At 36.8% G+C, this 72,089-nt stretch overlaps 1 protein-coding gene and 1 long non-coding RNA gene across 3 annotated transcripts; one reads left to right on the top strand and one right to left on the bottom strand.

The window, feature by feature from the left end:
* Positions 1–21,228: 21,228 nt before the first annotated feature.
* Positions 21,229–25,036, bottom strand: LOC122205506 (E3 ubiquitin-protein ligase Topors-like). Its single transcript, XM_042913922.1, has 2 exons — positions 25,000–25,036; positions 21,229–23,576 (listed from the first exon to the last, which is right to left on the bottom strand). Exon 2 carries the CDS (start codon positions 23,570–23,572, stop codon positions 21,398–21,400), a length of 2,175 nt encoding a protein of 724 aa, XP_042769856.1. The 5' UTR covers positions 23,573–23,576; positions 25,000–25,036; the 3' UTR covers positions 21,229–21,397.
* Positions 25,037–28,738: 3,702 nt separating this feature from the next.
* On the top strand, positions 28,739–62,537 carry LOC122204882. 2 transcript variants are annotated; one of them, XR_006195823.1, is made up of 3 exons: positions 28,739–28,795; positions 60,667–60,777; positions 62,040–62,537. It is a non-coding gene; the product is annotated as an uncharacterized LOC122204882 (long non-coding RNA). The 2 variants fall into 2 exon arrangements; XR_006195824.1 differs by having other exon boundaries at positions 28,743–28,795; positions 60,671–60,777.
* Positions 62,538–72,089: the final 9,552 nt, after the last annotated feature.

The raw sequence follows: 72,089 nt of genomic DNA, 5'->3' as shown, positions 1-72,089 counted from the left end.
GGGTGAATAATGAACTCTAACCCAGAAGAGTGGGTGGGCACCCACATAAGGGTGTATGGGTGTGGGGGTGTGTGTACTCAGATATATCAGTCACAAGGCAGCAAGGGACCTAATGAGTAATTGTTGTTATAGCAATTTTCATAGGTTTAGTTATGCATACAAAAGATTTCACCTTAGACTACCTCAAATGGCCTAATATCTCCTCACAGATAGACAGAATCGATTCCAATCACTTGGGGTAATGTTGATAGACTTCACCCCAAAGCAGAAATAGTGCATGGTCTACTTATTTAAACAGTTTTACCTTGTAAAAATTCAAGATTTAAGAAATAAATGGTGCAAGTAGTATTTGTGTTTTTTTTTTTTCTTTTTCTTTTCTATAACATTGAGCAGTAGGCTCAAGGGATAGTACAGATTGGTATTATTTTCACTTTATGAACTGGTCTTTACAAAAATCTATGGGGTCAGTTTTATATCCCCTTTATTAGTTGGAAAAATTGGTGTTCATTGAGTGAACTCAATGCTTTCCAAACTTTATGAGAATCAGAAAATCTTGTTAAAATGCAGATTCTGATCCAGCAGGCTCTTGTGGCATGGGTGTATGTATTTTTTTTCTAATTTTTATTTATTTATTTTAAGAGAGAGAGAATGCAAGTGGGAGAGAGGCAGAGAGAGAGAGAGAGAGAGAGAGAGAGAGAGAATCCCAACCAGGCTCCACACTGTTAGTGCAGAGCTCACTGACAGGGTAGATCCCATGAACTGTGAGATCACGACCTGAGCCAAAATCAAGACTCAAGACACTTAACCGACTGAGCCACTCAGGCAGCCCTGGGTGTATGTATTTCTGTGAAGCTACCAGGTGATGCTTTGTAGCTGGTCCAACTACCTTCCTTGAAGTAACAAATAACTAAGAGACTCACTCAAGGTGACAAAGCTAAAAATGTTAGGACCAAGATTTGAACTCAGCTCTTCTTATGGTAAATCTGAGACCAAAAACCATGGAGTTAGAATTCTGTTTCCCAAAAGATAAGAAAACAAAGATTAATGAGAACCTATCACCTTCTTGACACTGTCTCACACCCTTTGAGCAGGAGAGAAAATCCTAATTACTCTGATAGGAATCAGGAGACTGTAATAGGAAACCTAATCTTCTCTCCTTGAGATATTTTCCAATAAAACTTCCAGATTTCACTTGCTATTATTGATTAACCTGCTCTTGTCAAAGTTGTCAATGATTTCCTTGATTTTAAAAACAATGGACAGGGGTGCCTGGGTGGCTCGGTCGGTTAAGCGTCCGACTTCAGCTCAGGTCATGATCTCATGGTCCGTGGGTTCGAGCCCCGGCTCAGAGCCTGGAGCCTGTTTCAGATTCTGTGTCTCCCTCTCTCTGTGACCCTCCCCTCTTCATGCTCTGTCTCTCTCTGTCTCAAAAATAAATAAATGTTAAAAAAAAAAATTAAAAAAAAAATGGACATTTTTTTAACTTGACAACTCAGGAGTATTTGACACTGAAGATCATTCCTTTTCTTCCTCCCTTGATGTCTGTTTTAATGCTCCATTTGTGTTTTACCTCTCTGGCTGCTTCTTCCTAGTCTCCTGTGGAGGGTCCTTTTCATCTGCCCCTCTTTCTTGTGTTTCCTGAGTATTGGTTCTTGGACCCAGCCTTAATTTACTTTGCCCTCTTTCCCTATGGGATCAATGTTTAACCCTTCCATAGAATTCAACTTTCACCTTCAAGTTTTAACCTCCAGATTATACCTTTAGCTTAGATCTTTATACTCCAGATCTTTATACTTATTAAATATCTATAGCCCAATTTATACTTATTAAATATCTATAGCCCAAAACTAAACTGAATTAACTCATCTTTTTCCCTTAAGTTATTTTTTTTAATTGTGTCATATCTTTGGTAAATCCATCCACCTGGTTGCCCTCTTCACTTCCTCTTTTACTTCCTACGTTCACTTCCCTTCCCTCCCCTCTTACTTTCTACATTTAATCTAATTTTATAGATTGATTCTCCTAAATGGCTTTCAAATAACTTTCATCCCTCCACTTGCACAACATCTGCCTATTTCAGATTCATATCTCATTCCTTGATCATTGACAAACGCTTCTAACCTCTGGCCTTATTTCTTCCTAATCCATTTTCCACACTACTTCTAGAATAATCATTCTAAAATACTAATGTGATTGTGTCACAATCTTGCTTAAAGTGCTCCCCTTTGTTTTAGTATAGTTGGTAAATTCCTTAAGTAACATTGAAAGTACAATATGTACCTTTCTACTTTTCCTGATCATTGCCCATCATTGATATCCTTCTCCTAATGAACAAGACCATAAGCATCCTGGCCTACTTTTAGTTTCTCCATATGGCATGCTTTGTCATATATTTATGCCTTTCTGCTATCAATCTTTTTAGAACCACCAGAACACTCAATGACCATTTTCCAAGCTAACCTCAATATTCCCTCTATGATACCACCTCTTCAAGGAAACTTTCCATAATTCTTTCAGGCTAGGTGTTCTCCTCTTATATGTACTAACATAGCACCCTGGTTTATATCTTAGCACTGACTACACTGTATTATTTATTTGAGTCCTTTTAGAGTATGAGCATTCTGAGGACAGCAATTGTGTCTTGACTTCTGAATAACCAGAACAATGGACAGAGCCTGGAAGTTCAATTAACTTTTGCTGATGAGTGATGTTGGGAAAAAGCCACTTTCTTGACTAATTAGTCAAGGGTTTCCTTTCAGTGTTTCACCATTTTGCAGGAATCATACATTCTAAAATCACAGATCTTAATGAGTGATTTAAGCTTAATTTCTTTAAGCTTATGAGCTTAATTTCTTTAAGCAGTACATGACCCGACACATCCTGTTAAAAACATTCAATAGTAAAGGACTCTCACTAGAAAATATCATTTTATCATTTACAAGAGGTCTAATTATCACACTGACAAGAAGATTAGACTGGGTTTCCTTCACTCTTAAATTTTACCCAGTAGCACACTCTTGGCAAAGGGAGTGAATGGATCTCAGGCTAGTTGCTTTAACTCCTTTCTCCCTAACTTTATGTCAGGATGGAGTGATCCTCTATTCATGATAGAAAGACAAAATAAATGCCTTGAATGGAGACATAAATGGAGGTGGTGTTCCTGTGGATTGGGGCTTGTTCTTATTTTCCAGAATCTTTTTGGTGAATGCATTTTTATTTTCATAACACAAGCAAAACAGTTAAAATTATCAAATTAACACCTGTTCATTTAAAAAGATTCAAAAAATATAATGCATTCAGAGAAGAGATAACACAAATCACATATAATCTTACATTTCTGTAATAGATTGTTAAAATTTTGATGTATATCTTTCCAAAATAAATGGGATCACATTATATATGCTGTTATGTATTTTTTGAAATCAATTATGTCATTCATCTACTTTATAACATGTGTCTAAGCATGTTGTCAAATCAAAATTATTGCCATGAAAAAATATTTTATTTCTATTCAAGAGATTTCAAAATGCAGAGTGGCAAATAGAGTAGAATACTAATTACTATATATTATCTTTAGGGTGTTATGAAAATTGGAAATTGCCAACCTTATTTTTTTTTGTATGTTTGTACAAAACATTTTAATTATGTGAAAAATTTATGGAAATAAAGCTGTGATGTTCAAAATGCTAGCCATTTGCCACATGTGGCTACTTAAATTTAAATTAATTAAAATAAAACAAAATTAATAATTTTTTACTGCAATTGCACTAGACAGATTTCAAGTGCTTAATAGCCACATATCAAGTGCTTCTAGCATTAGAGGGCACAGATATAAAATATTTCCATCATCACAGAATGTTCTATTGGGGAGTGTTGGTGTAGAGTTCTAATATATATGTTACAATTTAAGTTTAACAATTTGTTGAGCATCAAGTATGTGTCAGATGTTATGTTAGACACCTTCTGCTTTTCTAGTGGTATTTTACTTAATACTCCCCAAAAGTTGTGGGATAAATAGTTGCCATACCTACTTTTCAAGTTAAAAAAAAAATGGAGGCTCATGGAAGCAAATTGACTTGATTGTAAGGGTTGGAAGTCAGTTGTAATCCTCATGAAAGTGTACTGATTTGATTAAAAGGGTTGGAAATCAATTATAATCTGTCCAACATCACTGTGTTAGTATCTGGTCAGCTGGGGCACTTGGTCTCATGGTACATAAGCTGCTGATTTCCCATATGAGAATTGCCAGGAAAGTCACCCCTTTGAATTCCATGTTGAGAATCAACTTGGAGACAAGCATCTCCATTCACTCAGTTATTCTTTATGGCCACACTCCCTTTAATTGAGCTGTACAGTTGGGCTGTGGCCCTCAGCCATTCTCCTAAGGTCTTAAAGTCCAAGATTCTCAACATTACTCACAAAACCCATCACAATTTTGTCTGAACTCTCTTGCATCATTTCCCATTCTCTACTTCCCAGCCTTGTGCCAGTCATGTCAAGTAATAATTCCCAAAGGAGGTATCATGTTTCCCATGTCTTCAGATAACTCATTCACTTGAACTGAAAGCTTCTTTTACTCTTTTCAACCTAAGTATTGATGGTTTTTAATACTCAGCTCAGGTCCTGACTCCCCCTAGATGCTTTGCCTTAACCACAGAATATGACTTAGAAATCCTTGTAATTTAGGATTTCTTATTGTGCCTTGTTATTTTTAATAAATCACACTTACCACAGTGTGATCACTGATTAACTTGTGTGTTTCTCCATTGACTATAATCTCCTTGAGAGTAAGGCTTATATCTTATTCTGCCACAATACCACATATAGGTTTAAATGTTCAATTTTGATAATTAAACAACTTTTTTTCCAGGTATGAGATATCATCTGAAGATACAGAAGCAGAAGAAGAGAGAGTCCTCTCTTAGACAAATATACCTCAAAGGATTAGTCTCCATCTTTCCTTCACGTCCCACATCTTCTCTAAAACAGGTAAGGACAGTCACCTGTCTTTGATGGTCCTTATACTAAGATCATCTCTAGGAATACCGTGGCTGCTTGTTTCAGAATATGGGGGAAAAGAGGACAAGCACCATATAGAAGAGCCTGTAGCTGCCCAAGAAAGTACAGCCAGCACACTTTTCTCGTAACTTTGTCCCCTTCCAAGGCTGGAGGTGGAGCTCTTTTCACGTGCATCAGAGGGAAGCTGCTTCTTCTTCCCATCCCCCAACTGCCAGCCATGCTGTCTGAATCATTTGAGAAGTCCTCTCCACTCCTTCATTAACTCTCCTATGTGCCATATAGGGCTGGCTTGTGGTGACACCTGCCATAATGTGTCATCAGTTGACAGGCAATCACTTCGTAGAGGGTATTGCTCTGCTACAGAACACACATCAGATTGACACACTGCCTCTCCCTGATAGGGAAGAACAATTCTTCTACATCCTCAGGTAAAAAAAAAAAAGTGGTATAAAATGCCAGGCTCCTGTAGCAATATGATGTGCATAGGGACATTATAAACATGAGAGTTTTTATAACTGTCATTCACCTTCCTGGCCTTGGGATGTGTGACATGGTTGTGACAATCACTTGCCCTCATCTCAAGCATATTCATTTATCCATGCATTTATTTATTCATGTATTCAACAAATTTGGGGGTACTTTCTAAGATTTAGGTACTTGCTGGAAGTTCCAAGGGGATACAGGGGTAAACAAAACATGGTCCCTGACATTAAGAACATCTCATTCAAGCAGGAGACACAGGCACATAAACATGATTATAATGTAATGAGACAGGGGCTTGTAAAAGAGTCAGACATGAAGTACTGTCAGGCAGAGCACAATGGAAAGAGCCATTTATGAAGCCTGAGGGAATCAGGGAATGTTTCAAGGAGAAATGAAATAGGAGTTGATTTTTGAAGGAAAATGACATTTCATGCGAGCTGGGTAGGGAAGTCCTTCCTGGCAGTGGCAATAACAGGTGCAGAGGAGGTAGGTGTAAAGGGGTGTGAACCACAGTGCCCTGTTGCTGGAGCATGAGATAAGCAAGTGAGAGTCCAAGGAGATGGCATCAGACATGCCTTTGGGGAACATAGTATGTAAGGCCTTTGACAGTCTCATGTTGACAGTGGCTGGTCATCAGCTATTTAGTCAGGGTGGAGCACAGAGATTTTAAGGTGAATGCTTTCCAACTGAATCAGGAAAATAATAGGCTTTTAAAACTTCTGTAGTTCCCCCTTGTTTATTTTTATCTTTGTCTGTATGTGTTTTCATAATGATGAAAAACTCTAAAATACACACATAAAAGTCCTGGTGGTTTACTTTTGTGAGTAGCATGAGAAGAGGGGAGCTTGGGAGACTAGATCTCACTTCATAGGGTAAGGCAGTTCACAGCAGCATAACAGAAAAAAAAAAGAACAAGGAAGGAAGGAAAGCTGAGAACCATGGCGTTAGTGGAGTAAGGGAAGACGGGTCCCAGAGACACCAATCTGAGACAGAGAAGTGGTCAAGTGTACTTGTAGCCTAACTGGCTGATCCCTCTCCCAGGGAAGGCTGATCTGGTGTCAAGGGACTATTGCAGGGTAAGGGTCTAGAGGGCATGCAATGCATATATAAGGAAAAAGCCATGAGGTGAGGTTAGAGAGACATGGAAAACACTAGAAATGGCAGACGCATCTAAGCAGGTAGAGGTTGATTGCTTTGCTGATTGTGTATTTGCTTAGACAAGATATGCCCAGTAAAACTTGTGTATGGGCATAGAGAGGTGGATAAGAAATGTATTATCAATAAGATAACCACGTGGGTCTTCCTTTTGTCCCTGAAAAGATATGGCCAACCCTAAAAGGTAGGCAGGCTGTCTAAGATTATGCCAGGTGCTAGCAGCAAAGGTACTGAGATCAGACAGGAAGGAATAAGTCTAAATCTCAGCTCTACTGCCAAATTATGAAATAGGCATGAAAATACCTTTCAGCATGATTGAGACGACTATCTGAAATAATGTATGTAATTTAGCTCATTTCCAGGCTTTCAAAGAATGGAGCTGTTATTTTACACAGTTTGTATGTTTTCTGTGTAGCACAGTACTGGGCCCTCAAGAAACTTAGAAATATTCCTTGGCATGATTTCTCTTGGTTTGCAAGTGCACTGGAAGTTTAAATTAATCTTTTGCAAGTATAAGGCACACGAAGAGTTATCACCAGTTGGTATTGAAGGAGATAGTCATTTGTCAGTAATATTGACCCAAGGAAAACCAGTCAGGTGTAAAGAGGCATCACTTTGAATTGATGTGACAAATGAAGCTCCATCATTTGAATGAGGAGACAGTAATAGGGTCACTGGATCTTGTGGGCCTAATCTGACACAAGTTAAATAGTCATTGCAATCCCAATACACAAGATTCCTTAGTCATCTGTACAGTTAGGGGTTGGGGATATGGGTTGCTGCTAAGAGTAGAGGTAAAATTTGTGCACCTCGGGCATGAAAACCTGAAATAGAATGACTACTTAGAAACAAACTGAAGGATTTGAAAAAGGCAGGAAATAGGTATCAATGTCCCAACAAAAATATTAGTACACTTAAAACTATTTCTTTGAATATATACATCACTTATCTGTTAAAATGATTTGCTGATAAACCTTAAGTGTCCATCTCTGAAAGCCAGCAAATCTTATTTAAATTTAACCAAGAGCAGGCAAAATTTTGACAAGCTTCTATTCTTCCTTCAGCATTCAAGCTTATGTTTAATTCAGTGTTTCATCATTTGCAATGAAATAAACTTCTTCATGCTATGAAAAATTTACAAAATGTGAAGCAAAGGGAGTGTATTTCAGGTACACAATGATATTAGCTGCTCAAAAAAAATTGTTCATGTAAGGCATGAACTTACACTTGTGTATTGAAGAGGGAGATAGGAGATAATATTAGAAGCTAAAGAAACAGAAAAGTGTATATTCAATTTCCAGAACCCCATATACAAATTGGAGTCTTACTGTCTGCCCAGCATTGTTCTAGAGACTGTGTAGATAGTGCACCTCCAATCTGCTGGTTTCCCCTGCCTCCTTTCTCTCACCCGCAATTCTGCCACAGTAATATGAATAAAATGAATATTTATGAAATTAATATGTAGTTGTAACACCGAATTTTAACTTCTTAAGGTCCCCCTCCTTTCTTCTCCTTCTCCTCTTTGTCCTCCCTCTCCCCCTCTCTCCCACCCCTTGCAGCAGCAGGAAGCTGTGAACTCTGGGAGAAGTTCAGCTGTAGTCAGCTCCACCACCATCAGTAGTGAATGCTCTCCTGGCTTCATTAACACCACCTCGTTTCTGTTCTTACAGTCCTAGGAACTTCCCATAGTTTCTAATCTCAGTATTACTTCCTCTTCCCTTTTACTTTCTCAACTCTTCAAGCACTTTGGAAACATGTTCTATCAAAGTACCTCTATTCGAAATATACAGTGTGGTTTCTATTTTTCTCATTGGACCCAGATTAACTCAAGGTCTTATTAGCCCATGAGTATACATGAAGTCAGAGTAGCAATCATAGCACAAAATATGTCTTTCCTATCATCTACTCTTGCAGATCTTCGCCACCTGCCACATTTCTCTCACTCAAGTGTAATGAGGGTCAATAGGTAGATCTCCTGTGTGCCAATTTGGTTGAGCAGAACCACTACATTGCTGAGTGTTCTGGGCGTCTGCCACCTTATATCATGCCTCCCAGTCTCCATCATTGCTCTGTTGGAGCGTTCCTGGGTACTGCCACTCGTGCCAAAGCACTGCCATATGCTCCTCTGCATACAACATCATGTCTTTTCACATGGGAACAAAGCAACATTACTTGTGTCGCTGGAAATCAGACTCCCTCACAAAAATAACTCCTTCAACTCTGGTCTAAAACCCCAAGTTGGCATAGAGGAAGTGATAATTGAGGGTGCTGAGCGAGACCTGTGGGGCACCTAGCTAAATCTCAGTCTATCGTTCAGTGAGATATGGTTGCATGGTCATCTCTCCAGAAATGAGTAGCTGAGAGGGAGGCCATGTGATGGGGTCTCAGAGGTGATGATCTCAGGTAGCCTAGGGGTGGACGAGGGCAGTGGCACTGAGAAATGACAGGTGCATGTTTTTAAACAAATAATATATAAATGAATTGAATTTTAAAATGCACCCCCACACCCCCAAAGTTATTCTTCATTAAACACTTTGGAACTCTTCATTGAGCTCCAGCAAGAGTTATTCCTGTCCTCATGTGGCACCAAGGTAGCCACCAGGCCTTCCTGCTTGGAGAGATAAGGATGTGTGGTGCAGAGATTCAATTTCAGGGAAAAAAAGAATTAACAAAATTTTTTCTCTAACCAATAAGAATTTGTGAGAAATCAAAATGTCAACAATTATGTTTGAAAACAGTTTTTGCCAGAAATTTTTTTATTGAGATATATTTTATATACAATAAATGTACTCATTTTCAGTATAGAGTTCAATGAACTTTGGCAAATACATATAGAACAGTGGAATCACCTCCAAAAGTTCCTTCATTCCCTTCCCAGTAATTCTCCCTCAATATAACAACTAGTCTGATTTCCTTCACTTTATATTAGGTTTTCCTGGCTTAGAATTTCATACACATGAAAAAATACAGTATTTCTCTTTTGTGTCTGGCTTCTTTCACCCAACCTTATGTCTATAAGATTCATAAACAGAGAAAGTAGTTTGTTCTCTTTCATTGTTAGGAGTATTCCATGATCCCATTGTTGTGTGTCTTTGTCAGTTCTTAATTAGACACCTGGGCTATTCCCAGTTTTTTTGCTATTATGCATAAAACTAATATAAAAAAGTGAAGAGAAATAAAAAAGAAAAGCCCTATATTAGAGTACAAGCTACCCTGGTAGGACGAAACAATCCCAATACATCGTGGCTTCTGCATGATAGAAGCTTATTTCTGCTGATGTATATTCTAGAAGTGAAGAGCCCAGGGCTGAGGGTGGCTTTGTTCCCCCCAGGTTGATAGACTAGCTCTGCCATCCTCAAAACATGAATTTGATCTTTATATCTGAGGTGGCCATCCAATCATTGTCATTTCCCAGACAAAGGAAAAAGGAAGAGAGTATCCAAAATAAGAAGCTTTGCTTAAGAAAGTGACTGGAGGTTATATTACGGACATCACAGCTGCATATATCCCATTAGCTGGAACTAATTCATGTGTCTACTCCTATTACAGCAGAGGCTGGGAAATTTGTCTCCAGCTGGACAACCAAATGCCCAGTTAAAAGTTTGGGGCTCAGGGAACACATGCAGATATGTGGGTTGTGGTCTGAAAAAGCGTGCCCTGCTGATAAGCTAGGGGAGCTGATATCCAACCCATGCTCTGCTCATCAAGACAGTGAGTCCCAGTCTATCTTCTTCACACAAAAGTTTGACAAGTCCTGTGTCCACAGAGCTGTCTCTGCTCCAAGGGCAACCTTTTTCTGATTTGTGCAAGGTAACTCTTTAGGCTAAGTGGCAGTTCTGGAAACTCCTAATAGAAGATATTAACAGCCCATACCAGAGACTCTCTCTCTGTAGGGTTCATATCCAGTTCTTGGGACTGAGCAAAATAAGAAGAAGTTAGGAATAAACACCATCCTTTGTTTTGCAGCTTTCTCTCTCTCCTATGTGAGTGCCACACCAAAATCTTCCCGTTTCAACCTAAGATAGGAGCTTGGCTAAAAATTAGCAGGGGCGCCTGGGTGGCTCAGTCAGTTAAACATCCAACTTTGGCTCAGGTCATGATGTCCTGTTCATTTGGGTTCGAGTCCTGCATCAGGCTCTGTGCTGACATCTTAGAGTCTGGAAACTGCTTTGGATTCTGTGTCTCCCTTTCTCTCTGCCCCACCCCTGCTCATGCTCTGTTTCTCTCTCTCTCAAATAAATGCACATTAAAATTTTTTTAATTACTTTTTGCAAATTGAGTACCTCTGATATCTTCCCAGCTATTACATTCATATCGTTTATCCTCACTATATATTACATATAAGGAAACTGAGACTCAGAGATTTTGGGTAAGTTAACTAGGAGCATATAGCTAGTAGGCAATTAGATATGAATTTGGTCCCAGGTCTATCTGACTCAAAAGCCATTGCTTATTTTATTATACTGCCTATTAAGTTACAAGCACTGGTACCTTGTGATAAAAAATGAACTACTTGTAATATGAACCTTTTTAATAGAGAGGTTTCAGGAAACAGGACATCACCAGGGCCACACTGTCATTGTGGTTTACACTTCCCATGAACTCTTTCCAATAAACATTTCATTTAAATTTAATAAAGTAGTTAATAAAGCCATAAAGGTTAATTACTAGTTAAGGGAAAAATATGACTTCACTTTGGTGAACATGTGAAAAATGAATCAACTTCGTTTTGCAGTTAACCCAGGATTATACAGGCAATAAAGCATGATTATGGATTTAACATGTTAATTCCCAGTAGATTTAATAGCGGTGCTATGAAGTACATGACCAATCGCTAACCCATCTGACAAGACTTCAGACAGCACTAATCAAGATTAAATCACTTGGCCCACATGTGGATGCAATATATCTTTCAAGATGAAATGACTATAATTTGTCATCATGGAGTTATTATAAATGCCGATAGGATGAAAAGTGGAGAAGGGAAAGTGGGGAACGCAATCTATGATCTCAATCTGACACCTCACTTTGGTAGCCATTTTTCGAAAAAAATAACCTTTAATTTTTTTCATAGCTTAAAGATTCTCTCTAGGGATGGCTCTAGTGGTTCATGATTTACTTATAATTTGTAGAATAAAGCAAAGCATCCACATCCCTTAAAATATTTTGCCTTTCCAAAAATAGACCATTGGCAGAGTCATCTTTTTGTAGCACTAATATCCTACATTCAACATCTCTTTCTGTTTCATCAGTGTTGCTTTAATTCTTGAGAAACAGAATCCTAAATAACAGTATATTTTGTTAATCACGGATTGTACTACCTGGTTACCATAAAGGAAAAATGGTACGTTGTTTTCATTACTTGAAGATTAGCAATAGGGATCTGAAAATGATGGGCCCTGGGCCAAATCTAGCCCACCAACTATTTTTGTATATGAAGTTTTATTGGTACTTAGCCACACTCTTTCAATTATGTAACATCTTTGGTTGCTTTTATGCTACAATGACAGAGATAACTAGTTGTTACAGAGACCATATTCCTACAAAGCCTAAACTATTTGCTGTCTGAAACATGGTTATTTTTAGGGCCATCTGTCTCTCCCATTCATATCATGCATTTTAGACTTTGGTTCCCAATTTCCTTAAAGTCTCACATCAAAACTTCTCCCTCATAGTAGTGAGAATTAAATATAGGAACATGTGTTCTAATGAACAACGGGTGCTTACAAATATGAATTCATTGCTCCTTGCCCAACATGTTGCTGTTGTTTTAACAGGAGACAGTACAGTGTGATGGTTAAGAGCATGGACATTGGCTTCATACTGTTTGGAGTGAGAGCCAGCTCTCCCACTATTATCTGTATAACCTTGGGCAAGTACCTTAAGTCCTCTGTGCCTCAGTTTTTTTATCTGTAAAATAAGGACTGTAATAATATAACTTTCTCAAAGAGTTCTTTGTACAATTAAAAAAGGTAACACAAACAATAGGTTTAGCATAGTTCTTGGCACACAGTAAGCACCACACTAGTGTTAGCCACCACCACCACCATCAGTCATCATTATTATTATCATCATCACCATTAAAAGAGCTTAGATCATGCTGGAAAGAATTAGTCCATTTCCTACTGATTGAACAAGTGGTGTAGGAATTGTTAAATCTAAACAGCCCTGTGTTCAGCCCTGTGTTCGATCAAACTCTATGATCATCTACTTTTTAAAATCACAAATAATTTAGCTTTCCTGCTTTAGTTTCCACATTATGTAGTATAGGTTAAAAGAAAGACCTCATCAGTGAGTTGAGGATTAAACCAGCTAATATTTATGAAGGCTTCTGAAACTGTCCCCAGCACATTGTACGTACTCAATAATTGATAGTTTTCTCCTCTGCCTTTCTGTTCCCTTTTTGGTAGCCTGACCCTCCTGATTGTCTCCTACTTCCTGATTACTCATGCTCTAAACCCCAGTGATGCTCATCACATCACAATTGCCCATTTGCCTTCCTCTATTCTCTGCCTCTTCAATTCTTGTATCCACACCAACCTGTGTCATTTCATATGCCAAGTTTTTAACAACAATAATGATAATAAATATTAGCAAACAGCAAATAGATATAAGTTTTATATTTATATGGCATTATTTCCAGGTATTGTTTCAAGCACCTTACAAAAATTGACTCCTCATAACAACCCTTTGAACTAGGTACTATTATCCTCATTTATATATGATGAAGTTGAGGAACAGATGTTTTAAATAACTTGCCCGAGTTCACACAGCTCGTAAGTATAGAACAAGGATTTGAATCCAGACAGCCTGACCCTGGAGTCTATGCTTTTTGCCATGATGCTATAGTGCCTCCTAAAATGATTTCAAAATCATTTCATTTTGTTAAATCAATGTGCTCTAGTTAAATTTGTGTTTCCTAAAGCTTTCTTTGATCAGAGTTTGAGACTAATGGAGTTCATAAACATATTCTACCAATGCATTTCTGCCTGTGAATTTACATTCATGTATGTTCCCTGTATAGAATGGTCCATCTGCTTGTTATACATGTAATGTTAAAGTCACATAGTCTCTCTCTCTGTGTGTCTCCCTCTCTCTTTTAACAGTTTGGGTAAAAACATAATTTCCCGATGGAGTTCAGCCCTACAACTGTTATTTTCAAGAAGTGTTTCTCGAACTAATATACATATCAATCACTGAGGATAATATTAAAATGCAGATTCAGATTGAAGTTGGAGGCTGAGACTCTGAATTTCTATCAAGTAACAAGTGTCATTTTTTAAAGTTTATTTTGCAAGAGAGAGAGCACAAGTAGGGGAGGGGCAGAGAGGGAGAGAGGGAGAGAGGGAAAATCTCAAGCAGGCTCCATGCTGTCACAGCAGAGTCCAATGCGGGGCTCAATCTCACGAATCATGAGCCAAAACCAAGAGTTGTACACTTAACTGATTGAGCCACCCAGGTGCCCCTGAAAGTGTCATTTTAATACAGTACATAGAGAATTTCATATTAATACACAATGATTACATAAGGGCATCCTTTAGAGTCTCCTTGGTTGGGCACAGTTGACTTTTAGGCTTAATAGAGAAAAGTGATTAGAATAGATCACACTGGACTTCATGGTAGGGATCCTTTTTGAGTCACTGTTTCCTCAAGATGGCTCTTACAACCAATGACCTACTTAAATAAAACTTTGTTTTGTACCCTTTATCATTAATTCATTCATTTAGCACTCATTAAGTACCCATTACGTGCCATGCTGCTTCTTTTCTTGAAGAAGGTCTCTTTCTTGGGTCAGGGGAAGGGGGTGGGGTGGACCCAGACATGCATGATAAAAAGTCAAAATAAGTATTTTTCATGTTCCAATAGAAGTTTGTATGGGGATACAAAGGAAATTGTTCATTTGTAATAGCTTGATATTTGGGAAAATAATCAAGTTAGGCTTCAAAGAATTATCCCTTGAATGGATTCTAGAAAGTAAGTATTGTCTAAGAAAACAGTGAAACAAAGAATATTCTAAGCTAAGAACTCATGAAGAAGACAGTGGCTTGGCCTAACTGCCGAACCAGCATTCTACTGGTATCATTGTATCTTGGGACTTTGGATCACATTTGAAAAAGAAAAAGCAAAGAACATGATGCAGTAGACAGTAGAAATTGAGAAAGCATTAAATAGTGAAGCAGGGGAGAAATTGATGATTGCCTTGCTTCAGCAATTAGGCTGTTGCGTCTGTTCTTTGCTTGTTTTAACATCCAAGCACTATATTTCTGCTGAAGCATAGCACCTTATTCTTCTGAGTTCTCAATAAGTAAGTATATATGCAGAATCCTTATATTTCAAAATGTTTTTGTCTAGTAGTTGGTATATAAAAGTAACATTTATAATATATTTGCTTGTTCTGAAACCTAACATAAAAAATATGCCTGCCAACTCCCTAAACAGTGTTATAGTTGCACATTACTAAAACTGTTGAAGCTACCTGTGTTCAGATGCTTTATACAATAATAAATGATATATCAATGAAATAAATCTGCACATGGCAGCATTTCTAACCAGTGTCCTAAAATTTTACTTTGGGTCACTTAAACAATGTGATAAAATTTGTTGTATTTCTGTATAATATTAGTAGCTCACTTTGAAATGACTGTTTAACTTAAATCCAAAAATCAAGATTAATAGGTTAGAAATGGAAAGAAATCTAGGAAACCCTCTAGCTGAATGTTGTAGGTCCAAATTATAATCCAGTAAACAATTTACAATCCACCATGGACCACAATAATGTGACAAAGAAGGCTAGGTGAATGTGAAAGAGGAGTCCAGTCAAAACCACTGACAATAAAGAAGTAAGAAAAAGTTTCAGATGTATTGCAGTGACATCATTGTATGGAACATCAGATCAGTGATTCAAAAAGCGATTGAATCAGTATCATTTAACTAAAGTTGGAAACCGAATTGCAGAGAAGTTAACTAACTTATCCAAGATCACACAGCTCAATAGTACCAGACCAATTATAGGAAAAATGTGTATTGAACACCTATTATATGCAAGACACTGGAATAAGTGTTGTGAAAGGAGTGCATTTGTATAAGGCAGGGAGGTTGCCATCTATTTTATTGCTAAGAGATGATGTATGTAGATATAAGGATGTGTATATATGTCCTTGTGCATAATATGTATGTATGTGTTTGTGTGTTTTGTCTTTTAGGACAGAAAGATATAGGAATGGGTTGAGGCCAGATGGTAAAGGGTATGCAAAAGTAAAGAATTTGGACTTTATCCTCTCTGAAATACGGAATCCCTGAAGAATTTTAGGCAGGAAAATTAAACAAATAAATTTGTATATTAGAATAACTGTAGCAGTGTGGATGATGATCTAGAGAGACAGCATGCACAGAAGCAGGGAAACCAGTTAGGAAGTTATACTAATGGTTCCAGTGAGCACAGATGAAAAAGTCTTTCCTAAGCAGTTGCTGTGATGCTTGATCAATATACATTAATTAAAATATGCATAATGGAAAGATATAAGCGTTAACCCATTTTTTTTTAAATATTCACACCTGACAGTGACTCTCAAGTATCTTCAGACACCTCATTTCTCCTTACCTGCTTCTCATTAGATAGATGAAATGTACCTAAAGAAGTGTCAGACCAAAGAACATTAGAGTCAAGGACAGAGATGAAAACTGGCCCTGGGCTTCAGAGATTCAACTGACCCACATGCTATAGAAGACACCGTGTGAACTGAAGCATTTGTATTGAAAATCATTCACCTGCCTTCTCCTTGCTGGCTGAGATGAACCCCATTAGCATCAAAAGGACAATTCAGGGTGAACTTGGAAAAGAGGAATTGCCTTTTATCCTTATAAATAAGTAAAGTGAACCCTTAATGCCTCACTCTGCACGATTATATTGGTATTCTGGATTTTGAATGAAAAAGTGCACTCAGTAGCAGAGAGGAGTAGGGATTAAGGGTCATAGGTACATTTGAGTTAGATTTGAAAAGCTCAGTCAAGCATGACAGGCTATATAAACACAAAGCATGGGCAGTTAAACCTATAGTTTGGCTCTCAGCTCTGTTGCTTGTTATGATAAAACTTTGAAACTTTTTTCTTCATTGAAAACATAGGCATAATTAAACCAAACTTATTCACTTGTTGTAAAGGTAAAATAACAGTGTTTGTGAATGTGTTCACCAAAGTGTGAAAGACAGGTGATAACTGAAAAAGACCACGACAACAAAAAAGTAAACAAGGTAAACTTGGTTTTAAGATCAGTAACTCTGAAGGTAAGGCCATCTGGGTTTCAATCCAGACTGAAGCACTTACTGGATTTGTGTCCTCCAGCAAGTAGCATCAGTAAACCTCAGTTTCCTTCATCCATAAAATGAAGATACAAATAATACCTGATAGAGTTTATGTATGTGTCATAAATAGTAAACTCTCAATATTAATTACTATTACTGTATTATCATGATTTTTTTTCTTTTTCCCCATTCAAGAAAAGATGTTGCACATTTTATAAGTACGATGTTTTGGGTTCATTAGCACATTTTTGTGACTCCTTAATTAATCTTGGAATCTTTGAGTCAAATGGGAATTTATAAAACATTCAATCAGATTTCCCACATTTTTGGGATCCAGCCAAGCATGAACACTTCTAAGGACGAGAGCTCCTTCCCTCCATTGGCCTCTTGAGCTACCATATGTCCATCCTGATAGGAACCATATGACCCCTCTAATAGGACAGGCTTTCTTTCATTAAAAAATATCACTTTCCTATATCTTCCTTCTTAAAGCCAAATTCATTCTGTAAATAATCCAAAGAAATATACTTTCCTAGAGAATATATATTCATGTATTTGATAACCATTTTGGTTTTCCCTACCTGGAGAAATTCTCTACATCTTTGATCGCAGCCTAGTCATTAGCTCATAAGCACACTTTTGACCACAATGACAATTTTATTTTCCTTTATAAACTGTTACTAAGTTGTAGTGACTTTAAACCACTGCAATTGATTTCCTGTTACTAATTTCAGGACTTTATGTATATTTCCCATGAGTTTTTACCATGAAAGGTTTAGCTCATTGTTTATAGTGTACTGCTCACTTGATGTAAGTGTGTTTATTTTTTTTTTAAGTTTTATTTTTTTTAATGTTTATTTATTTATTTATTTTTTTAATATATGAAATTTACTGTCAAATTGGTTTCCATACAACACCCAGTGCTCATCCCAAAAGGTGCCCTCCTCAATACCCATCACCCACCCTCCCCTCCCTCCCACCCCCCATCAACCCTCAGTTTGTTCTCAGTTTTTAAGAGTCTCTTATGCTTTGGCTCTCTCCCACTCTAACCTCTTTTTTTTTTTTTTCCTTCCCCTCCCCCATGGGTTTCTGTTAAGTTTCTCAAGATCCACATAAGAGTGAAACCATATGGTATCTGTCTTTCTCTGTATGGCTTATTTCACTTAGCATCACACTCTCCAGTTCCATCCACGTTGCTACAAAAGGCCATATTTCATTTTTTCTCATTGCCACGTAGTATTCCATTGTGTATATAGACCACAATTTCTTTATCCATTCATCAGTTGATGGACATTTCTGCTCTTTCCATAATTTGGCTATTGTTGAGAGTGCTGCTATAAACATTGGGGTACAAGTGCCCCTATGCATCAGTACTCCTGTATCCCTTGGATAAATTCCTAGCAGCGCTATTGCTGGGTCATAGGGTAGGTCTATTTTTAATTTTCTGAGGAACCTCCACACTGTTTTCCAGAGAGGCTGCACCAATTTGCATTCCCACCAACAGTGCAAGAGGGTTCCCGTTTCTCCACATCCTCTCCAGCATCTATAGTCTCCTGATTTGTTCATTTTGGCCACTCTGACTGGCGTGAGGTGATATCTGTATGCTGAAAACTATAGAAAGCTTATGAAGGAAATTGAAGAAGATATAAAGAAATGGAAAGACATTCCCTGCTCATGGATTGGAAGAATAAATATTGTCAAAATGTCAATACTACCCAAAGCTATCTACACATTCAATGCAATCCCAATCAAAATTGCACCAGCATTCTTCTCGAAACTAGAATAAGTAATCCTAAAATTCATATGGAACCACAAAAGGCCCTGAATAGCCAAAGTAATTTTGAAGAAGAAGACCAAGGCAGGAGCCATCACAATCCCAGACTTTAGCCTCTACTACAAAGCTGTAATCATCAAGACAGCATGGTATTGGCACAAAAACAGACACATAGACCAATGGAATAGAATAGAAACCCCAGAACTAGACCCACAAATGTATGGCCAACTCATCTTTGACAAAGCAGGAAAGAACATCCAATGGAAAAAAGACAGTCTCTTTAACAAATGGTGCTGGGAGAACTGGACAGCAACATGCAGAAGGTTGAAACTAGACCACTTTCTCACACCATTCACAAAAATAAACTCAAAATGGATAAAGGACCTGAATGTGAGACAGGAAACCATCAAAACCTTAGAGGAGAAAGGAGGAAAAGACCTCTCTGACCTCAGCCATAGCAATCTCTTACTCGATGAAAGTGTGTTTAAAAAAAAAAAAAAGAGGGGCGCTTGGGTGGCTCAGGGGGTTGAGAGTCTGACTCTTGATTTCTGTTCAGGTCATGGTCCCAGGGTCATGGGATCAAACCCCACATTGGGCTCTGTGCTGAGACTAGAGCCTACTTGAGATTCTCTCTCTCTCTCTCTCTCTTTTTCTCTCTTTCTCTCTCTTTCTCTCTCCCTTCCTCCCTCCCTTCCTCCCTCCCTTCCTCCCTCCTTCCCACGCTTCTCTTCTCACTTACGCTTGCTCTCTCTCTCCCTCTCTCAATACATAGATATAGATATAGGGTGTGTATATATGCATGTGTGTGTATATATATGTTACATGTATGTGTGTGTATATATATGCACATATATATTATATATAATTATGTATAGTTATATATAAATATGAATATATATAAATATATATAAATTTTAAATATATATATAAATTTTGAATGTACTGGAACACATTTATATCCATTAAACAGGTTTTCTAAGATTTCTGCAAGAACATCTCGATTATTTTTAAAGGGGAGTTATTAACACAAAATGTTATTTTTTTAATTTGAAGTTTGAGTCCTGTGCTACATTTAGGTGCTTTATAACTACTGTGGACCCAGAGAAGCCAGAGTTCATTCCTGTTTACAACTTGGGATCAGCCTCACTTCTCACCGTCTCAGAATTTCCCAGTTACACTGGAGGGAGAGTGCTGGAAATTTTTATCTCTCTACTTTGTTTTCAAGTTGCTCATTTTTCTTCTTTTTTTTTAAATTAAAGTATAGTTGACACACAATGTTACGTTAGTTTTTTTTACGTTGCTCATTTTTCTTGATAGCATTTGCCAACATATTAACCTGCGAAACTGCTACTTATTTTTCAAAACAGTATTTACATATTACTTCTCCAAGAAGCCTACAGAAATCTCCCCAAGGGAATCGTTGCTCCCTGACTATTCTCTCCCAGACTGCCATTTGTACTTCCCCATGAATTGCTTGATTGCAAGTAACTGGAACTCTCTATTTAATAAGATAGGCAGAGAGGAAATGTATTGATTCACAAAACCTAAAGAGGGTCAAAAATAAAATCATGTGAAGAACAAGAGGACAACTCAAGTTCTAGAAGATCCAGTTCCTGACTCCAAGACTCTCTCCTCATGACTTGTCTTGTTTTCCTTTGTTAGCTTTCTACTCTTAGTTCAAACTGGTTTTCTTCACAAATTGAGAAATATAGCTCTTAATAGCCATCCAAGCTTTAAAGCTTTTACTATCTGCCACTGGGAGGGGAGAAGAATAACTCTCTTCATCAGAAGCAGTTGAAAAATCTCACGGGAGTACTCTGACTTGACCACCACTGGACTCATCAATTGTGTGGCCAGAGGGGCAAAAATACTATGATTAGCTTGGCTTTGGTATAGTTACCATTACTGGACCAGTTTACAATGGGTAGGGAATCAGCTACCTAAACATATGGCAGCCTTTAATGAAGATAATGAAGGCACAGTTTTCAGGGTAGGAAAATAGGAAGGTAGTGCCAAGTATCCCAAAGATGTTTATTGTTTTCTATTTATTTGTAGCTGTTTTTACAACTAGATGGTGAGATTCTTGAAGGCAATGACTATGTCTTAAGATAGTGACCATTTCTCCTTATTTTCTATGAATTGCAAAATGCATTAGGTTTGGAATATGTATATATATATATATATATATATATACATATATATATATGTATATATATTTTAAGTTATATATATGTATATGTAACACTTAAAATATATATACATATATATTTCTTTAAAAATGAAAAAAAATATAGGTATCTTTAAAAAATAACACTTGTGTTTGGTAATACTTAACATGCATACCTTGTGTTAAGTAATATATACTCCTATCATTAGTATAGTCTTTGTGGTGTTTGCAGCTTTTGGCAGATAATCTTCATAGTTAAATCTGGAAACTAAAATATAAGCTAAATATTTTAAGAATTCAGTTCATGAGAAAAAAAGACTGAAATAATATTTAGATATATGGCCAATTTAATAATATGCATTTGTCTCTATAGAAAGCCTTAAATTTAATTCAGCAGGCTTTTAGTTCCGGTTACAAAGTGATGGGAAGAATCTTTTCCAGATTATATTCATATTTTCAAAGATTCTTGGTGGCTAGTTGAATAGACTGATTTGCCTTTCAAAACAATTTGCACCCATCTGTTTCTAATACTTTGTCTCCTTTACGTTCATTCATGGCCAGGTGACATTTCTGAAGGCTTGAATTCTTTTTCTTTTGGATTGGCTTCCTGCAAGAAGGTGCACACTCAGAAAGACTACTCCTTTGCCTTATATCATTCAGATCCCTCACTTCACTGACTTCCTTTGTGGTTCTTATATCTGGACACTGGCATTTGTTTTTTCTGTGTGTAACTGCTCTAGTTTTGCCAGCTCTAGGAAATGCAGTTTTTTGCTTCATCTCTTGTTTACTTGGAGACCTGTGTTTCTCAATCTGTAGGCATATGAAACTGTTACAGGGGCTTTCAGCTTCAGAAGTACTCTCACATTTAGAAGAACACTTGGGTCTCTTCCCAGCAGTTGAAGGAAATTTCACATGTTGAACTGTGGTTGAAGATGGTCTCCCATAGTTTGATTCATAACTATGCACATTCTTCACTTTTGAGCACACACAGCATATATTTTGAGTGAAGCATTCACTTCTGTTACTTCCTTTCAGAGAGGGATTACTTGATTCTCTGCTTAAAGATCTCTTTGTAAGCCCAACACACCAAGATTTGGATCTGTGAGTATTGGACTGTGATTGTCTTTGGACTCTTCTACTGAAATGTGAACCAGCTTCTTTAAATTGGGAGGACTGTTTGCCCTTCAACCTCTTCTTTTTGAAAGATCTCAGCTTCCTACTGTTTCTCTTAGAAGAAAGGGCAGTTTCTGAAATGCAACTCCAAGAGGGGTCCCTCTTTCTAGATTTGTAACTTAACAAGGATCTTTCTCTCGGCAATCTTCTTTGAAAAATCTTTGGTGGTGAATCTGAGTGTTTATTCTTTTCTGCTTCTTTTTCCTGGAAATGGATCTGCTGGTCCGGGCTCAAAATCCTTCCTTCTTTTAGACTGCACTGACATGACTGCCCCTGATTAAAAATTTCCAGGGAACTGAAGGTATGTGCAGTTGTGTCACTCTTTCCCAGATCCTGGACATTACCAGAAATCAACTTTATCCCTTCCATTTTCCTCTCTTGAACTTTTTTTTTGCAATTCAGTAAGCCTGGGCCCATTTCCCTTGGTGTAGGGCAATCCAAGATTATATTGTTAGTAGAAGTTGTACCTTTGTGATCACCTGATTCTGGTTTGTCTTCAACCCAAGCATGGGTTTTGCTTGTTGTTTTTTGATGGAGTAATGGGATTTCCAATTTCTTCAAGGAAGAGTTACCATTTGGAAACTGTCTCAAGCCTGACAGAGGCTTCTGCTCATTATTCCATTGGCCCCGGGTGTTTCTATGTTGAGATGCCAGTAGAGCCTGATCCTTAGACAAAGGCAAAACAGAAGCTGATGCTATGGACTTCTTATTTACCCTTGGTGAAACAGAAGGACATTGATAGATGGCTCGTTGGTCATAGGTCTCCGTGTTATAAGGTGAATGAACAAAACTGATAAACTCATGCAGGAAATGGTGGGTGTGTTGTTGTAGATAAGGTTCCAGGAGATGAATGAAGGACTCACTGTCCAGATCATATTCTGTCATGTGTTGGAGAATGGTGGTTAGAATATTCTTCACTGTATAGCCATAGTCTCCATAAACAGCTGTTAATTCCCGTTTCAGCCAGGGGACCAGTCGGTGTAGACAACCAGGGTTTCTCTTGAAATAATTAGCTGATAAGTGCTTTTCAAGTCTGTGGCCTTGGACATGTGTCACCCAAATTCCAGAATAATACAAAGCTCTTCTGAACTTCATTACCACTTGATCTCTAAAGTGGCCTACGGACATGGAGTTTGGCTGGAACTTCCCGCTATCCCCAAACTCCCTCAGTAAATCTTGGACAGTCAATTCTCTGAATGGTCTGATTTTCCTTGTAATGCCCTCAGGGTTCAGACCGAGATGATTGCTTTGAGAAGACTCCACATAGCTTTCCTCCTCCAAGGGAAGAAACCCTGAGTCTTTGGTGTCATTCTCTGGCCTGGTGGAAAAACACTGAGAAGCAAAGCAATGCACACCAGAACAAAACACGGATTTTTTTCTTGATCTTGGGTAAAAAGAGTCATTACTACTCTTGCTGAAACAGGGATTCCAATCAGACTCATTTTGAGTACTCTCCAAGCAGTTAGGACAATCACAGTCAGATGAGAAATCAAATGGCATTGTCCTGAAAAGATTATATTTCAGTTGTATATGAGAAAAATTGGTTCAAATCAATTCCTCATTTGGCATGAAAAATGCCTATTAAAAATATTTCTGTAATATGGTTTGTCTCTCCATGGAATAAATTCTAGAACAAGGTTAAGAAACAAACTATTCCTTGAAATTAGTAATAATATGCTCAATAAAACCCAACATGGAAAGGCAATGAGGATTAAGGCACACTGACTTTTTCTTTCTCACTCAAATTAATTGTTGCATGCTGAAAAGCAAGTTGGAAATAAATATCAAAATTTAAGTATTATATTTTTTAATGGCAATTATAACTAGAGATTTAATCTAGATATACAATCTGCAAATATATACATGTTGACCAATAACAAAAATAAAAATAACATAAATATTCATTAATAGGAAAGTTGTTAAATAAATACTGTTTTATCCATAGTATTATGTAGCCATTTAAAAAAGTTAAACTCATAAGTACTAATATGAGAATATGGCTGAATCTATTGTTAAATGAAAATGTTTATGTAGAAGTATTTTAGACTTCTATAAAATCTTAGAGAGTAATCATTTCTGGCAGTACTATGAAACTTGAAAAACTGTCTCACTAAGAATAATAAAATAATGTAAGCCATTAATTGTAAATATAGCTGACCATAAATATATCTAAGTTGATATATCTAATATATAATCATAAATACACCTAAGTTGAGGAAATTAGTAAAATTCTGAGAGGCAAAATAAATAAATAAAAATAGGAATCCAGAGAGGGAAGTGAGTTCTGACCCCACGTACGTACCCATGGTGTCCTTGAGTTTCAATTCTGGTGGTTGAAACTGAGAGCTACAGATGACAGAAGACTAAGAATGGATTCTGTCCAAAGGTGAATGTCTAATAGGAAGCCTCTGCATAAATCTGTCTACATTCTTACTGAGAAGGTGAGTTAGAAAAAAAAAAAAAAAAGAGTACCCCCATGAGAGTCAGCAGGAAATTTTAGCTGAGATTTTATAACAAGAAATAAGTATGTCTGCAGACTAAATTCAAACAATAAGTTTTCCTACAAACCTCAAAGAGATGATTTATTTTGAAGATGGTAGTGATGCCAAGCAACTGGCAGAGGAAAACACACATTCTCCCTGTAGGAGTACAACTTACATGTCTCATGACAAATTTCCCCTAAATGAGTTCACAACCAAAAATCACTAAAAACCAAGAAATAAGCCATTTAAGCATGAATCGACAGAAATAACAGGGAGCAAATTTGGCTCCTAAGAGAATCAGAAAATGAGTACACAAGGTGTGCATAACTCTCATCCTTTCTCATGAGGCTTCAAGCTATGCTTTCCAAATATAATGCTTTCACTAAGTCTTCATTGATCTTGAAAAGCAAAAATAGCAGAAATTACATTATTTAGCAGATTTACCTCCTGGAGGATCTGGAGGTGTCCACACTCACTGAACCTTAGCTGCTGTTTTGTTTGCCTTAGAGACAGAATTTAGAACACTAGGCAAATTCTGCTGTGGACTGGGGAGAGACAGCTCCAAATTTTCCATAGAGATTGGCATCTTATATTTCCCAGAAATGTCCCAAGTGAAATTAAGATGAAAGCCCTGAATAAGATAGGTCTCAGATCCATGACTTAGAGATTGCCAAGAAATCTTTAATTTTCTAATATATTTTCTAATCAGAGCCAACACTGTAATGAGTGGTCTGACTCAGAAGAGAGCAGGAGCAGTAAGTGGAATATAGGTTTTCTTAATGAATAAATTCTTCAAAAGAATAGATACCTGTCTTATATTAATATTTAGATTTAAATTATTTAGTCAGAAAGTGGTCCCTTTCCCTTTAAATGCAAGATGCAAATAAACTATTAGCATGTTTGCAATGTGATTAACCAACCTTTTGGTTGTTTGTGTACAAAATTTTGGGACCAAAATTATAAAAATGTGTTATTAGGGGGGGAACCTTTAATTCGTAAATACTAACTACCAGTTAATACAGGCAACACAACTGGAAGGTCACTCAAAAATTTTTTTTTTCTTCTCTCAGATATAGGATAAAAACAATTTAGCTCTTGAGACATCTGAGGGGCTTAATGAGCTACTTTGTGTTAGTGCCTGATACCTAATAGCAGTTCAACAGAACCCTCATTTTAGTGTTATTTTGAGTAGATTTCATTACATATTCCCAAGACAGTATCTCACCTTTTTAAAACATGTTTTCTGTGATTTTTTAATCCAAAATAAATACCATTTCTGATACTCTGATAAGTATAGGGCAATAAAGAACCCTATAGCCTCATAATCCTCGTATCTAAGTCAGAATTATCTAGATGAAAGAACACTACAGACGAGTTCTTGTTCTACTATTACTGTGGACAAGTTCACATATGTTCCCTGAGTCTTTATTTGTCTATAAAAGTCTTTACTTGTCTATAAAATAAGGTTTATAGAAAGACTCAGGTGAAATAATAGATGTGAAAAGTACTTTGTAAAATATAACACTTATTAGTAACAAAATTTCCTCAAAAGATAATCTCATCTATACATCATGCTTTGCACAGTAAAAGAAGAAAATAATAATCTGTTGAAAGGAAGAGAGAAGAACTAAATGAAGCATAAGAGGGGTAAGGGAAGAAGGAAGACCATAATAGAGAGTCATTCAAGTTTCTTTTTTGATGTTTATATTTTAATCTATCTCTCCATTATTCTGCCATCAATGTCTCCCTTTCCTTTTCTTCTTATTTTTACCTCCTCAGTTCCTAAATACATACTGAGAATTCTCAAACAGCTTGGAAAGGAAGATTGTTGGGAAAGGGATACATTGGCATCTATAGTGAGAGTATTTTAGATTTAGAAAGATATTAAATTGACAATGGTAGGATAATGCTGTTGGGGAGGAAAATTTTTATTTTACCCTTTAAGCTTCTTCTGGCCAGTCTAAGAATTAAATTGACATCAAACATTAACAAAAGAAAATCAAATTTAATAATGTACATACAGGGGATCCACATAAACATGAGAGATTCCAAAAACAGGTAAGATGAGGTATATATATTATTCTGGACTCAGGAATAGGGGTAGGAGTCTGGGGCTTCAAAATGAAGGAATGCAATTCACAGAAAGAATGTAAGGAATAACTGTGGGGTAAACAAATGTTTGCTGGGCCATCCAGAAACAATGGGACATAGTGAGGACCTTGGCCAAAATGGGCCTTGCTAGGTTCCTCCCTGTCTACCATAACTAGTTCACATTATACTATAGTTATCCCTGGTGATAGCTCCCCACCTGGAATAGGTCCTCTCTCTAAATTCTTTCAAGCAATTAGAAAGGAGGCCAAAAAGAAAAACTTAGTTTTCTGGGTTTTTTTTTAATTAGCCTAAAATAATTCCAATGCCAAAGAGACACATTTTAGGGTGGCAAATTTTTCTCCCCTATGATGCTGCACATTAAATCTGATCATGAGAAAAGCAAGATATAAGATCTTTTATTTTCCCACATGAGTCATGAGCTAGCCACTTGAAAGTGTTGCTCGTCTAGCTCTAAGTTCCAATTTCTCCATCTAACTACTATTGGCCAGACAATTCTTTGTTCTATTCTGTAGAATGTTAAGTACTATTCCTGATCTCTCCCCGCTAGATGCCAGAATCACTCCCTACCCAAGTAGGACAAACAAAAATGTCTCAAGATTATCAAATGTTCTGTAGGGAGGCAAAATTGGTCTCTATGTTGAAAACTGCTCTCAAGTATAAATTTATTATCTTTTGAGATAGGGTCTTCTTCACAGGAACTAGATGCAGTTCTCTTACAAAGAAGTGCGCTCTAGTACATACATTCATGAGAAGGATCAAGTGTAAATTAATTGAAAGAGCATAGTTTCTGAAGCCACAAGAGCTGAGCTTGAATTTTGCATCACTTTAGATTTTTCATAAGCAACTCAGCTTCCCTGAGTTTTATTTACATAATCTACATTCTAGAGCATGGAAGCTTACTTCATAGCACTTACCATAACGAACATATTATACGTTTATATGTCTATTTCCTCTCTGCTTTACTAGAATATAAGCTCCATAAATAAAGAAGGCTGAGGTCTTTGGTTTACTACACTACTGTCCCCTCATTACTTAGAACAAGTCTGTCACATTGAACAAACTCGTATGTATTTGTTGAATAACACAAAGTTCAGTCTCTACTATAGAGTAGATATCAAAACTTGTACTTACAGTCAACTGTCATTATTTGAGGTACTTATGGTTTATAAAGTCATCACAAACACTGAATTAGCAAAGTTTGAACCATTTCTCCCATGGGAAATATAGGGTTAGATTCCTTTGGGCCTCTAGTCACATTTTTATCAACAGAATAGTACATAATCTTATGTCTGTTTAAAGATATATATGGGGGTGCCTGGGTGGCTCAGTCGGTTAAGCGTCGGACTTCGGCTCAGGTCATGATCTCGCGGTCCATGAGTTCAAGCCCCGTGTCAGGCTCTGTGCTGACAGCTCAGAGCCTGGAGCCTGTTTCAGATTCTGTGTCTCCCTCTCTCTGACCCTCCCCTGTTCATGCTGTCTCTCCCTGTCTCAAAAATAAATCGTTAAAAAAAGATATATATAGTTGATTCATTAGCATTGAGCTCAGGGCCGACAGCATTGCAACTCATGCCTGAATGATGCTAATCTAACACATGTATTTTCTTCATAAGGCATATTACAGTTTTCTTGCAATGAGGAAAACTAGACATTGTTTCAGTGGTATGCTTGGAGGTCATTTTAAAAAGCAAAATTGCCCTCCAAAAAGCACAAAAAAATGGCACTAAATAAACTGTGAAAAGGAAACTTGTTTGTAGTATGAAAGCTGAAGCAAGAAGGCAGAGCATCATTTTGTTTGCCCTTAGCTGGGAATGTGTGAGTTGAGTAACTCAAATTTCCTACTGCTCTGCCCATATCTATGAATGACCATGAAAACACTGTGAACATTGATTTTGGAGTTACATGTTTTAGACAGTAGGCAAACTCACAAATACAGAATCTACAAATAATAAAGATTGACTACATTTGTGGACAAAGTCAACTTCTAGAGTGACATACAACAGAATTCTAACTTAATTCTCTTAATTCACTGGGAGAGTAATGAAAACTCATTACTTTTTTCCTCTTTGTATCTAACAATAGAACAGGTGTTTCTCCAAGGCATTCCCTTCACCAACACACAAAGGGAATGGTGAGTAAAAATTTTGAGTGATTTTGTTATAGTTCTGTGTCCCTTATGGTCCTCATTTGCCACATATCTGGAAATTGCCCACCTGTCTTTCTGCTACTGATTTCTTGTTTAATTCCATTGTGGTCTGACAGCACAATTTGTATGATTTCTTTTCTTTTAAATTTGTTAAGGTGAATTTTACAAGACAGAGTGTAGTCTCTCTTGGTGAACATTCCATCTGAACTTGAGAAGAATGTGTATTCTGTTATTGTTGGATGAAGTATTCTATAAATGTCATTTAGATCAAGTTGATTGATAGTGTGGTTCAGGTCAACTGTATACTTACTGATTTTCTGCCTGATTTTTCATCATCAATTACCTAAACAATGGTGGTATTAAAGTATCTACCTATAATAGTGTATTTCTTTTTTTCACCTTTCTATAAATTTTTGTTTCATGTATTTTGATACTGTTATTAGGTTCATGTGTTGGAGCACTGACCCTTTTTTGTGTGTATATTAAAACATCTTAAGTTTCAATATTTTTTAAATGTTTATTTTTGAGAGAGAGAGAATGAGCAGGGGAGGGGCAGAGAGGGGGGAGGACAGAGGATCTGAAGCAGGCTTTGCACTGACAGCAATGAGTCCAATACAGGACTCAAACTAACAAACCAAGAGATCACGACCTCAACCCACTGAGCCACCCAGGTACCCCTTAAGTTTCAATCTTTTAAGTATGTCAAAATCAGAATTTATTATAAGTTTACTTTCCTGGTTTTAAAGGAAGATAAATTATAATATATGCAAAATATACTTCTTAGCTTATCTCTCTTCAAAAGAGAATATTGTCATGTCCGACATTTTCTAATGATACAGAGACAGTTCTAAATACTTTTAATGTTTTTTTTTTTTTTTTTTTTTTTTTTTTTTTTTTTTTTTTTTTTTTTTTATTTATTTTTGAGACAGAGAGAGACAGAGCATGAACGGGGGAGGGGCAGAGAGAGAGGGAGACACAGAATCGGAAGCAGGCTCCAGGCTCTGAGCCATCAGCCCAGAGCCTGACGCGGGGCTCGAACTCATGGACCGCGAGATCGTGACCTGAGCTGAAGTTGGATGCCCAACCGACTGAGCCACCCAGGCGCCCCATAAATACTTTTAAACATTAACTCATTGAACATCTTTTTAAGGACTCCAATGTGAATAGTATTTTTTAATTTTAATTTTTAATTTTTAATTCCAGTTAGTTAACATATAGTGTTATATTAGTTTTAGGTGCAAATATAGTGATTCAACAATTCCATACATCACTCAGTGGTCATCACAAAAAGGAAACTACTTAATTCCTATCACCAATTTAACCCAACCTCCTCCCTACTCCCCTCTGGAGCAATTGGTTCGTTCTCTATAATTAAAAGTCTATTTCTCTCTCTCTCTCTTTCCCTTTGCTCATTTGTTTTGTTTCTTAAATTTCACTGTGAGTGAAATAATATTGCATTTGTCTTTCTCTGACTTATTTGCTTAACATTATATTCTCTAGTTCCATTCATGTTATTGAAAAGGGCAAAATTTCATTTTTTATGGCTGAGTAGCATTCCATTGTGGGTGTATACCACATCTTCTTTATCCATTCATCAATCAGTGGGCACTTGGACTGCTTTCATATCTTGGCTATTGTAAATAATGCTGCTATGAATTAGCGTTTTTTATTCTTTTGGTAAATAACAAGTAGTGCGATTGCTGGATCATAAAGAAGTTCTATTTTTAACTTTTTGAAGAAACTCCATACTGTTTTACACAGTGGCTGCCCCAGTTTGCATTCCCACCAACAGTGCAAGAGAGTTCCTATTTCTCCTCATCCTCTGCCACACTTGTTGTTTGTTTTATTTTTTATTTTAGTCATTCTGACAGGTGAGATATCTCATTGTTGTTTTGATTTGCATTTTCCTGATAGTAAGTGATGATGAACATCTTTTAATGTGTCTGTTGGCTATCTGTATGTCTCCTTTTGGAAAATATCCATGACTTCTGCCTATTTTTTAATTCAGTTATTTGGGGGTGTTGAGTTTTATCAGTTCTTTATACACTGTAGATACTAACCTTTTATTAAATATGCCATTTGTAAATATCTTCTTCCATTCAGCAGGTTGCCTTTTAGTTTTGTTGATTGTTTACATAATTGTGTAAAATGCTGATGGTATTTTGATAGCGATTGCATTAAATGTGTAGATTGCTTTGGGTAGTATAGATATTTTAACAATATTTGTTCTTCCAGTTCATGAGTGTGAAATGTCTTTCCATTTCTTTGTGTCATCTTCAACTTCTTTCATCAGTGTTTTATAGTTCCTAGAGTACAGATATTTGACTTCTTTGGTTAAGTTTATTCCTAGGTATCTAATTATTTCTGACACATTTGTAAATGGGATGTTTAAAAATTTCTCTTTCTGCTGCTTCATATTGGTATATAGAAAGGCAGCAGATTTCTGTACATTGAATTTGTATTCTGACTTTACTGAATTCATTCATCAGTTTTGGCAGGTTTGTTTGGTGGATATTTCAAGTTTTCTGGATATAGTATCGTGTCATCTGCAAATAGCAAAATTTTACTTCTTCCTTGTTGATTTGGATGAGGTTTTATTTCTTTTTGTTGTCTGATTGCTGTGGCTAGGGCTTCCAGTACTATGTTGAATAAAACTGATGAGAATATGGGATGCCTGGGTGGCTCAGGTCCGACTGAGCCTCAGGTCATGATCTCATGGCTCCAGAATTCAAGCCGGAATTAGGCTCTGTGCTGTGCTCTGTGCTCTGTGTTTCCCTCTCTCTCTGCCCCTCCCCTGTTTGCCCCATCTTTCAAAAATAAATAAACATTAAAAATTTGACAAAAAAAAAAAACTGGTGAGAATGGACATCCTTGTCTTTTTCCTGACCGTAGGGGAAAAGGTCTCTTTTTATCCCTATTGTAGATGATGTTAGCTCTTCATATGGCCCTCATTATGTTGAAATATGTTCCCTCTAAACCTACTTCGTTGAGGGTTTTTATCATGAATCGTTGTACTCTGTCAAATGCTGTTTCTTTATCTGTTGAAATGATCATATGGCTCTTATCCTTTTGCTTATTGATGTGATGTGTCACACTGATTGATTTGTGAATATTGAACCACACTTGCAACACAGGATTAAATCCCACTTGAGCATGGTAAATGATTTTTTTTTAATGTATTGTTAGATTCAGTTTGCTTGTATTTTGTTGAGAATTTTTGCAACCATGTTCTCAGGGATATTGGCCTATAGTTCTCTTTTTAGTGGTGTCTTTATCCTGTTTTGGTATCAGGATAATGCTGGCCTCATAGAATGAATTTGGAAGTTTTCCTTCTTTTTCTATTTTTTGGAATAGTTTGAGAAGAATATGTTTTAACTCTCCTTTATATTTTTCTTTTCAAATTTTTACTTAAATTCTAGTTAGTTAACATACAGTGTAATATTGGTTTCAGAAGTAGAATTCAGTGATTCATCACTTACATACAACACCCAGTGCTCATCATAAGTGCCCTCCTTAATGCCCATCACCCATCTAGTCCATCCCCCACCCACGTCCCTCCATCAACCCTCATTAACTCTTCTTTAAATGTTTAGTAGAATTCACCTGTGAAGCCATCTGGTCCTAGACTTGTTTGTTGGAAATTTTTTGATTACTGATTTAATTTCTTTGCTAGTTATCAGTCTGTTCAAATTTTCTACTTGTTGTTTCACTTTTGGTAGTTATAAACTGAAATTTTATGTTTCTAGAAATTTATCCCTTTGTTCTAGGTGTCCAGTTTGTTGGCATATAGTGTTCATAATATTCTCTTACAATTGTTTATATTTCTGTGGTGTTGGTTGTTATTTCTCCTATCTAATTTGTGATTTTATTTATTTGAGTCCTTTCTTTTTTTTTCTTGATAAGTCTGGCTAGAAGTTTATCAATGTTATTGATTTTTTTCTCAGAACCAGCTCCTGGTTTTATTGATCAATTGTATTGTTTTTCTAGTTTCTATCTCATTTATTTCTGCTCTAAACTTTATCATTTCCTTCCTTCTGCTGGTTTTAGGTTTTATTTGTTGTTCTTTTTTAGCTCCTTTAGGTGTAAGGTTAGGTTTTTTATTTGAGATTTTTTCTTGCTTTTTGAGGTAGGCCTGAATTGCTATACACTTTCCTCTTAGAACTGCTTTTGCTGTATCCCAAAGGTTTTGGACCATTGTGTTTTCATATTCATTTATTTCCACGTACTTTTTTATTTCTTCTTTTATTTACTGGTTGATCCATTCATTGTTTAGTAGCATGTCATTTAACCTCCATGTATTTGTGTTCTGTCCAGATTTTTTCTTGTGGTTGACTTCTAGTTTCATAAAATTATAATCAGAAAAGATGCATGGTATGACTTCGATTTTGAATTTGTTGAAGCAGGTTTTGTGGGCTAATATTCTAGATCTATTCTGGAGAATGTTCCATGTACACTTAAAAATAATGTGTATTCTGCTGCTTTAGGATAGAATGATTTAAATATATCTGTTACATCCAACTGTTTCAGTATGTTGTTCAAAGCTATTGTTTCCTTATTGTTTTACTGTTTAGATGTAAGCTGGGTGTTAAAGTCCCCTACTATTGTTATATTATAATCAATTCACTCTTTTATGTTTGTTATTAACTATTTTATGAATTTGGGTACTTCTATGTTGGTGCATAAATATTGCAATTGTTATATCTTCTTGTTGGTTTGTCCCTTTTATTATTATATAGTGTCTTTCTTTGCCTCTTGTTAAAAGTCTGTTTTAAAGTCTATTTTGTCCAATAGAATTATTGCTATTCCAGCTTTATTTTGACACCCATTTGCATGATAGATATTTCGTCATCCCCTTATTTTCAATCTGCATGTGTCTTCAGGTCTAAAATGAGTCTCTTGTAGGCAGCATTTGGATGAATCTTGTTTTTTTAATCCATTCTGTCATCCTATGTCTTTTGATCGGAATGTTAAGTCCACTTACATTCAAAATGATTACTGAAAGGTATGTATTTATTTCCATTTTAATACTTGTTTTGTAATTGTTTCTGACTATTTCTCTGATCTTGTTTCTCTCTTGCATGTTTTGCTGATTGTCTTTAGTGATATGTTTGTATTTCTCTTTATTCTTTGCAAAATATTCATAGTTTGATATATGGTTACCATCACATTTGTGTATAACCTGTCTGCATATAGGAGTCTATATAATAAGTTGATGGCCACTTAAATTTGAACCTGTTCTTTTCTCTTCTTCTCCCCCATTTTTTAGGTATATGTTATTATATTTTATATCATTTTTTGTGAGTTCACTGATTGTTTTACACAAATATTCATTTTTATTATCTTTTTTGTTTCCTACTTTTTTACTGTCAATTTTGGTCTCTGCTTTCCACTCAAAGCGACCCCTGTACTATTTCTTCTAGGGCTAGTTTAGTGGTCATGAACCTCTTTAGTTTGTCTGTTGGAGAAACTCTTTATCCTTTCTTCTATTCTGAATGATAGCCTTACTAGATAGCGTATTCTTGGCTGCATATTTTTTTCCATTCAGCGCTTTGAATGTATCATGCCACTCCCTTCTGGCTTGGAAAGTTTCTACTGAGAAATCCCCTGATACTCTTATGGGTTTTCCCTTGTAAGATACTGACTTCTTTTGTCTTGCTCCTTTTAAGATATTTTTTAATCACTATATTTCATTAGTTTAATTACAACATGTCTTGGTGGATCTGCTTTTTTTTTTGTTTTTATTTTTTCTTTTCTTCTTTTCTTTTCTTTTCTTTTCTTTTCTTTTCGTTTCTTTTCTTTTTGTTGTTGGAACTTCTTTGTGCCTCCTGAATCTGGATTCCTTACTTGATCAGGAAAGTTTTCAGCTGTTATTTCTTGAAATAAATTTTCTGCTCCCTTTTCTCACTCTTCTTCTGGGACTCCTATTATATAAATGTCATTATGTTTTATGGAGTCACTGAGTTCCCTAACTTTATTCTTGTATTGCATAATTCTGTTTTCTCTCTTTAGTTCAGCTTGATTATTTCCCATTATTCTGTATTCTATGTCACTAATTTGTTCCTCTGCTTCTTTCATCCTGCTATTCATTTCATCAAGTGAGTTTTTCATTTCATTTATTGAGCTTTATCTTTGTTGTGTTATTCCTTATCTCTGTGTTAAGGGTCTCATGCATGTATTCCCCTCTTTTCTCAAGCCCAGTGAGTATCCTAATGATCATTCCTTTAAATTCTGTATCAGGCATGTTACTTACATTTCTTTTGCTTAGATCTCTGGTCGTGACCTTGTCCGGTTCTTTAATTTAGGATAAATTTCTCTATCTCCTCATTTTGTCTTCCAGTCTGTGTTTGTTTCTATGTGTTAAGAAAGTCAGCTATGTCTTCTGCCCTTGAAAGTAGTGACTTTATTAAGAGGAGGTCTGGACTGTCGTGTAGTGTAGTGTCCCCTGTTCACCAGAACCTGGAGCTTCAGGAAAGAATCCTATGTCTGTTGCTTACACTCTGTTGTTATGTCTAAGCTACTTTTCCTTTCAGTGTAGACATCTGCACTGACTCTGCCTGTTGTGAGCTGTGTTTTGCTCTCTGTGGTGCTAGTAGGACCCAAGCAAGTCAGCTCTGAGGGGCTGTGCCCTCTGGGGAACATGGGAGTGGGGTGGAAGTGTTAGCAAAATTTGCATTGGGCCATTAGTCCCATGCCATATCCCCTGAAGTGCTGCAGCAGGTGGTAGCTGTGTGCCATGGTACCTGTGGGGCACAAGGTTGGGCACAGTGCATGATGATGGCTGGACACAGCTGAGCCTGGCACCTAATGGCATCTAGAGATTCATGGCTGGGTACAGTAGGCAGTGGCAACTGTGCATCTGGCATCTGGGCCCAGCGTGTGATGGTGGCTGGGGGTATGAGCTGGGCACAACATGACTGCAGGTTACTGCCCACCATAGCAGCTATACATCAGCTGCTGGGCAAAGCACACAGCAGTGACTGGGACCCATGGCTAGGCACTGTGCTGCAGCTAGGCAGGGCAGCCAGTGGCAGCTGTGCACCTGGCAGCTGGGTAGGGCATGGACACAGCCTTAACAAAATGTGTCCTGAGCCCTGGGCTAATGCTATAAGTATCTGTGCAGCCTCACCTCCCACAGGTGGCTCTGTGTTTATTCTGGGTGGGGGGCAAATGAGGAAAATAGCACCTACAAGCTTTCTCATTTTCAAAGAAATCCCTCAACATGCTCAGAAATCCATCTGAATAGATCTCTCTCCCTTCTGCCCCCATCATTGTGCAAACTATAGTTTTTATGTTGACTTTCTACAGAGGCTGCTGTCTCTTTGAGGGCAGTGATCTAGCTATCACTCACCCTCTTGGTACACCCAGTGCTGAATCAGCTGACTTTTAAAGCTCCAGGCACCAAATCCCACTGGTTTTACAAAGTTATGGAATTCAGTCCCTCTGGTTTTTAAAGCAAACCATTATGGGGATTAGTCTTGTGTAAGGTCCCTGGTGTGAGGGCCCATTTTTCTGCCCTCTTCTCGATGTACTGCTCACTCCCTGCTACTAGCAGCCTTCCTCAGCCTTTCTGACCTTCCTAACATTTGAGATGTAGTTTCTTCTCCATATTTAGTTGTGGAGTTTCTTCTGCCAGTCTTCAGATCACTCTCCAGCTTATTTACTTGGATGTGGATGATACCTAGTTGTAAATGTGGGACAGGGTGAGCTCATGGTCCTCCTACTCTGCCATCTTCCCAAGCTCCTTCGAGAATTGACCCTTTTATCATTATATGATGTTGTTCTCTATCTTTGAAAATTTTCCTTGTTCTAAAGTCTGCTTTGTTTCAAATTAGGATAGCTTCTTCAGCTTTCTTCTGAGTAGGTTAGTTGAGATTATCATTCTTCATCTCTTCACTTTTGGTCTAAGTCTTTACATTTAGAATGAATTTCTTGGAGACAACATATAGTTGGGTATTTGGGTCTTGTTTATTTTCCACCCATTCTGACAGTGTCTGTCATTTATTGGTATTTTTAGATCCTTAAGGTTTAAAATACTGATATTTTTGTTTTAATGACTACCAATTTTTAACTGTTTTCTATTTTTTGCATTTGTTTTTTGTTTCCTTTTTTTTAATTCTCACAAAGAGCCCATGACAGAAGCATCTTATATTAATCCCCACTTATTGATGAGGAAACTTAGATAACTGAAATTAAGTGACTTAACCACAATTGCACAGTACAGAAAAAACCACAACTTTAAACTTGACCATGTTCTTTACTTAACTAAACATTATATCCTATATACTGAGCAATTTCAGCAATAAAACTGTGATAAGGCCTTCAAGTCAAGTAAAACTACATTCTCAGGATTTCTAAAATTTTTATGCCTCCCAAGGCTTTTCTCTCTCCAAAACCAACCTGGGGAGGAGGTATTAAAAACCTAGAATCTTTGCTGCAGTTAAACCAAAACACCATGTATAAACCAGCAGTTTATAATAAATTCTAACAAGTTGAGCATAAGTGAAAGGGGAAAAAAAGAGTTTTTGCCTCAATCATGCAGAAAACAAAATTATCCATGGAAACCAAGCCTATAGTTTCAGGGTGTCAGGTTTCTTAAAGAGTCAGAAAAAAATTTAGCCCTATTCTCAAGCGAGGCTGTTCAGTTTTATTTTCCCATCAACTGAGGTCATTTAAAATGATTGTTACAACCTCACTCCTGAATCACCATCTATTTTCCTATAAAAGTGCTTCTCTGTTTCCGTGGGGAAGAGAGCAAAGACAGAACTGGACTTGGGCCCAAACCATAATTTTAGTAATTACTAAACCAAGTGACTGCAGCCATAATTGAATCATTGAAAGCCAAATGGTAGCTGTAATTAGTTTGTCAAATTTGAATAAAAGAGCTTTTTGGAGGGAACAAGTAGAGTTGAGCTAAAGAGGCCTGAACTGTCAGCCATGAAGTGGGAGACTTTTTCCAAGTGGAGAGGGTCTTCTCAGCACCATGGTTCTCCTGTGTGACAGTGACAGATGTTCCTCGTTACAGATTATGGCCTTGTCACATTTAAACTAATCTCTCTTCATGTCTTCAGGCCCTGCTCATTCCCCTGGGCAGCAGTCATCAATTTACATGAAGAGACACCTAGGGAAACACAGAATCTATTTATCACACTTGCTCAGAGTGTACTAACAGTGACTTCAAACCAAGCATGGATCCACATTTCAATCGGGCTTCCCCTCTGCAGCATCATAAATAGTGTCAAAGGATATATTGTTAAGAAAATGGATGGAAGGTAAGGGAGGGACTCCTGAGAACTATTTGGAGTCAGTGAAATCCTCTTCATATGACCAGCTCAGTTTGTATAGAATGCAGCATGGTTTAGACTTCCTAGACTTCTTTAAACTTTGTAGAGTCACCTTACTTGTGGATCGTCACTTCCTTCCAATTCATCAATCATAGCCCATATCCAATTATGTGTTTCATTACAAACATATTACCTACTATCTCTTGCCAAGTTCTATGTTCCTTCTAGTGAGATTGGTCAGTGATATCTCTGTCCAAAGCTGAGTTTTCCTCACTGTTTTCAAAGAAGGTGATTTCCTCCCAAAGTCATAAATATCTCAGGAGCTTTGCTAATAATACAAAAGACATTGCTGGCTTTCTTTCATGGTCAGAGAGTCAAATGGAAAGCATATATTTCAATGTTGGTGGATTCAAGTCCCGGAGTTCATCAGTTCAATGGGTTAAAATTCCTCCCCCATTCTGAATTTAATTTGAACATAATCAGTATTGTTTATTTTGAATAATTCTGCTGTTTTTTTCCCTCAAAAAGATTCTTCTCTTTTGTGGATACACCTATCAATTTCATGCATAAGCTAAAACATACTCACTACTATTTATTTTTAATTTTATATGCCTTTTCTCATAAAAGATAATTTTCTTGATGTTGAGCTTTCCTGTCACTTTCACACAATGCTTATTTGAGTTGATGTATTTTACTCTTTTATCAAATTTCCACTAGAATTGCCTAATAAATTTATGACTGGACTGCATTTTAATAATCAAAAATGGTAGGAAATCTAAGATGTCAATAAATGATGGGAAAGGGAGATTCCACAAATTATGACTAAAATGAAGAATTAAAGAAAAAAATATTATGTGTATATCCCATGAAGTTGATATTATTCATCAAACTCGTGGCAACTATGTATAAAACTTAAAGATTATAGCCAAAGCTATGCTTAAAGACAAACTGATTGCTTTATAAGCTTTAATTGATGAATCAGAAAAAAAAATGAATAAATTAAGAATTTTAATTTAAGAAATCAACACACAGAGTAACCCAAAATGCAGAAACAAAGATGAAATAAAGATAAAAGCAAACAATTCTGAAATAAGAACAAGAACAATTGGTGAATTGAAAAATACACTGAAGATATGTTAAAAAATAGTAATAATGAGAAAAGGATATTATCAAAAACAGAAAAGATATTTAAAACATTAGAGAAAATCTGAACTATAGCACTTTGTTTAATTCATTATCTTCGTAAAGTTTGCTGTGAAGCCATATGTCTGTAAATGAGGCCACCTCCAGTGACCACTGGCGGTATTGGTTAAGAGGAACACACTCTGGAGTCAAAAGACCTGGATTTGAATCTCTGCTCCATTACTTAATGCCTGTGCGACCTCCACTAATCTGCATATCAGATTGCTCATCTGTGAAAGGGAGATGATAATAGCTATGAGGATTAAAAGGGTCAATGTGCATAAAGTGCTTAGCACAGTGCCTGGCACAGAGTAAAAGCTATAATGCACTGATTATATTAGGGTGAAAGGCAGAATTATTGCAAATTTATTTATCATCTGAGATTGTGAGCTCTTTGAAAACAGGATATGCCATTCATTTGTTGAAAGAATAAATAAGCACCCTCATCTTTTTAGCAAATATATTGAGGTGTAATTTACATGCCATAAAGTTCACCATTTTAAGTGTTGATTCAATAATTTTTAGTAAATATACCAAGTTGCCCAGCCATCACCACAATCCAGTTTTGGAGCATTTCTGTCACATTATTTGCTTCCTTGTGCCCACTTACAGTTAATACCTGTTCCTATCTCCATTTTATGATTGAGGAAACTGACACTGAGAGAAATTATTTGATGTTCTTAAAGCTGTACAAATGATAAGTGTGATAAGCAGGTCTAGAATTCAAGTCTTCTGACATCCTTTATGTCCAAACCCATTTCATCACACAGTGCTCTCTGCCATGATAATCTAACAATAATTAAATCTGAGAATCAAGCATTATTCTAACTGTATTTGTCAATAATTTATTATCATCTTTGTTATTAGTTTTTCCATCATTATCATTGATGAAGATTATAATATATAACACTCATTGCCTACCTATCCTAGGCATGATGATGCATAGATTTTCTCCTTCAGAATAGAAGCTATCACTCATGACATGTGGCAGCTCCAGCCATTCCTGAGTTTCAAATGTGCTCAAAGACTTTACTGTCAGGGCGATGCCATTTTCAATTTTAATGATTTGCCTAGCTGCCAACTTGGCAAACTCAGTTCAGAATCCTAAAATCCATCAGTAAAATGAGTGATGGAAACTGGAATATATTAATTAGAAATCCTAATCCCATAGTTGTTGTAGTCAAACTTATGCTTAACAATATCAGTATTTTAAAATAGACTAGGAACAAAAGAAAAATTGATATGTTCACAGTGAAGTCATAAGAAACTTAGATTCCTTTGCTCTATTAGACTTGATTCTTAATACATGTAGCTTCTCTCTGCTAATCAAGAAAACATTAGGTATCAAAGTTTTCCATGAATAGTAAAATTGCTTTAGTCCCAGAGCACCACCTTGATTTGCTGTGCTGTTGTTAGAGCGTGGCAAAATTGGATTTTCCCATAAATTCTCTGTGCACCAATAATGTTTTGGTTCATGCTTTGAGTAATGGACTAAATCAGTTCTCACTCAAGGCAGCTGTTCATAATTCACTAATCTAGGATGATTATTTTATGAAAACAAGCACCTCTCAAAACACTTTAACAGGCATCTACTTTAAAAGAAGATAATGCTAGCCAATCAAAATGAAAATAAAAAGTTGATGTGTAGTCCTTACATTAAGCTAATTAACAACTTGGCATTTCTAACACTGAAAGCACCCAATTATCGCAGGCCAAGATACTGGCCATCAACATTTTTGTAATGCATCTGGCACCGAAAGTATCATACAAATAACTTCCAGAAAAAGGCTAATGGAGACAGACACTAATACCCCAGACCAGCTTGAAAACGGAAACTGGTATCCAAAGCAATTAGACCTTTCATTATGGAAAAAGTAACTGTGGCCACTCAAGAGTGATATGATTAAGACATCCAATCACTTCTCGAAAATAAAATGCTACCGTCTTTTATTTTGCCCTGTGTGAAGTTGAACCTCCACCCTATTAGAAATGTCTAAGGACAAAGAATGAAATATGGCCCTTTGTAGCAACGTGGATGGAACTGGAGAGTGTTATGCTAAGTGAAATAAGCCATACAGAGAAAGATACCATATGGTTTCACTCTTATGTGGATCCTGAGAAATTTAACAGAAACCCATGGGGGAGGGAAAGGAACAACAACAAAAAAAGAGGTTAGAGTGGAAGAGAGCCAAAGCATAAGAGACTGTTAAAAACTGAGAACAAACTGAGGGTTGATGGGGAGTGGGAGGGAGGGGAGGGTGGGTGATGGGTATTGAGGAGAGCACATTTTGGGATGAGCACTGGGTGTTGTATGGAAACCAATTTGACAATAAACTTCATATATTGAAAAAAAAAAAAAAAAGAAATGTCTAAGGACATGTATAACACTCCTTCCAACAGTGTAGTAAAAGATGATCAGAATGCTCTACTCATAAAATGACATTACTGAAAAGGATATTAACCTTCTCATATACACCCAGCATTTTATGCATACATTTAGGGATCTTGTAGATTCTCTGAACCCCATTCATGGCATTATACCCATAATGCCATAATGCCTTTGTGAGTATAAAATACGTAACATACATTAGGAAAAGACTATTGCTCAAGGAGTTTTTTTTTTATATAGAAAAATGACCAAAGTGAATAAATATAGGTGAATTTAGCAAAGATGTATTCAGTGCCTAATATGATCCAAGTATCCTATCAGGCACTGGGACACATGGATAAGGAAATCATTGTCTTTGCCCTTGAGGATTTCCCATTTCAGTGTGAAGGCACACTTGTAAAAAGAGAAGTTCAATATAAAATTGTAAATGTTATGATAGTGAAATGATAAGTTATAAAAAAAGAACAAAGAGGAGCTTTGAGATCAAATCTGGAGGAGGTGGTAGAGGGAGAATAAATGAAATCTTCATGGAGATTACTGTTTTTCATTTCCTATAGCACATATATGTGCATTTCTGGAACTTAAGACTTCTCATTTTCTCTACATTGTGAACTATATAAACTAACAAGTCCTGTCGCTGTGAAGTGGCTACTCATTTTCTGTTATGTGATGGGTAGATGAATTACATAAAGTACCGTCCTTGGGATTTAAAAGGAAAACCATTAGGGTTGCATACTCTCTCTTCCTATGAAGAGAAGTTATTATGTACCACTGTGGCAGGCAGAATAATGCCACCTCCCAAAGATATCTACTTCCTCATCTCCAGAACCTGTGGATATTTTACTTTTCATGGCAAAAGAGATATGGTGATTTGATTAAATTGAGGATTTTGAAATGAGAAGGTTATCCTGAATTGTCCAGGTGGGCCCATTTGATCAAAAGTTTCAGAGCCAAAGATTTGAAGACCCTGTGCTGTTAGCTTTGAAGATAGAGGAACATGCCACAAGTCAATGAATGCAGGAGGTCTCTAGAAGCTGGAAAAGATAAGGAAACATATTCTCTCCTAGAGTCCCCAAAAAGAGTGACTGACTTATCATTAACACCTGAATTTTAGCCCTGTGAGACCCATTTTGGAATTCTGACGCCCAGAACTGTATGAGAATAATTTTTTTGTTTGGAGCCACTAAATGTGTGTAATTTGTTAGAAGAACAATAGAAAACGAATATGGATGTCAGGTGTCCCTCTTAGACCCAGCAAACTAGAGTACATTTTTTCCACTCTATAAGCACATAGCTGATCTTTTTATGACATAGAGTGAGTTAAGGATACACATTATTTATATTTTAGGCACTGACAAGTATATAAAATTACTCAACCACCTATAGTAAACTATGATTCTTTTTGCTGGTCTGCTCTACTTTCATTCTTACATAGGCCATAGTCTCTCTTTTAGGACTTTGATCTTTCCTAGTGATAATCCCAGTCTTTTTCACAAATGATATTTCCTAACTACCTAGAAATCAGCTATTCTACTTTAAATGTTTATTTATTTATTTTGAAAGAGAGAGGAGGGGGGAGAGAGAGAAAATCCCAAGCATGCTCCACACTCGGTGCAGAGCCAGACACAGGGCTTGATTTCGTGACCCAGAGATCATGACCAAAATCAAGAGTTGGATACTCAACCAACTGAGCCACCCAGATGCCCCTCACCTGTTCTACTTTAGACTGTTTCCCTTGAATTCTATTCCTGAGAAATATTCCTCTACCCAGCCAGATTAGATGAGCATTACCACAGAACTTCTAATTCTTACCCTCCAAGATAGGCCTTCCTTCCTCCCATTTTTTTCCCCAGTAGGAACTTATTCCTTTGTATGTGTGGAGGAGAAAAAACAATTTTTTTCTCTGCCATTCTGGGTCCTTGGCTGAGACAGCTCTGTAATAAAAAGATTAACAGAATGAAAATAAACAGAAGTTTAATAAAATGTATACCTCCTGTATGCATGGGAAAGACCCAGGAGTGGGTCAGAAGTGGGCTCAGAAGTGGCCCAAGCCACCACCTTAAATACCACCTCCACCAAAGACAAAAAATACTGGGTGTTGGGGAGAGGCCGGTTATAGGAGGTTATAAGGAAAACACAGTAAATAGTGGTAGTCTGAAGATTTAAGTCCTTGCTTTCTCCTTTGATAAGCGTTTCTAGAGATCTAGGATCATCCTTCTTTTCCTGATATGGAAAGGGAGACACCCTTACAAATGGAGATCTCCCTTATAAACGTCTCTTACAAAAGAGTTATTTCTACTCTACTTTCAAGGTCTCACCTGTCTCTGCTTTTTCTTAAAACTCACCAGTTCAGAATAATCAATATCCAAAAAGGCATACTTGGGGGCATATTTTGTTCTCTTTCATATATCTGAACCATCAGTAACCACATTTCTACTAATTTGTTTCTTTTGAGAAATACTGAATTTTTGGTCAGTCACTTGGCATTTATGTCAGCCTGGAAAATTCCTGTCTCATCTTCCCTTTCAAAAAGAAACAATGATAAATTAGCATGTAGAGTGACCCAGACTGGTAGACTAGTGACTGTTTCTTCATCCCAAGCTATGTGACCTGAGCAATTAAATCTTTTAGGAGTCTCAGTTTCTAAAAAGTCACTAAACTATACATTTGTTCCATCCTTTCTATTACCAAGAATCTTTTTACTATTTTTTCATGCAAATCAATATTTTGAAAAGTTTTATCGCCAAAAGCACTGTATTTATTTAGAATTATTCATTCATTTTTTCAAGGTTTATTAATCAAATACAAATAAATCTGACAAACTTCTAATCAACGTACGTTAATCAGTGTTGCCACACAGAATTAGTATGATTTCAGGCAAAAATTGAAGAAAAGTAGAAATGTATTTCTGAGGCAAATGGAAAATCACTCTTCTTCCACCCATATTCCCATTACTACCTTTCAAATTCCTAGGTGCCAGGAATCACCACAGGGCTAGATCATTAGTTCTAAAGTTCTGTCAGCTCTAAATTACATTAAAATTCACCAACAACCCCAGGTGCATTTTATCTAATCCACCTCTGCAATAACTTTAAATCGCTCCTCAATTTTCAATCATATTAGCAATGAGTTGTGTTTTTCAAGGTTGTTGAGAAAAGTTAAGAACATTTTGGTTCCCATGTTTTAGGTTTCCATTATAATTACATTTACTTTGCCTTTAGACCTTTATGTAAGCTGGTGTGCCAAACAGCCAAATGACCCTATTTACTCCTATTTACTGTCCTTAGCATGACCATTTAGAGGCCTACATAATTACTACCATTAGGATTCATTGAGGAAATAGTCTGCTTTAAAACATGTAATTTTTTAAATTTAAAAATGTTGGGGCTCCTGACTGGCTCAGTCAGTTAAGTAAGTGGCTGACTTTGGCTCAGGTCATGATGTTGCAGTTCATGAGTTGGAGCCCCACATTGGGCTCTGTGCTGACAGTTCAGAGCCTGGAACCTGCTTGAGATTCTGTGTGTCTCTCTCTGTTCCTCCCCCAACTTGCACTCTGTCTCTCTCAAAAATAAGTAAAGATTAAAAAAATGTTTATTTTTAGTTTTTTAATGTTCATCTATTTTTGAGAGAGAGAGAGGGAGAGTGAGTGGGAGGGGCAGAGAGAGGGAGACACAGAATCTGAAGCAGGCTCAAGGTCCTGAGCTGTCAGCACAGAGCTCTATGCGGGGCTTGAACCCCCAAACTGCAAGATCATGATCTGAGCTGAAGTCAGACGCTTAACCAATTGAGCCACCCAGGCATCCCTATTTTTGTTTATTTTGAGAGAGAAAGAGGGAGGGAAAAAGAGAATCCCAAGCAGACTCCATGCTGTCAGCACAGAGCCCAACGTGGGTGAAATCTCAAGAACCGTGAAATCATGACCTGAGCTGAAATCAAGAGTCAGATACTTAACCAACTGAGCCACTCAGACACCCCAAAACTTGTGACTTTAAAAGACTGATTTTTTCCTAGGATTTTTTTTAAATATATAGGATAACTACAGATACACTGATGTCTTCTTCACCCATCCAATCTTGCATTTGTGCTCAGAGGAAACCACTTTCTAGAAATGAATGTGTATCTTTCTAGGCCATGATTTATAATATAGAAATGATATATATTGTTGCTTAGAAAAATTAATAAATAACATGTAATATTTTATATGGTTTAAATTTTTAAGCAAGTGGTATGCATCATACTTCCCCTTTGTCCTTTTGTAACATTTTAATGTTTATGATATTGTGATTTATAATAAGAAATATATATTTAGTTTTTTTCCTTGTTTCTGGCATAGAGCTCCTAAAACCCTTGGAATTTCTTAATTGGTGAGAGCCACAAATGTGTCTTTTGTTTTATTAATGAAGTGACTTTTGGACTCCACCGGAGGATGGGGGCTGCTTGCCAGGGAAGCCAACTATGTAGAGGCTTGGAACTTCCAGTACCATCCTCCTAACCTCTAGGGACGAGCTGGAGGTTGAATCAATTGCCAATGGCCAATGATTTAATCATTCATGGCTATGTAATGTCAAACTTAAAAATAAAACTGCTAGTTATATTAAATGGCTTTATTATGGAACAGCAGAAAATTGCAATTGGGGACAAGCAAGCTATGGTGAAACCATGAGCAAGTCTGGAGAACAAAGGAGAGGAATACCCTTTTATAGAGGAAAGGGGGAATTGGAAGAGATTGTTATAAACAAAATGTCTATTAAAATAAACTGGGAGATTGAAGTATAGTGGTTTCTCATTGGCCGAGTTGTGACTATCTCTCATTGGCTGTGGGGGTAGAAGGGAAGAAGAAACCTTTCCTGCTGCTGAGCTAGTAAAGCAGTATCAACTTGCAGGGGGCCTCTCTGCCTGTTGGATTTGCAATTGATGATGAGTGGTGGGGAGTGACGGCTCCCTCTGCCCTCCCAATTCCATTTTAGTGGGGTTCCCCTTTATTAATTTTCACAGTAATGAAGGCTCCATAAAATCCCAAAATGGTAGTTAGGAGAGCTTCCAGGTTGGTGGACTTGCGGAAATGCAGGGAGAATGGTGAATTTCGAGAGGGCATGGAAGCCCAGTGCCCCTTCCCATATGCCTTGCTTTTATGTATCTTTTCATCTAGCTGTTGATTTATATACTTTAATAACATTTGTAATAAATCAGTAATCTAGTGAGTAAATAAGTTTCCTGAGTTCTATAAGGTGCTCTAGCAACTTCATCAAACCCAAGGAGGATATTATGGGAACTTGGGATTTACAGCCAGTCAATCAGAAACATAGGTAACAGCATGCCCTTATGATTGGCATCTGAGGTGAAAAAGGCGATCTTATGGGACTAAGCCCTCAACCTGTGGGATCTGACACTATCTCTAGGTAGCTGGTGTCAGAATTGAGTTAAATTGTAGAACGCCTGGCTGGTATGCAAGTATATTGCTTGGTGGTACATGGGGAACTCCACCACCCCCAACACACACACACACACACACACACACACACACACACACACACACACACGTTAGAACTGTGTCCAGGAACCCAAAATAATGTTCAGTTTTGGATTTGGCAGGATGGGGAGGGTATCCATATTGATATTTGTCATTTAACTGGAATTATATTCCATTGCATGAATAGATTACATGTTATTCATTATAATTGAAACCAATACGCTAGCAACAGCTCATTCCCCATGCAAATAGTCTCCTGGTGGACTGGCCCTATCAGACAAAGCTAGACAGAACTGGATTCTAATATGGATTGAAGTAAAGCTCAAGCCAACTCCTCTGTTCTTATTATTTTTCTTTTTATTATCTTATTATCCACTGTTATTATTTTCAGTTATGTTTCAGCTCAGAGAGGCAAGAAAATGAAATCTTTTCTAGGTATATAATATCTAGAATGTTGCCAATATACTGAGTATATTCTGGTCTTTATAGAGGGCAGGGTAGGCTGCGTTAGTTACCTCTCAAAGGAATGGGAGTACAAAGGAATGAGGAGAAAGAGTAACCAGATGCTCCTTTAAGTATAGGAATTTTTCCTGGATGTTTTCATGACTTGAATCAGCTATAACATTCATTAAATAATTAGGAAATCAAATTTCCATTACTCACTAGTATTACTTTGCAGCCACTGGCAATTGTGAACTTGAAACCTTCTAGTCCAAACCTTTTTTTTTCACTGAAACAATTGCTTTTTTCATATGATTTGTTAATAAAGTGAGGTTTGTTAAGAATTGTATTATTGGACTATAGTATATAGAGAGTATGGATTTTTTTAAATAAATAATATGAATCTTGTTTGAAAAGGTATATTAATGATTTTGGCCATTAAGAAAATGACTTTCATATTTATCATCTCCAGTTATTTAATATTTCAAATATAAATCTAGTGATAGACTCTGATATTAGGGAATTTAAATTTAGCATTAACTCTAAAAAGTTGATAGCAATTAGCCAAGCAGAGGGAACTTTTGAACCAATTGTATAGTTACTGGAGTTGGTAAACACTGTTCATTCTTCATTGCAAATTACCAAAAGAAGAAAGCCAAATTGTTATAAAACAATTATATAAAAGTCTTAATTTTTACATATTTTAATTGCAAGAAGAATAATATGAACATTGTTTATAAGAAGATTTAATCCAAATCCCAACATAAAAGCAAAACAAACGAGTCTAAAATAACAATTACCAATGCAGTTGATATGAATACAAAATAAAAGTGCTTTCAGTCATTATTTGTTTTGCATTTTAATACATTATATGAGTAACTAGAATAACTTATTTTGCTCAATATCATCTGCATTGTTTCTAAGCCCATAAAAATGAGTTCTTAGTCCTTTTTCTATGTACTTAGAGTAGTATTTTCTTGTTTGTTTTTGTGTAATTCTGAGTACTTATTAATTGATTTTGAAAGAGAATTGCTTTCCTCCAGTACATTTGGCAGAAACCATCAGCCCTTATCCCAACTACTGGTTTTTCTACTATTCCAGACCTTTTTCTTGCACACGGTTGTGACAAGACAGTGGCTCAGGAAGAGTCACTTCCAGCTTGTACCAGAGCTGAAAGGAGATCTCTCATCATAAAAGATGCCCAGGATTTACTATGTAGCACTGTGAATAGTTCCCTCCAAATCGTTCCCAGGGCAGTGCTCTCAGATATATATTGACAACTTATCTTTATACTCAGTGCCATTGGGAACATGCAGAACAGATTCCCAAACTTTCTGTGTCTTCTACTGACTTTTACAGACTGTCTCCAACCCTATATCACCTTAGAAAAACTGGAAGGCATGAAATAATGTTACTTATTCTTTCATCCCATGGCTCTACCTCCCAGTTTCACCAAGTCTTGGCAGCTCAGGAACATGGCTCCAGGCTTTCTCCTCCTCATCACTCCTATTAGATATATAAAATGATAATTACAAATTACTTAGGAAAGGCTTTTTTTTTTTAGTTTTTTAAAAATTATTTATTTTTTAATTTACATTCAAGTTAGTTAGCATATAGTGCAACAATGATTTCAGTACATTCCTTAATGCCCCTTACCCATTTCGCCCGTACTCCCTCCCACAACCCCTCCCACAACTCTCTATTCTCTATATTTAAGAGTCTCTAATGTTTTGTCCCCCTCTCTGTTTTTATATTATTTTTCCTTCCCCTCACTTATGTTCATCTGTTTTGTATCTTGAAGTCCCCATATGAGTGAAGTCATATCATATTTGTCTTTCTCTGACTGGCCAGTTTTGCTTAGCATAATACCCTCTAGTTCTATCCACATAAGCAAATGGCAAGATTTCATTCTTTTTGATCACCGAGTAATACTTCATTGTGTGTGTGTGTGTGTGTGTACACACACACACACACACACACACACACACACACACACACACATATATATATATATATATATATATATATATATATATATATATATACCACATGTTCCTTATCCATTCATCCATTGGTGGACATTTGGGCTCTTTCCATACTTTGGCTAAGGTTGATAGGGCTGCTATAAACATTGGGGTGCATGTGCCCCTTCAAACAGTATACCTGTATCCCTTGGATAAATACCTAGTAGTGCAATTGCTGGGTCGTAGGGTAGTTCTATTTTTAGTTTTTTGAGGAACCTTCATCCTGTTTTTTAGAGTAGCTACACCAGTTTGTATTCCCACCAGCAGTGCAAAAGAGATCCTTTCTCCGCATCCTCGCCAACATCTGTTATTGCCGGAGTTGTTAGTGTTAGCCATTCTGACAGGTATGAGGTGGTATCTCATTGTGGTTTTGATTTGTATTTCCCTGATGCTGAGTGATGTTGAGCATTTTTTCATGTGTCTGTTCACCATCTGGATGTCTTCTTTGGAGAAGTGTCTATTCATGTCTTTTGCCCATTTCTTCACTGGATTATTTGGTTTTTGGTGTTGAGTTTGATAAGTTCTTTATAGATCTTGGATACTAACCCTTTATCTGATGTCATTTGCAACAATCTTCTCCCATTCTGTTGGTTGCCTTTTCGTTTTGCTGACTGTTTTCTTCGCTGTGCAGAAGCTTTTTATTTTAATGAGGTCCCAATAGTTCATTTTTGGTTTTGTTTCCCTTGTCTCTGGAGACATGTTGAGTAAGAAGTTGCTGCAGCTGAGGTCAAAGAGGTTTTTGCCTGCTTTCTCCTCGAGGATTTTGATGGCTTCCTGTCTTACATTGAGGTCTTTCATCCATTTTGAGTTTATTTTTGTGTAAGAAAGTGGTCCAGGTTCATTTTTTTGCATGTCACTGCCCACTTTTCCCAGCACCATTTGCTGAAGAGACTGTCTTTATTCCATTGGATATTCTCTCCTGCTTTGTTGAAGATTAGTTGGCCATACATTTGTGGGTCCATTTCTGGGTTCTCTATTATGTTACATTGATCTGAGTGTCAGTTCTTGTGCCAGTACCATACTGTCTTGATGATTACAGCTTTGTAGTACAGCTTGAAGTCTGGGATTGTGATGCCTTTAGCTTTGGTTTTCTTTTTCAAGAATCCTTTGGCTATTCGGGGTCTTTTCTGGTTCCATACAAATTTTAGGATTGTTTGTTATAGCTCTGTGAAGAATGCTGGTGTTATTTTGATGGGGATTGCATTGAATATGTAGATTGCTTTGGGTACATTTTAACAATATTTGTTCTTCCTATCCAGGAGCATGGAATCTTTTTTCCATTTTTTTTGTGTCTTCTTCAATTTCTTTCATAAGGTTTTTATAGTTTTCAGCGTATAGATTTTTCGCCTCTTTGGTCAAATTTATTCCTAGGTATTTTATGGGTTTTGGTGCAGTTGTAAATTGGATTCATTCCTTGATTTCTCCTTCTGTTGCTTCATTATTGGTATATAGGAATGCAACCGATTTCTGTGCATTGATTTTATATACTGCAACTTTGCTGAATTCATGGATCAGTTCTAGCAGTTTTTGGTGGAATCTTTTGGGTTTTCCATGTAGAGTATCATGTCGTCTGTGAAGATTGAAATTTTGACTTCCTCCTGGCTGATTTGGATGCCTTTTATTTCCATGTGTTGTCTGATTGCAGAGGCTAAGACTTCCAATACTATGTTGAATAACAGTGGCGAGAGTGGACATCCCTGTCTTGTTCCTGACGTTAGGGGAGGAAAGAGTTTTAATATTAGCTTTTTAATAATAAAAAAAGTCTAAATGTAATTATGTAAGGATTTATGTCCAATTTTTAATCTAATGAATTATTGATATTTAACAAATAATATTTACCATATGTTAATATTCTACAAGCACATTTTTCCAATATCTTAACCCAATGCTTACAGTTTCTCAACATTTAAATAGAAAAATATTACCTAAATAAATTCTGCATCTTGAATTTGTGCCTTTAAGACTCTCTTTATCATTGAGGGCTAATGTTGGCAATACACTAATACTCTAGATTTATTGTAAATTTACAAATTAGGATAGGCTCTAGCCAGACATTAACCCATTTGTTCAATCAGTTCAATCAATTTCTGGTAGAAAATAACTGAAAACCTTGCCCCATTGCAAAAGTAGGGTAAAAGACAGAAAATGGTAATTTGTCACTTTTTCATAGCAAGAAGGAAATGGGCATCACAGAAAATAGGAGCAAAAGGGTAGAGAGGAGAGGAAAAAGAGGGAGAAGGGAAGGGAGAGAGTCAAATGTAGAAAAGAAAGTTATATATGGATGATAACATAAAAAAGTTTATTAATTTGATATGAATTTATATGGTATACAGAGAAAGGTGTATATTGTTTTGAAGAAGACAGTGACAAAATCTATGTGCATGTTACTACTAGAGCTCAACATACATATACCCTGTGACACAGCAGTTCCACTCCTGGGTAAATATCCAATTCAAGAATACATGTACAAGAATGCTCATAATAGCCCCAAACCAGAAACCATACAAACTTCCATTAGCAATAAAATAGATAAATCAATTAGGGTGTATTCAGACAAGAAAAAGAATGAACTGATAAAATAACATGAAATAATCTCATAGACATAATATTGAATGAAAGCAGTCAGACACAAAACAATTCTGTGGCATATGACTGCATTCACACAGAATTCAACAACCTGAAAACAAATCTATGGTTATAGCAGACAGAATAATGATTCCTTGAAGGATACAGATTGGAAAGAGCTTGAGAATACTTCTAAGATACTGGAAACATTCAAAGTATTCATTTGAATGTTGTTTATGTGGTTGATATATCTAGTCAGGTAAAAACGTGAAAATTCATTTTACCATACACTAAAGATTTACAGCAATAATAATAAAAATAAAAGAATGATTATGCTATTTAAAAGATAGTGCAAAACATAGCAATGTGGAATCCAAAATATTTAACTACCAGTATAGCTTGAACTTTGACCAATCAGAAAATATGCCCAACCAAACAGAATGTATTTCATGACTCAAAGAACTGCTATTCTGAACAGATAGAAATTCTAGCAAGAAGAAACAGTGATTGTAGCTTTGGAAACTCCTTTATAATGTTGCTCGGCACATGCCTCAACTGATGATTTCCTCAGAACTCTACTTACTTATCCTGGTTGACGTTTTTTGTTTTTTTTAATTCAGAATGTCTGGCCCTTTGCTCTTTTTTTAAAATAAATATTTATTCATTTTTGAAAGAGAGTGTGATCAGGGGAGAGGCAGAGAGAGACAGAGGATCCAAAGTGGGCTCTGCTCTGACAGCCTGATGCAGGGCTCAAACTCAAGAACCATGAGCTCATGACCCAAGCTTAAGCCAGAAGTTCAACTGACTGAGTCACCCAGGTACCCCTGGCCTTTTTTCTAATTCTCAACTCCAATCCCTGGCATCACTGTTTCTTCCTTCTCCTCCCACACAAACATAAAGCTTCCTCAAATAAAGGAACCCTTTAGTGTTGAAGATCTTTCTGCTTAAACTCCACCTTCTCTGTCACATGAAGTTAAACTGTAGTCAGTATTTTGCTTTAAGAAAGATCTTTGTTTAATTTCTTTTTTTTAATGTTTATTTATTTTTGAGAGACAGAGACAGAGTGTGAGCAGGGGAGGGGCAGAGAGAGAGAGAGAAAGACACAGAATCTGAAGAGGCTCCAGGCTCTAAGCTGTCAGCACAGAGCCCGATGCAGGGCTCAAACTCACAAGCCATGAGATCATGACCTGAGCTGAAGTCGGACGCTTAACCGACTGAGCCACCCAGGTGCCCCATGATCTTTGTTTAATTTCTTACTCCATCATTTACTGGTTCACCTTAGCACGTCTCCTCATCGTCACTCTTTTATTTTCAATTTTTAATTGTGTCAGCCAATTCTGCTGGTGATGACAAATGAAATAGAAGAGCTTCTTAGAAGAAGTCCCTGTTACCTTTCTTTATCTACCCTCTGTTACACTGCCCTGGATGCAACTCTTTAAATTATTCCTGCTTTTTAGTTCTCTTGGTGCTCATCTCAAAGCTGTAGATAATGTTTTTGCTCCTTTTTAAAATCAACTTTGACAATATATGTCACTTTTGTCCAATGTTCTGGTAATGAAGCACCTTCATATGAATTTTCCAATCGTATGAATCTTACCTCCCCAAGATTAAAACTCAGTTCCCTAGTCTCTTTCCATATAGAGGTTTTGCTACAGGACTGGTATGTGACTTTATTCCATCCAGTCAGACTCAACAGTCTGAGAAAGTGATTTGGATGTAAGTGACTTGAGGAAAAGGGCTTCAATCCATATTTCTTTGCTGAGAGGGTTGGGGTAGCAAGCTTTGAGGAATCAGTAATTCCGATTTTCTTTAGCATTCAGTGGGGCAGCCATAGTGACAAATTTCTTCATTAAGACTATTTTTGCTTTGTGGTCTTAGACATTACTCCTGGAAGCTTAATTCCAAACCTGGTTATTTCACCCTCCCCCAAATTATGTGAGTTTCCTAGTGTTCTTTTTAATAAACTTCTTTTCAGCTTACCCACTAGAGTTACAGAATTCAATTGCCTCTTCAGTATGAATGATGAGCATTTAGGTCAATTACCCTACACTCATCCACCTTACTGCTCTCTGTTAGATATTAATATTATAATGTAATTCTCTTATTGATGATCTGTGTAATTGTTTCCATCAATTTTCATCAGTTTCTCTTGATTTCTCACTTTCTAATTGGAAGGTATTAGCACCCTGCCTTTCTTTCACTTTCATCCAACCCCAACCTTTTCTGACTATTCACTTCTCAATTTAGGTCAGCCTCACTCTTACTTTTATGTTGTCCATTAATATTTACGTTCTCTTCTGCAACCAGTTCCTGGGCTTCTAGGTTTTGTCTGTAGGTTGATTCTAAAGTTAAAAGCCATTACATGAGTTACTTTTTAAATTTTGTGGATAGGTAAATTCAAACTGTGGAATCCATGTGGTAACATTACTTTCCTCCTCTTCCAAACCAATATCTTGACCTCTGTACTATATAAAGGAGACTGTTTCTAGCATTGGGTCAAAAGTATTACTATTTCTTATTCTCTAACAATTGCTTGAAATCATATCACATTTTAATTATTTGCTTAATATTTGAACGATGGCTTTCTTTCATTCTTATATTATTTGACCTTATACTATTCTCAATTACTTTCAATTTTTAGTTTTGCTTTCTATTATATCAGGATAGATGTAATATCTTTCTTTTCTTTTTAGTCTTTCTTTTCTTTTTCACAGAACTATTCATCTTTTTGCCATGACTTGGATTGTTTGCCCTGTAGATCTGGTACAAAACCATGACTATGAGACTTCTTTTCTTTGTTCTTCTAGAATAAATTTACTCTTTCCTGGATTATTTCATTTCCAAGGTATTGATTTACTCCCTTATTTTGTTGAAATATGTCATCAAATCACTGTCTGCAAAACACAAATGAGAGGTAAAGTTGATAATTCCTTGCATACCTGAAAGTGTCCTTAGTTGAATACAGACCTCTGGGTGGAAAATAGCCTTTCTTCAGAACTTTTAGGCATCACTATCTTGTCCACATGCTTCTAGTTCTGCTGATTCCAGGTGGAAGCCACTCTTTCTCATCCTTTTATAAGTGGGTTGTCATTTCTCTCTGTATACTTTTAGGATTATCTCTTTATCTTTCATATTCTAAAGTTTTTAAAACTCAAAGCTATGTGCAGATCTTTATTCATTTATTGCACTGGATACTTGATGGATCTTTTCAACCTCAAGACTCATGTCCTTCTTTTCTGGGAAATTTTTCTTTGATTATTTCTTTGATAACTTCCTTGCCTCCATTTTCCTTGTTCTCTTCTTATGGAAATCCTGTTAGCAGGATATTGGATTATTACATCTATTATCCTTTACCTAACATTATCTGTTTCTTTGTCTTTCTGTTTCATGCTAGAATATTTTCTCAAATTTATTTTCTAGTTCTAGTAAATGTCTTATGTCTGCAATTTTTGTTGTCAATCTCTAAGATTTTCTTATTCTATGATTATGTCAATGTTATGTCATTCTTCTTGTTTCATAATTTCATCCAAATATATTTGTATGTAATACTTAGAATTTCATTAAGGTTAGTATTGTATATACTAACAACATGAGTTTGAACTGATCCACTTATACACGGGTTTTTTACAGTACAGTACTGTAAGTATATTATCTCTTCCTTATGATTTTAACATTTTATTTTCTCTAGCTTACTTAATTGTGAGAAATCATTATATAATACATACGACATAGAAAATAAGTGTTACTGTTTATATGATCAATAAGGCTCCAGTCAACAGTAGGCTATTAGTAGTTAAGTTTGGGGAGAGTTAAAAGTTATATGTGGAATTTTACTGTAGGGGGGGGAAGGGGGGTCAGTGCCCTAACCCCCAAGTTGTTTAAGGGTCAATTGTAATTTATGTGTTCATATCCCCAGACACATATAAATTGAAAATAGTAAATGAGTAAGGCTTTTTTTAATGTTTATTTATTTTGAGAGAGAGAAAGAGAGAAAGAGAGAGTGTGTGAAAGAGAAAGAGAAAGCGAAAGCTAGTGGGGGAGGGGCAGAGAGAGAGGGAGGCAAAGAATCCCAAGCAGGCTCCACATTGTCAGTGCAGAGCCCAACAAGGGGATCAAACTCACGAACCTATGAGATCATGACCTGAGCTGAAATCAAGAGTAGCATGCTTAACTGACTGAGCTATCCAGGCACCCTGAGTAAGACTTTTTAAGTTGTTTTCTCCCCCCTGAATTATCTTTGTTTCCTTCAGTATCTTTGTTCTTTCTTTTTTTTTTTTTACTGCACTTTCTTTCTTGTACATGGGGTGATATTTAGTTGTCCACTTCCATTTAAACAGAAGTATGGTATAGTTGGTATCCAATGCTGGAGCACTGTCAACACAAGGCAGTCGCATGGTTTCATAAATATAGAGTTTTAACAGGTAAACCAATCTCGGGGGTTAAAAGTCAACATGGTTATCTACATTTGGTGGTATAGAGATTAGAAAGAGGCTTATGGGAGCCTCTAAGACACTAGATATTTTCTATTTCTTGATCTAGATGCTTAAATACAGAGGTACATTTCCCTTGTGAGAATTTATCAGCTGTAGTCTTATGATTTCTTAAATTTTACGTATTTATTTATACTTAACCAGAAGAGTTTTGGGGAAAAAAACTGGTGGAAAACAATTTGATAGTGAGACACAGAAAGTAGTAAAAAATTGAAGAGAAAGCTAAACAATTAGGGAGTACACTCCAAAATGTTCTTGATCTAGACATTCTGTTTGTTCCCACTAAGGCCCATGAGGCTTATCCTATCCTAACACCTTCCTATTTTGTCTGGTGAAGGCAGACAAACACTCAAAACACTCAAGATATTTTATACAAAATTTCTGTAGAAGGAAACCATAGTATCCATTAACCTGAGAACAAATGCATTAGGAACAAATGGAAATTACAAAAAAATGCAAGTAGATAAGAAAACAATGTCAATTCTAATGGGAGTTTTAGTGAATTATCTTTTGTGATTTGGAAGTCCTTCTTTTGTGTTTCCATATGATCCTTGCAAAAATTTATCATAGAAATTTTAACCTCTATTATAATCGTCTACTAATGTGTCCCTCCTGTTCTCTAGAACAGCATTGTCTAATAGAAATTAAATGCAAGCCATATATGAAATTTTACATTTTCTAGTAGCCATGTCTTAAAAAAACAAAAAAGAAATAAGCACAATTAATTTTAATCATAAAACCTAATCTTAATGATAGAGGTACTTAATTCAATATAACTAAAATATTATTTTAGTATGTAATTAACATAATAAATTATTGGGATATTTAGAATTCTGTTTTTTAACGAAATCTTTGAAATCCAATGTATATTTTACTCTTAAAGCACATCTCAATTTTGGACTAGCTACTTTTCAAGTGCTCAACAGCCACATGTAGCCACTGGCTGTCATCACAGACAATGGAGCTCTAGAATGAAGCACAATGAGGGCAGTGACTGTTTCTTCTTGTAACTGACAGAGCACCACCATACAGTAGGTGGTGACACCAGTAGGACAAATAGTCCTTTTTACCATCTCCTTAGATGTGTAAAAACTGATATAATAATTGTAAGAGGTTCTCAATCTTATTTCATTACTCTATTTGAGATTTACTATAAACCAGGCCCTGTACTGACTGCCATGAATTATTAGGGTATCAACTGGAAAATAAATCACAAAGTGATGTAAAGGTCGCCAATTATGAATAAAACTTTACGAATAATCTAGAGAGAATGAAAGTTATCGCCAGGCATGACTGAAATTACACTTTAAAATTGTGTTTAATGCTAAACATGTTATGATTTTATATTAATTCTGACAAAGGTTAAAAGAAACACACAGAATTGGGTTTGAATTCACGTTCTTAAATTTTTAGCTGAAGTTAGGTTTTTCATTTCTAAAAGTGGGATAAAATTGATTTATATCCTAGAGCTCTTGAAAGTATTATAAAGCACAACACACACAGGGTTTTACATAGTAGCTGATCCATAGAAAGCACTTGATAAAAATTTAATCTTATTATAGTTATGTCATAGGTAGATCAACATTCTATCAACTATTAACTTGAGGCATCATACTACCTGATTTCAAAATATACTACAGGGCTATGGTAATCAAAACAGCATGGTGCTGGAGAAAAAACAGACATATAGACCAATGGAACAGAATAGAGATCCCAGAAATAAGTCCACACCTATACTATTGACTAATATTTTATAAGAGAGCCAAGAATATTAAAAAAATATAGTCTCTTCAATAAATGATGCTGGGAAAACTGGATACTCACATGTGAAAAAATGAAACTGGACCCCTGTCTTAACTCCATACATAAAAATCAACTCAAAACGGCTTAAAAGGCTTAAATTCCATGAAATTATAAAACTCCTACAAGAAAACATAAGGAGCAAGCTCTATGACATTGGTCTTGGCAATGATTTTTTGAGATAAGAAACCAGAAGCTCAGACAATAAAAGCAAAAAATAAACAAGTGGGACTACACTAAACTAAAACGCTTCTGCGTTTAGCAAAACGAAATCATCAACAAAATGAAAAGGCAACCTATGGAATGGATGAAAATGTGTCCAAACCACACATTCAAAAAGGGATTCATATCCAAAATGTGCAAGGGCTCATACAACTCACTAGCAAAAAAAATCCAGATAACCCAATTTTTAAAAATGGGCAAAGGACCTGAATGAACATTTTTCCAAAGAAGCCATACAAATGGCCAATAGGTACATGAAAATATGCTCAACATAACTAATCACAAAGGAAATCCTAATCAAAACCACAATAAGATATCACCTCATACCCATTGAGATGTTTATTATCAAAAAACAAGAGATAACAAATACTGGCAAGAATGTGGATGAAAGGGAGCACTTGTATACTCTTGGTGGAAATGTAAACTGGTACAGCCATTATGGAAAAGAGTATGGAGGTTCCTTAAGATACTAAAAATAGAACTACTATATGATCAGCAATCCCACTTGTGAGTATATATCCAAAGGATATGAAAACAGGATATCAAAGAGATATTTGGACTGCTGTGTTTATTGCAGAATTATTCACAGAAACCAAGGTATAGAAACCACTTAAGTATCCACTGGTGAATGAAAGGGTAAAGAAAATGTGAAATTTATCACACACACACACACACACACACACAGAAGAATATTATTTAACCTTTGAAAATAAGGAAATCTTGTCATGTGCCACAATGTGAGTAAAATTGCAAGTAATTTTGTTAAATGAAATGAACCAACAGAGGAAAACTAACACTTCATGGAATCCCTTATATGAGTTTTTAAGTCAAACTCAAAGAAATGGAGAAGAGAATGATGGTGGCCAAGGGCTGGAATGGAGGTGGGGAGGGATAAGGAGAGGTTTGAAAAAGAGTATAAACTTTTAGTTGTAATATGAATAAACTTTGAGAATCTATAAGATTCTCTATAAGAATCTATAATCTATATAAGATGGTGACTATAGTTTATAATACTTCATTGTATAATTGAAATTTGCTAAGAGAAAAGAACTTAAGTGTTCTCACCAAAAAAAAAGGAAAAAGGAAATATATGAGGTGAGGTATGTGTTCATTTTTTTTAATGTTTATTTTTGAGAGAGAGACAGAGAGACAGAGTGGGAGCGGGGGAAGGGCAGAGAGGGAGACACAGAATCTGAAGCAGGCTCCAAGCTTTGAGTTGTTAGCACAGAGCCTGACTTGGGGCAATAACCCACAAACTGCGAGATCATGACCTGAACTGAAGTCAGATGCTTAAATGACTGATCTACCCAGGTGCCCCATGGTGGGAATACTTTCACAATGTGTACATACATCAAATTGTCATTTTGTACAGTTTAAATGTGCTGTGGTTTTAGTTTCTTTCTAAATCAGGTAATGCTGAAGCAACAGCAAATGGTTACATTGTTATGACTTCCACAAAACTTAGGTTTCATAGTGCCATCTGGAGTGAGAAAGCCTTTAAAAACTTAGTATTTTTCCTAATGAATCAGTGGCCTTGACCATGACACTTAAGTATTTTGTGCCTCAGTACACTTATCTGAAAGTGGAAATATGAGTGTTTATGTGACAGTTCTAAATATATATTAGTTATTATTCCTATTAGAAATATAGTCAGTGAAGTAGAAAAAGAAACAAATTAGAGCAGGAGAAAAATAACATGGTGGGTGTTAACTTGCCACTCTAGTACCCAATCTGTCGAAGAACAAATAGGCTCTTTTTTGTGAATACCTGGAAATATTTGTTAAAGTGGTATCGTGATTGTTGAGGAAGGAGGTCTTGAATGTGAAGAATGAGATTAAAACAGTAAGTCTGAATTACTAATGGTTAAATGACTTTGTTTATTCAGGCTAGTAATAATCACCTGTACTAGGCAAAAATGTTAATTAATTCTGTTTCTTCTCCACATGTGTTTCCCGTGCCCCCACCCCACCCCACCCCCACCCCCCACCCAAGGCAGAATTTGGTGATTGCAGCATGTGGCCCTACGGAAGTTCTAAACAGATGTATATTTTGCCTTCTTGTAAAGTCATACTGTTCACGGGAGACTTGTCTCAGCTTAGAGAGGTAGGAATGTTTCAGACTTAATATGACATCAATAAAATATTTTGCCATGTATCAGAAGGAATAATCACTTTGTAAAATTGTCATATCCATTGGATATCAGCAGAGACCTGAAAACAACAAGAAACCATCTTGTAAATTGAGCTGCAGTTTACTCGTCTCTGAAATAGGATAACAACATGCTCTCTATCAAAGGTCTCACATAAGGAGAAAATGTTATAATACATGTAAAGTAGCAGCACATAGTAAACACGAGCAAAAGAAATTTGGGGGAGTAAACATAAATTAATCCCCTAAATAGCAGTGTTCTGTGTGTTTGAAATGATAAGGAATTGTTAAGTATTCAAGTTGGTGGAGTGGAAAGAACGGAAGCTTCATCGCTCTCATGTACCATTATAGACCCACACTTCCAGCCTTAAATTATCGTTCTGCAGGATGTCAGAACCATCAGTGCTTTAGAGAGCCTTCATCTTAAGAGTTTTCCTTTTGGCAAATTGATTGATGTCTCTTTGCTTGTGAGTAGAATTTTCCTCACCTGGGAATGTCTTCTTCCATTAATTTTCTTATAGAACTCCTGTTTAATCTTTCAAGGGACATTTTCATGTGATTTCCTCTCAAATTCTTTGTACACAAAAGCCGCTGGATATACATGGTATCCATCAGAATGTAACCAGCCTGTCTTTAAAATCCCCTATTACCTTGCTTTTCAATCATGGTAGAGTGATGTTTCAACTTCTCACCTGGCTGGACCCAAAGCTGTTCCTGGCCCCACAGAGACATTAATAGCCAGGCCCCAAGCACTGGGATGCTACCATTTCAGCTCTGCAGTTCCTGCTCTTATTTTCAGTTCCTTGTCTTTTCTGGCAATTAGTGGCCTCTCCTCCTCCCCACCCCCCATTTTTCTTTTGAGCTCAGCTATTCATCTGTTTTAAAGTTATATGTATTACCCAGCCTTTCTGGGTGTGGGTAGCAAGTGTTTTCATATTAGTTGAGTCCATTATCCTCCCTTAACTGCTGTATTTGCTCCAAGTATAATTCTTTATTAAAGTATTTGCTTTTCAACCACAGGAACATAATGCTCGTTTTTCAAAGGTGGCATTTTAGACTACCCTTAAAGAAACAGATGTCCATCATAGCATTTGGCTCACATCCTTAACATGACATTTACCAAAACAGGCTGCACATAGGTTGCATCCAAAATTTAACTGCTGACAAACTCATTCTAATACCTCTTGATGTCAGTTTCCTTCTTTCTCAACCCACAGATGCTGCCGTGCCCCTTTGCAAGATAACGTGTGCACTTTGCAGATATTCTCCAAGGTGACAGAGAAATGAAGAACTGTGTGTACTCAGTTTTGAAAGAGATTTGGTTCGCCCTATTTTGTAGTGTACCTGGATCCCAATTCATATGATAATCGAAATCTCTGCTGTAGTTTGTAGACAATGAGTGTGCCATTCTGCTGCTGCTTTAGTAAAATTAAGGTGCAGCCTTCCTCTTTTATGAAGGCATGTATACTAGATGTGACTCATAATGGATAAAAGACAGCAATTAAATGCATTGAAGTGAATTACAACTCTTTGGAGACATTGAATCTGGTGTTAATTTGGTGGCATCAACAGTGGCATTTGGAATTCTGTTCAGCTTTATAATTTAACTTTCCAGCTACCCTTCACACCTAAGCCAATTTATGAGAGACAATGTTTGGTATATGAGATATGTAGCTCTTCTAGATATTAGGAGTATACTGTTTATCTTTTCAGATTCAGCAAGCTCTTGATTATGTTCCACAAATAGCCACATTCAGTTCATTTATCTTTTATTCTCAAATTTATCCTGAATATGTTATACATATGTTACCTAATAAAAATCACAATATGGCTAATAGGGGAAAAAATAACACATATTGTTTAATGGGATGTTTACTCCTGCTAAGATAATATAGATAAAATTCTATCAATATAACCCCTTGGACAGAGTAGAATAGCATCAAATTTTCTCATTCTATAATTCTGAAAAACTCTATTCACTCTCTCTGAATACTTTTTGACCTTTACTCTCTATTTTTCTTATAATGTCCTTTTTATAACTGCATATTCAGATATCACTGTGTATTTTATTAACTATAAATATTATTTAAGGTGTAATTTATTTGATATGAAATAGCTTACATAATATCTCACACATGAAATACAAATGTAGATTCAAAAAAGAAGACATGCAAATCATAGGAAGAAAGTATAAAAATGATTGCCAATAAAATATGTAGTAGTTATAATCTTTATTATGATGCAGCATTTTAAAAATTTATATTTTAGATAAAAGGAAAGAGATGGAACACTAAGTAATTCAGCCCTCCCTACCCCTTGGGTGGAGTAGGGTGGGTAGTAGAATGATTAGGGGAAGAGCTGGGCTTCCCTGGACATAGTTTAGGAAAGGGACTGTCGGCCTTTCAGGAAATCCCTTCATCCCCTGTGGCAACTCATTCAATATAGTAAGGGAACAGTGGACAATGGGGCAGAGAGGTGCCTGGATTGCTAGGTTGAGATAACACTGTCAATTGCGCATAGATTATGTGAGGCATGTAGAATATCCAAGAGGAGAATCTAAGGGTACCAGGGAGACGCAGAAGTGCTGAAAAGCAAGTGGATCCAGAGTCCTGTGGTTGAGATGTTCAGGTGCAACTGTGTGGACCCCGTAAGTCAAAGCAAAGGGAAGTCTATGCCCTGGTACTACAGCAGGCCCATAGGCTAGGAACCACCAGTCTTATTATCAAATGTGATGGTAAAAAAGGCCAGTGCTAGAGATATAGAGGATGAACCAAATCAAGTGAAAGCCACACAGAACGAAACTAACACCCCCATCACAATATGTGTGACTCCTCCTCCGCCCCCAGATAGAAGGGGAGATATCCCTTATGGAAAATTTGTACTTGGAATTGGCGGAGTATTTACTCTCTTCACCAAGAAATAAAGACTGTTTAAACCTTAAATGCTTAACGTTAATTCTTAAGTGCTGATGGTGCTTTTGTTGGTTAAATTCTTGTGTCTCACTGAGTCCTATACTCCTATTCCAAAATTACCAGATTTAACAGTGGCTACACGTGAAGATTAGTTATGGAAAACATACAAATACAGTTTTTGGAATATCCAAAGTGCATAAATATCCTAACATACTATATTTCAGTATCTTATTTCTACCTATTTACATGGGCATTTTAGGAAGCCTATAGAAGACACAGATTGTAAAAGAAATAATTTCATTTGGCCACTTTTCTCTGTGCACACACAAAACCTACTCATCACTGCCAAGGCTTTTTTCACGACTGAGCACTTCCTCCTGCCAATGGTGGTTAGAGCTGTCATTTGCAAATCACATTATTAGAGCTTTCTAGGGAAAAAAATGATGTCAGTGATAACCTCCTCTAGAAGTTTCTGATGCTCAGTCAGTTGAGTGCCTGGCTCCTGATTTGCGTTCAGGTTATGATCTCAGAGTTTATGAGATGGAGCCTTGCATCAGGCTCTGTGCTGACAGTGCAGAACCTGCTTGGGTTTCTCTCTCCCTCTCTCTGTGCTCCTCCCCCCCCCCACCTTAAAATAAAGTAAACATTAAATTAAAAAGTATGTTAGTAGAATTCCTCCTTCTTCACTGGGTTTTACACATCGTTTTTTAAATTTCATTTATTTTTGAGAGAGAGACAGAGAGCATGCATGTGAGCAAGGGAGGGGCAGAGAGAGAGGGAGACAGAGGATCCAAAGTGAGCTCTGCACTGACAGCAGAGAGCCCAATGTGGGGCTTGAACTCACAAACTGTGAGATCATGACCTGAGCTGAGGGTGGACGTTTAACCAACTGAGCCTAACACATATTTTCTTTTAAGCCCATATATACATTTGTACCAAATCTCATAATCTGTATTTTAAAAAAAAAGAATGCAGTGTACCACTCTCTAAAGAGGTTATCTGTCTTTCTAGAAAGTTACTCAATTCTACCAAAATTTAAACAAATTAATTTCCAAGTCCTCAATCAATTATAAGTACATTTTTTTAAATATCCCAAATAATGCAGAGAAAGTGGAACCCTCTTGGACTATTGGTGGTAATGCAAACTGATGCAGCCAGTCTGAAGAACAGTGTAGAGCTTCCTCAAAAAGTTAAAAATAGGATTACCCTATGATCCAGCAATTGCACTATTAGATATTTATCCAAAGGATACAAAAATACAGATTCAAAAGGGTACATGCATCCCATTGTTTATAGCAGCACTATCAACAATAGCCAAACTGTGGAGAGATGTCCATCAACTGATGAATGGATAAAGAAGAGATGGTGTGTGTGTGTGTGTGTGTGTGTGTGTGTGTGTATATATATATATATATATATATATATATATATATATATATATACACATACCATATATATAATGGAATATTACTCAGACATCAAAAAGGAGGAAATCTTGCCATTTACAACTACCTAAATGGAGCTAGAAGGTACTAAGTGAAATATGTCAGAGAAAGACAAATACCATATGAATTCACTAATATGTGGAATTTAAGAAACAAAACAGGTGAACATATTGGAGGGGGGAAAAAGGGAAACAAACCATAAGAGACTCTTAGAGAACAAACTGAGGGTTGATGGAGGGAGATAGGTGGGGGATGGGCTAGATAGGTGATGGGGACTAAGGAAAGCACTTATAATGAGCACTCAGTGTTGTATGTAAGTGATGAATCATTGAATTCTCTTGAAACCAATGTTGCACTGTATGCTAACTAACTGGAATTTAAATACAAATTTGAGAAGAAAGAAAAAAATAAATTTCCCAAATAAATGATTAAATCATTTACAATTTTGTAACATCAAGTCACTATGTTTCATAAAGCCATGATTCTAAATAACTGCCCAAGATACAATTACATAGCAGTGATTTCTTCTAGTAAATCTTACTGTTGGAAAATAATTCCATTTTTAGGTTGTCAGCAATCAACGTTCTATATACATGGACGTGTGTGTGTGTATTCAAGTGAAATTTTTTCTGTTTTTGAGTGATTTATATATTTCTTCTACCCAAATAATAGATGATTTGACATAATCAAAATATGCTACTTTTCAAAATAAGTTATCTAATGAGGAATATAAGGATTCATATTGGAGCATAGGCTTTATAGACAAGTAGACCAGGGTTGAATCATGGTTCCAGCTGGCTGGGTAAGCTAAACAAGTTATACAATTTCCTTGGGGCCTTTCATTTCTGAATATCTAAACTACATGGCAGTGTATAGTAATAAAAATGTTAACCCTATATTGCTGTTGTAGGATCAAATAAGGTGTAATAATGTGTTTATTTCAGTGCCGGACATAAAATGGGTTCTTAATAAAAGTCTCTTTGAAACTGGAACTTCAGATTCTGTGTAACATTAGTGATGTGCTTTTGTTTCAGAATATCTGTTTCAGCTCCCCATAATTAGTTTATCTCTGTGTTCCTCTTATTCATCATTTGAGGCTGAACATACTGTTTATGGTGTATCTTTTCCATTACAGCCATTCTTTAGGTCTATTCTTTTCTCTCCATGACCAATTCATTTTGATTTAAGGTGGAGAGCTGAAGTATCAATTCATTATTTAGATTTTTGGTGTTTAATTTAAAAATTATCCTTGAGACTATTTTGGAATTAAAATATTACTAATTATAATAATTGGCATATGAGCTCTTAGGAAGTATAATATATAGACTCATATGTTTGACTCAAGGCTAATAGTCAACATGTACTTATTGAATCAATGTTTTGGAAATTTCTAAGATGTTCACTTTTTATTCTGGAAGGAAAATAATTTTTTAAAACACAGCTATAAAAGCAAGCAAACTGAAAAATATGATTCCTAAGAATCATTCTAAAAATAAAGAGCACCAAATAGAAGGATATTCTCTTACTCCTACACTAAACCATCTTGTGACCTCAGATGAGTTATATCCCCTCCCTAGGTCTCAATTCAAAAATGTGTAAAAGGAGGAGTTTGAACTCATGGCTTGTAGGGTTTTCCAATTTCTGTCTGATTTCTTCACATATAATTCCTATGTGAAACAAATAACATTGTTATTGTTTCACAACTAAAATTGCACAGTTTTGATTGTCACCCACTGTAAATGATCTATGAGCCTCAATAAGTATGGAAGTAGAGATTATAGGAAAGTGATTGCAGGGCCAAAGTTTAAACTTTTATGGTAACTATTATACCCACACTATACACAGGTTTCTAGCCCCTAGCTCTTGTAGGCTATGATCCCTAAGAGGACAGGAACCGTATCTACTAGCCTCATGGTTAAATCCTCAACGACTTCTATAGTGCTTGGCTCATAGTAGTTGATGAATAAATGTTTGTTAAATGAGTGGTGCAAATGCCTCCTACCTAGTTGCAAGGAAATTTTCACTGCAGGTTACTGTTTATAATTTTTTTATTTTGTTAATGTTTCTTTATTTTTGATAGAGAGAAATAGAGAATGAGAGAGAGAAAGACATACAGAGTGTGAGTGAGGGAGGGGCAGAGAGAGAGAGGGAGACACAGAACCCGAAGCAGGGTCCAGGCTCTGAGCTGTCAGCACAGAGCCCGATGTGGGGCTCACACTCATCAACTGTGAGATCATGACCTGAGCTGAAGTTGGACACTTAACCGACTGAGCCACCCAAGTGCCCATGCTGTTTATAATTTAAACAAAATGGAATATAATAGTACAAAAAAATATATGCTGAACCTCCTAGGAATCAAGAACTACGATTTTTCCTGGAGATACAAAATCTTAACCCTGAAAACTTGGATGTGACAAAAACATAGTAGATAATTTCTATGTGATGTGGTAAAATAGAAATAAGTAGCACAGTTATATCTAGCCAGAGAGGAGGTTCTGCTAAGGAGTTTTGGAGGGTGTGATCTCTGAGGTAAATCTTGGAGGACAGGTAGAGACTGGTGAAGAAAGGGAGAAAGATATTCCAAGCTTAAGTAACATGCCATGATTCAAGGCATGCCATTATAAAACCATCTTGGCCTCTCCTAAGATTTCTAATTACAGTAGACTATTTAGCCTCTTGGAACTCCTACTATATGGGTTCTGAGTTAGATAGATGTTAAGCTATTTAGTAATTAACTAGGCTGTGGTGGTTAATCCCACAGGAAATCCTAATTGAGAATCCATTTAACTGACTAGCTCTTAAGAGGTTGGACTATAGCACAGCAATGATGGCATTTGGATCAGTGTTTTCAACAAGAAAATAATTATTGGGGCGCCTGGGTGGCTCAGTCGGTTACAAATACGCCTCTTGATTTCAGCTTAGGTCATGATCTCATGGTTGTGGATTGAGCTCCAGCTCTACACTGGGTCCTGCAGAGCCTGCTTGGGATTCTCTCTCTTCCTCTCTCTCTGCCCCTCCCCCCTGCTTGCTCTCTCTCTCTCTCTCTCTCTCTCTCTCAAATAAATTAATTTAAAAAAATTACTAATTTTGAATTGATTGGAATTGAGTATTTTTAAAAATCCAGAACAAAAATCATAGTCAAGGAAAACTGACCATAATAAAGAAAAAGTAATTTTTTGTGACATTATGTCATTGGCCACACTATCTGCCAGGGTACCTATAACACTACAGGCACATAAGCATTTTTTTTTATTTATTTTTTTTTAATATATGAAATTTATTGTCAAATTGGTTTCCATACAACACCCAGTGCTCATCCCAAAAGGTGCCCTCCTCAATACCCATCACTCACCCTCCCCTCCCTCCCACCCCCCATCAACCCTCAGTTTGTTCTCAGTTTTTTTTTTTTTTTAACATTTTATTTATTTTTGAGACAGGGAGAGACAGAGCATGAACAGGGGAGGGTCAGAGAGAGGGAGACACAGAATCCGAAACAGGCTCCAGGCTCTGAGCTGTCAGCACAGAGCCCAACGCGGGGCTCGAACTCACGGACCGTGAGATCGTGACCTGAGCCGAAGTCGGACGCTTAACCGACTGAGCCACCCAGGTGCCCCTGTTCTCAGTTTTTAACAGTCTCTTATGCTTTGGCTCTCTCCCACTCTAACCTCTTTTTTTTTTTTTTTTCCTTCCCCTCCCCCATGGGTTTCTGTTAAGTTTCTCAGGATCCACATAAGAGTGAAACCATATGGTATCTGTCTTTCTCTGTATGGCTTATTTCACTTAGCATCACACTCTCCAGTTCCATCCACGTTGCTACAAAGGGCCATACTTCATTCTTTCTCATTGCCACGTAGTACTCCATTGTGTATATGAACCACAATTTCTTTATCCATTCATCAGTTTATGGACATTTTGGCTGTTTCCATAATTTGGCTATTGTTGAGAGTGCTGCTATAAACATTGGGGTACAAGTGCCCTTATGCATCAGTACTCCTGTATCCCTTGGGTAAATTCCTAGCAGTGCTATTGCTGGGTCATAGGGTAGGTCTATTTTTAATTTTCTGAGGAACCTCCACACTGTTTTCCAGAGAGGCTGCACCAATTTGCATTCCCACCAACAGTGCAAGAGGGTTCCCGTTTCTCCACATCCTCTCCAGCATCTATAGTCTCCTGATTTGTTCACTTTGGCCACTCTGACTGGCGTGAGGTGATATCTGAGTGTGGTTTTGATTTGTATTTCCCTGATAAGGAGCGACATTGAACATCTTTTCATGAGGCAGGCACATAAGTATTAATTCTAGGAGTGTGACTGAAGTTACAGGTAAACTCCTGGAATGCATCATTCAAGTAAATTTTTTGAGGATTACAATGTTGGTTGTGTGTGTGTGTGTGTGTGTGTGTGTGTGTGTGTGTGTGTGTCTTATCTTGACTCCCACTTCTTAATTTGACTGTGATGCTGGAGATACAGGTTAATTTGAGAACATGAGACTGATGAAGGTTTGTGTCAACATCTAAACTACTCACTCAGACATAGCCAAGTGAGGTACCCAAGAGCATCCAGAGGTTGTTCTTAAATGACTCCTTCTCTGTCCTCTGTACAATAATATTTTGTATTTAGTCCACTTGTTATTCGCATCACACACCTTATTTTTATTTCCTTCCTGTGTTCCACACTAGACTATATCCTCCTACAAAAGAGAGACCATATCTGTCACAGCTATATCTTCTGTGCCTTACCCAGGCCTGGCACATTGTAGATACTCACTGATGTTTGTGGAATGAGCTAATGAAAGGCTGTAGTTATGCTCTACGTAACTGCATAGGAACACATGGTCGAGTATAGAAGAAAATTCTAAGGACTAAATACACCATGCCATAATTTGCTTTGCCTCTCACAAGGCTTTACTGCAAAACATCTTCTGTTATTCTGCCATCTGTCTTACAACCTTTCCTTTTTCCATTTCCTGATTACCACTTATTTAAATTACTACCAACAGCAGAATCATTGCTTCCTTTCCTGCTGAGGTGGTATGATTTTAGGCAATTTATTTCTCCATTTGCCCTCTCACAGCCTTCTTTGCTCTTCAGAGATGATGCCTTCCCAAAGCAAAACCAGTCCCAGGCCAAAAGCTTTTCTCTCCTAACATAGTTTCCTTAGAAGATCCACCAGAAACCAAATTCCTCACTGTACCAGGTTGACGCCCCATTTCCCCAAGTGACAGTTCCAAAGCTTTAGTTTTTTCTTGTCCCACCATGCCCTTCTCCAATTTACCTCAGGAGATAGCATTGTATCGATCAAGAAGATAGAACATGCTTCCCTGCCTACAAACCCATCTGTAATTGCAAATATCACTACATTTTCCCCTCTAGTTTTACAAACATCTTTTTTCTCTTCAGACCCAACCTCTTGGGCTCTTGACCTCAGTCTCATCTGTTTACCCAAGTTTTTTGCTCTATCAGTTATAACACTGTTCTTTATGGCTTCGTTGTCTTCCTTCCACTGGACAATTCCTTTTATTTTATTTTATTTTTTTTAACGTTTATTTATTTTTGAGACAGAGACAGAGCATGAACGGGGGAGGGTCAGAGAGAGAGGGAGACACAGAATCTGAAACAGGCTCCAGGTTCTGAGCTGTCAGCACAGAGCCCATCGCGGGGCTCGAACTCACGGACTGTGAGATCATGACCTGAGCCAAAGTCGGACGTTTAACTGACTGAGCCACCCAGGTGCCCTGGAAAATTCCTTTTAAAATATACATACCTCTCATCCCTAAGGAGAGACTTCCCTTGACTCCATATCTACCTCCAAGTTTTCTGCTCTCTTCTCAATCATCATTTCACTCACATCGTTTCTCAGTGCTTAATTCATTCTGATTTGTCTTGTAATTTTACTACTCCATGGACACTCCTCAGCCAAAGTTTGCCTGCCAGTTAACTCCAAATTCACAGGTCAGAGCATCACTCTTCCATAAATGATACGGTGGAACTTGCTTCTTAAATCTTTTTAAATTATTGGTTTCCATCATACTCTTCCCCTTGCTCCTCCCTGCCACATTCTTCTTATTTTAAACCACTAATTCTCAGTCTACTTGTTCTGTTTCTCCTTAGTTCACATCTTAAATATTGGTATTTTCCCAAGGATTCTGCACTGTGCCCTCTTCACTTCTCTTTATATTTCCTTTTGCTGGGTGACCATCAAGTGTCATGGTTTTATCTGCCCCCTATACAATATGACTTCAATATGCCCCTCCTCTGGACTTGATATAACCGTCTACTATACCAGCTGGACATGACCACATAGACATTTCCTACAAATCAAACACAACATTTCAAAGCTGATGTTTTTGTTTACATATTAACTCCAGATTTATTCCTCTTATGTATTCTTTATTACGATGCATTCTGGATTATCCACTGAATGACCCCAAACAGAAACCTGGGGAATTTGTACACTGCTTCCATTCTACCACTCACTATATCTGTGCCAGTCAGGGTTTGATCAGAAAAAACAGAACCACTAGGAATGATAGAAAATGTGGATGTATGGGGGGATTTGACCCTATGATTTGTGAGACCTGGTTAAATAGTTTATATATGGCTGTTCCTTCTGCATCTGGAGCTGGATCTGGCTCAGGAAAAGTGAAGGGAATCTGGTGGGAATTGGAGGGCCTGTGGGTCCAGCAGCTGCTCAAGCCAGTAAGGTGAGCCAACATATCAGTAACAATGTGTCTGAGCTGCAACTGTGCCCAGTGCCCCCACTGACATCCCCAGCCTAAAAAGAATGTTACTGCTGTTTCATTTTTGTGTTCCAAATCTCACACAAATGTTTCACATCATTGGTGCTAACTTGCTCAGAAGTCCAGAAGGGACTTCTGAGAAACACTGTTCCAGCATGGCTAAACTGACACAC

The sequence above is a fragment of the Panthera leo genome, chromosome D4 (assembly GCF_018350215.1).
Source record: "Panthera leo isolate Ple1 chromosome D4, P.leo_Ple1_pat1.1, whole genome shotgun sequence".
Classification (NCBI taxonomy): Eukaryota; Metazoa; Chordata; class Mammalia; order Carnivora; family Felidae; genus Panthera; species Panthera leo.
Note: the sequence above shows the minus strand (reverse complement) of the source record. Positions and strands in the feature narration are given on the sequence as shown.

Excerpts from the sequence above, each read along its gene's own strand:
- LOC122205506 (XM_042913922.1), bottom strand. The coding sequence starts at position 23,572 with ATGCCATTTGATTTCTCATCTGACTGTGATTGTCCTAACTGCTTGGAG.